This window comes from Ovis aries, chromosome 9 (genome assembly GCF_016772045.2).
Source record: "Ovis aries strain OAR_USU_Benz2616 breed Rambouillet chromosome 9, ARS-UI_Ramb_v3.0, whole genome shotgun sequence".
Taxonomy (NCBI): domain Eukaryota; kingdom Metazoa; phylum Chordata; class Mammalia; order Artiodactyla; family Bovidae; genus Ovis; species Ovis aries.
This window is the reverse complement of record NC_056062.1, coordinates 25,693,120-25,765,208: the sequence shown is the minus strand read 5'-3', so window position 1 is coordinate 25,765,208 and position 72,089 is coordinate 25,693,120. Positions and strand designations below refer to the sequence as shown.

Sequence of the window (72,089 nt, the reverse complement as noted above, 5' to 3'; positions counted from 1 at the left end):
GGGAGGCTTTACAGAGCAAACCAAGGAAGGTTTATAAAGGCAGGAGCGTTTGACCAGAATCGAGAAAGATTCTTAGAATTTCAAAAGTGAAACAAAAAAGGTGTTTTAGCACTCACCATGTGTGAGCAATATTACAATGGATTGTTGACCAAAGGACTGAATTCGGAAAACAGTCCAGGAAATAGCTTGGAAGAGTCAGATTTAGAGAGCCATGAATGGGACAAGGCAGCAATATATAACAGCTACCTACTGCTGCATATAAACCAGCCAAGATGTAGTGCCTTAGAAAAAAAAAAAAAAAAAGAATAACTTTATGGTGGAGAAACCTGGCAAACACTCCTTTAACCAAGTGTCAAGCATAACATCATCAGTGTCGTCAAGTGGATCTCAGGATAAGAACAACCACTTCTGCAGGATTTTAAGAAATCCATAGCCCCAGTTTCAGACAAACCCAAACTGAGACACCGTTTACAAAACTCCCAACTAGTACCCCTCTAAACCTCAAAGTCATGAACACTAGGAAGACTGAAAAACTGTCACAGATTGGAGGCGACTAAGGAAATACATTAACAAAACGAATTTTGGTGTCTTGTTTTGAACCCTAAAATAGAAAAGGGATATTACTGGGAAAACTTGCAAGATCTAAATGATATCAACAGTTCTGTTCGTAGTGATATGTCAATGTTGGTGTCAGTTTTCACAAATGTACCACTATAATATATAAGATGGTAATATTAGGGGAAATTGAAGCTAGGTGACAGGCATATTACCTTTTCAACTCTTTCAAAAATGTGTAATTGTTCCAGAATAAAAAGGCTATTTCAAAAATGGGATGTTTTCACTCATTATCAGAGAAATGCAAATCAAAACCACAATGAGGTACCATTTCTCGCCAGTCAGAATGGCTGCGATCCAAAAGTCTACAAGCAATAAATGCTGGAGAGGGTGTGGAGAAAAGGGAACCCTCTTATACTGTTCGTGGGAATGCAGACTAGTACAGCCACTATAGAGAACAGTGTGGAAATTCCTTAAAACACTGGAAACAGAACTGCCTTATGACCCAGCAATCCCACTGCTGGGCATACACACCGAGGAAACCAGAATTGAAAGAGACACGTGGACCCCAATGTTTATCACAGCACTGTTTATAATAGCCAGGACATGGAAGCAACCTAGATGTCCATCAGCAGATGAATGGATAAGAAAGCTGTGGTACATATACACAATGGAGTATTACTCAGCCATTAAAAAGAATATATTTGAATCAGTTCTAATGAGGTAGATGAAATTGGAGCCTATTATATACAGTGAAGTAAGCCAGAAAGAAAAACACCAATACAGTATACTAATGCATATATATGGAATTTAGAAAGATGGTAACGTTAACCCTATATGCGAGACAGCAAAAGAGACATAGATGTATCGAACAGTCTTTTGGACTCTGTGCGAGAGGGAGAGGGTGGGATGATTTGGGAGAATGGCATTGAAACATGTGTAATATCATATATGAAACAAATTGCCAGTCCAGGTTCGACGCATGATACCGGATGCTTGGGGCTGGTGCACTGGGACGACCCAGAGGGATGGTACGGGGAGTGGGGGGGGTTTCAGGATGGGGAACACGTGTATACCTATGGCGTATTCATGTTGATGTATGGCAAAACCAATACAATATTGTAAAGTAATTAACCTCCAATTAAAATAAATAAATTTATATTAAAAAAGAAAAAAAAATGGGATGTTTTCAAACAACAACCATTCATTCAGTGCACAACTGCATGGGTAGGCAGTGTAGGCTGGGCTCAGCTGAGCGGTTCTTCTCGTATTGGCTGGATTCAGCCATGCATAGAGTCTACTGAAGGTCAGAAGGCAGCTCTGCCTCTAGGGCTTTGCTGGCTTTGGGCAGAGGCATCTTGGTACTGTTCCATCTAATCTCCCATTCTCCAGCACCATAGCCTGAGTTTGTCTTCATGGCATCTTGGCCGGTGTCCAAGATGGAATAAACAGCACTGCACAAAGCTTCCTGAGACCTAGAGTTGAAAGTGGCATGCCATCAACTCCATCTTGTCTTAATGGCTAAAGCAGGTGATAGGGCTAGCCTAGATCCATAGGACAAGAAATGGACATTATCTCTTGATTAGGAGCTGCACCAGCATAGTGCAAACACATTAATTCCTGTCATTTCTACAACCCATCTTGCATGTGGTGTCATTTTATCTCATTCTTCTTGATCCTTAAAGCACTTATGTATGGTCAAGAAAAGTTCAGTGAAACAGTTTCTTGTCATTTGTTTGCAGCCATTGGTAAATAGAGTCTCAGAGTGGGGAGGTCCAGCATTAGCAATTCTCACTAGGACTCCTGGCATAAGCAGAAGAACACAGACATTGCAGACATCAATCTGAATCCCAGCTCTTCCACCTATGACTCTGTCATCTTTGCCAAATTTTACCTCTCTGCAACTCAGGGTCCTCCTTCATAATATGGGGATAAGAGTAACAATGGTAAAGAGTTGTTATAAGGATAAACTTTATATAAGGCAGTGTCTGGCCCTACCTACATTCCTCTTTTCAGCATGGACTTGACTGTAGGTGAGGAAAACATCAGATGCAATTCTCATTGAAGAATTTTCAAGCACAGACACATCACAGCTCTGCCAGAAAGAGCAACTCAGAGCAGCTTCAGGTTCTGCCTGGTCTCTTGAAAAACCAGATCATCCTCTGTAGAGTTTGAATTGAAAAATAGTTAACTAGACACCAGACCTCAGGTTAAGACACCCAGTTGAGAGGTTCTACGATTCTTGCTTTATGGAGAATGAGGAATGCAGAGCTTGTCACATCACTATGAAGTGAGAGAATAAGCCTTAGAACCAGGCTGTTGGACCTCAAGCCCAAGCTGGCAACTCAAGTTATTGTCTCCACCCCTAGCTGTCTGATCCTTCATCATCCAGCCCCCACTTAACTACAGGCTCCGTTCCAAACATAGCAGAGTCCTTGATGGAGACTGGGGTGCCCCACGGACAAACTCTGAGCAGCATTTGGTCACTTCAAGGTTCTACATTAAAAACTCCAAATACTCTTCACTTTCCCCAGTGGAACTATTACCAACATTGTTATTCCAACACTCCTTCCCCCCAAAACAATATTTGTTTAGAAGCAAACATTAGGGAATAAGATAATGAGACTTTGAAATTACCAACATGATTCAACCCCAAAGCTCAAATGGAAGCATTTGCAGCTTCCCATCCACCCCCACTGATGTCAGTGTCTCTCTGTCACCACTGAGGAACAAGGAGAGGTGTAAAGATGCAAATCCCTACACTTGCAGAGCTGAGAAAGGAGCTAGTCCACTGAGTGGCTAGCCCAATGCTTTTATTGCACAGATGCAAAAAAGAAAGCCCAGGGAGACCAAGGGACTTGTCCACAAGGCTAACTGGAAACATGAGGAGTCCAAAGTGTTTCTCTGCCCAGGATTGCCTGTTACAAGGACATTATGAGGCATTAAGACTCAAAGTGTTATTTTGCAAAAGAGAGGCTGGGTTGGCAGATCAAGAGCTTGTGGAGGATTTGGGCAGAGCTGGGAATAAGACTGCTGATGCATTAAATAGATTCATCTGACTCAGTTCAGTTCAATTCAGTTCAGTTCAGTCGCTCAGTCGTGTCCGACTCTTTGCGACCCCATGAATTGCAGCATGCCAGGCCTCCCTGTCTATCACCAACTCCCAGGGTTCACTCAAACTCACATTGAGTTGGTGATGCCATCCAGCCATCTCATCCTCTGTCGTCCCCTTCTCCTCCTGCCCCCAATCCCTCCCAGCATTAGAGTCAACTCTTTTCCAATGAGTCAACACTTTGCATGAGGTGGCCAAAGTACTGGAGTTTCAGCTTTAGCATCATTCTTTCCAAAGAACACCCAGGACTGATCTCTTTTAGAATGGACCAGTTGGATCTCCTTGCAGTCAAAGGGACTCTCAAGAGTCTTCTCCAACACCACAGTTCAAAAGCATCAATTCTTCAGTGCTCAGCTTTCTTCACAGTCCCACTCTCACATCCATTAATGACCACTGGGAAAACCATAGCCTTGACTAGACAGACCTTTGTTGGCAAAATAATATCTCTGCTTTTGAATATGCTATCTAGATTGGTCACAACTTTTCTTCCAAGGAGTAAGCATCTTTAAATTTCATGGCTGCAGTCACCATCTGCAATGATTTTGGAGCCCCCAAATAAAGTCTGACACTGTTTCCACTGTTTCCCCATCTATTTCCCATGAAGTGATGGGACCAGATGCCATGATCTTCATTTTCTGAATGTTGAACTTTAAGCCAACTTTTTCACTCTCCTTTTTCCCTTTCATCAAGAGGCTTTTTAGTTCTTCTTCACTTTCTGCCATAAGGGTGGTGTCACCTGCATATGTAAGGTTATTGATATTTCTCCCGGCAATCTTGATTCCAGAAGACTCTACACATGGATATCACCAGATGGTCAACACCGAAATCAGATTGATTATATTCTTTGCAGCCAAAGATGGAGAAGCTCTATACAGTCAGCAAAAACAAGACTGGAGCTGACTGTGGCTCAGATCATGAACTCCTTATTGCCAAATTCAGATTTAAATTGAAGAAAGTAGGAAAATCCATCCGACCACTCAGGCATGACCTAAATCAAATCCCTTATGATTATACAGTGGAAGTGAAAAATAGATTTAAGGGACAAGATCTGATAGACAGAGTGCCTGATGAACTATGGATGGAGGTTCGTGACATTGTACAGGAGACAGGGATTAAGATCATCCCCATGGAAAAGAATTGCAAAAAGGCAAAATGGCTGTCTGGGGAGGCCCTACAAATAGCTGTGAAAAGAAGAGAAACGAAAAGCCAAGGAGAAAAGGAAAGATATAAGCATTTGAGTGCAGACTTCCAAAGAATAGCAAGGAGAGATAAGAAAGCCTTCCTTAGCAATCAATGCAAAGAAATAGAGGAAAACAACAGAATGGGAAAGACTAGAGATCTCTTCAAGAAAATTAGAGATACCAAGGGAACATTTCATGCAAAGAAGGGCTCGATAAAGGACAGAAATGGTATGGACCTAACAGAAGCAGAAGATATTAAGAGGTGTCAAGAATACACAGAAGAACTGTACGAAAAAGATCTTCAAGACCCAGATAATCACGGTGGTGTGATCACTAATCGAGAGCCAGACATCCTGGAATGTGAAGTCAAGGGGCCTTAGAAAGCATCACTACGAACAAAGCTAGTGGAGGTGATGGAATTCCAGTTGAGCTATTTCAACTCCTAAAACGTGATGCTTTGAAAGTGCTGCGTTCATTATGCCATCAACTTTGGAAAACTCAGCAGTGGCCACAGGACTGGAAAAGGTCAGTTTTCATTCCAATCCCAAAGAAAGGCAATGCCAAAGAATGCTCAAACTACCACACAATTGCACTCATCTCACACGCTAGTAAAGTAATGCTCAAAATTCTCCAAGCCAGGCTTCAGCAATATGTGAACCGTGAACTTCCAGATGTTCAAGCTGGTTTTAGAAAAGGCAGAGGAACCAGAGATCTAATTGCCAACATCTGCTGGATCACGGAAAAAGGGTGAGAGTTCCAGAAAAACATCTATTTCTGCTTTATTGACTATGCCAAAGCCTTTGACTGTGTGGATTACAATAAAGTGTGGAAAATTCTGAAAGAGATGGGAATACCAGACCTACCTGACCTGCCTCTTGAGAAACCTATATGCAGGTCAGGAGGCAACAGTTAGAACTGGACATGGAACGGCAGACTGGTTTCAAATAGGAAAAGGAGTACATCAAGGCTGTATATTGTCATCTGACTCCTGATCCATCAAATAGACAAGACCATGTCTTGTCTTGACTTCGACTTGTAACTTGTCTTTAGGTAAATCAGGACTTCTCTGAAACTTAGTTTTCTCATCTGTGAAACAGGGATAAATATGATCATACCACAGAGCCACTGAAGGAATTAAAATGAAAGAATAGGGACTTCCCTGGTGGTCCAGTGGTTAAATCTACCTGCCACTGCAGGGGACATGGATTTGATCACTGGCCCTAGAAGATTCCTCATGCTGCAGGGCAACTAAACCTGTGTGCAGAAGTACTGAAGTCCTAGAGACCGTGCTTGGCAACAAGAGAAGCCACCACAACGAGAAGCTGGAGCACTGCAACTAGAAAGTAGCTCCGACTTGCACAGCTAGAGAAAGCTCATTCATAGCAGCAAAGACCCAGCACAAGTATAAGTAAATAAATTAAAAAATGGTAATTGTGCTCCCTGATATTTACTCAAAGCAGCTGAAAACATGTGCTCACGAAAACCTGCACACAGATGTTTATAGCAGCTTTGTTCATAATTGTATGAACATGGAAGCAACCAAGATGTCATTATATAGGTGGATGGATAAATAGAGTGTGAAACCTCCAGATAATGGTTATTATTCAGTACTAAAGAGAAATGGGCTAAGAAGCCATGAAAAGATATGGCAGAAACTTAAATGCCTATTACTAAACGGAGGAAACTAACCCGAAAGGGCTACATATTGTAGGGTTCCGATTATGTGACATTCTGGATCAAGCAAAACAATGACGATAGCAAAAATATCAGAGTTGTGGGGTAAGGGGTTGGGAGGGGGAGGATGAATAGATGGAACACAGAGAATTTTTAGAGCTGTGAAAATCTTCTGCATGATACCATAATGATGGATAAATGTCATCACACATCCATCCAAACCATCGAAAGCACAACACCAAGAGTGAGTCCCAAAGTAAAGCACAGACTTGGGGTTTGTATGCACCAGTGTAGATTAATCCTTGGTAGAAATGGGCCATTCTGGGGAGTGTTGTTGATAATGAGGGAGGCCATGCATGAGTGGGGGCAGGGAGTATATGGAAAGCCCATGCATCTTTCTTACAATTAGGCAGTGAGCCTAAAACTGCTCTAAAAACTCTTTTTAATTAAAAATTAATAAAATGAAAGAATGGTGCATTGAGCTCTTGATGCAGAATTTAGCAGGGGACACATGCTACGTGAGTGACAGCTGCTTAGAGGATCATTTTATTTCCAAACCCAAATTTTTACAAAGTATTACTGAGTAATGGAATATGACTCAGTCATAAAAGAATGAATGAATGCCATAAAAAGAATGAAATAATGCCATTTGCAGCAACGTGGATGGACCTGGAGATTATACCAAGTGAAGTAAGCCAAAGACAAATATCATATGATATCGCTTTCATGGGGGAATTAAAAAAAAAAGAGAGAGCACTACAAATAAATTTATATACGAAACAGAAACAGATCCAAAGACATAGAAAACAAACTTATGGTTACCAAAGTGGGGGGTGGAGGATAAATTAGGAGTTGGGAATTAACATATATGTACCATTATATATAAAATAGATAACCAACAAGAACCTACTGTATTGTACAGAGAACCATACTCAATATTTTGCAATTAGGCTACAAGGGGGGGAAAAGCTGAAAAACAATAGATAGATGTAAGTAAAACTGAATCACTTTGCTTTATACTTGAAACTAACACAATACTGCGAACCAATTATACTCCAACAAAAATAAAATTTTAAAATATTATGCCTTATCTGGAGTTTTTAAAAGGTTTTGATGGGCTCCCTGGTCTCCATTCAATTCTTTTCCTCTTTCTTTTTCCACCAAAAGGGTAATTTAAAGTGTCAGTTTCAAGACACTGAACTTTTGTTTGAGCTCTGATGTAATATCCAGATGATTTATTCACAGAAGCTAATCTGCTAACTCAGGCACCTTGTTTTATGGTCCAAACTCTTTCCATCTCATTCAACTCAGCTCTAGCCAGCTCCCCGGAGACAAAGTCTAAACACTGCTTTCTGAGACAGAGATCCTACTTTGATCCTGAGCAGCAGAAAAGCACTAGATCTTGTTTTGTGTTGTCTTGTTTTGTTTTGTTGATCCTAGATGGCCTAAAGGAACACAATTCACAGTCCATGTCAAAAGGCCTTACGTCTGGGTGCATCCTAGTCTGTTTCCAGTGGACCTTGGGTCCCCCTTTCTCCTGATCTCTACACATTAGATAAGTTCTGCAGTCCTATCTCTCAAAAATTCTCACCAGTCAACACATTTCACAGCAAGAGGCTTTGTAGTTAAAACCTTTGACCTCAGAATTTTATCTTATCCCCTTCCTGGGTCATCCAAGACATTTCTACCAATCCCATAGAGTACAGGTGAGGCTAAGCAAATATTTGTTGAAAGAATGACTAAATATTAACAGCTAACATTTATTGAGTATTTATGATGCGCTAGGCAATAGAAGCATATTATATGCATAATCTGATTTATTTCTTCTAAGAATGCTATAAGGTAGGTACTAATACAATCCCCATTTTAAAGACAAGAGGACTGAGGCTCAGAAATTTTTAGTTCAGATTTATAGAGCAGGGACAACAGGATTTGAACCCAGGGGCTTCTTTTCTCTAACCACTCTCTGACCACTTCATGGATTATGACTATGAGAATATACAAGTAAATGGATAATTGATAGGAATGTCCCAATTCTTTCTTCAGACCTTGGCCCTCAAAAGCATATGTGTGGGTCAGTTGATCTTTCCTGATATCCTATTTCAACTGATTTAATTGGTATCTTTCAGGAAGCCAAGGTTGGCTCATCTGTTTTCAATGAAAATTTAGCCATTTTTTTTTAGTCAGGAAATGTACCACAAAAGAATGGATACACATATAGGCATTGCTGAGACCCTTCGCTGTTCACCTGAAACTATTATAGTATTGTTAATTGGCTATAACCCAATACAAAATTAAAAATTCAGAAGAAAAAAATAAATAAGAAATCTACCACAATAGACCACATTTTCCCAGTGACTTATATGATTTTGCTCTCCAATTTTTTTATAATATATATTGTATTTATTTATCTGGCTGCATTGTTGCCCCATGTGGGATCTTCATTGCTGTGTGCAGAGTCTTTAGTTACAGAATGCAAACACTTAGTTGCAGCCTGTGGGATCTAGTTCCCTGACCACGGATGGAACCCAGTCCCCTTGTACAGAGTCTTAGCCACTGGATCCCCAGAGAAGTCTCTTTTGCTCTCCAATTTGAAAGTCTCCATTCTGCCCTCTTCACACTGCCTGAGTCTGAATCCTTGCTTCATTGCTTACTAACTATTCAATCCTAGGCAAATGATTAAACCTCCTCATACTACAGTCACCTCTTCTGCAAGGTGGAAATAAGAGTGATGATATGCATTTGGTGGGGTTGCTGTGAGGTCTAAGTGCTGAGTACATGTCAGTGCTTGGAAGAAAGTCTAAAGATGGAAATCTGCTCTCCACCCTTTCAGCGTATCTCTGGAATTGCATTTATAACCTCATTTGGAGACAAGGGCCAAATATCTCTTTGTGAATGAGGGAGTGGACCAAATGGGCCTCCTGCTTCCTCCTCCCACTCCCCAGCCTAGGTTCCTGCTGAGAAATCACAGAGAAATAAAATATTCCCCATGTGTGCATGCTACGTTGCTTCAGTTGTGTGCAACTCTGCAATTTTATGGACTGTAGCCAACCAGGCTCCTCTGTCCATGGGATTCTCCATGCAACAATACTGGAGTTGGTTGCTGTGTCCTTCTCTAGGGGATCTTCCTAACCCAGGGATCAAACCCACATCTCCTGTCTCCTGCATTGGCAAGTGGGTTCTTTACCACTAGGGCCACCTAGGAAGCCCCCAAATATTCCCCAGGTAAGTCAAACTAAAACAAAATGTTTGAAGACTCTTAACCTCCCAGAGTTCACTAAGGCTTCTTCAGTCACAGCATTTTCCATCTTAAGTCCCATCACACGTGCCTCCAGCAGCTCTGTCACCTGCAATGTGTGGATTCTTTCCTTGCACTGTCCAATGTAGCCATCATTCACAGGGGAGTAGGCCTCTCTATTCTGATAAGGCGTAAAATATGAGCTACAGAGTAACAGTCCAGCCATATGTCCTTCTGCCTTATCTGCAAATCCCCTTATCAGCTGTTTTATTGAGGCTGTTCAGGACACTTGATTCTCCTATCCTCACCAGAAAATGCCCTCATTCAGTCTTTCCTGGGATCCTGCAGGAAATGCACCAATAATGTAATATCTGCTTTTTTTAAATTGGCATATCAATTAAGACATGCTACCATTGTTTGTATAATCATTAGATTTGTCCCCACTGTTAATCAAAGAAATGCAGATCCAGGCAAAGCTTTCCTTAGAATGATATAGCTGTATAGCCAGTGCTGACACTGTTATATATATTGAGGGCAGTATAAATCACTGCAACATCTTCTCCGGGCTAGTACTTTAGCAATAGACATCAAGGGCCTTCAATGCCTCAATAATTTCACTTTAGAGACTCTATGCTAAGGAAATAATCCTAAACATATAAAATAGATCTTTGTGCTCCAAGATGTTCATGTCAGTGTTATTTACTGCAGCAAAAGCAATGGAACCATATAAACACTTTTTTTAAAAAAGGAAATGGTTATATGAGCTATTTTATAATGACCTCATAGAATACTTTGTAGCCATTTAAAATGATACTTTCAATTAAGTTGACAATTTTTGTAATATTAGGTGAAATGGGGGAATAGGCAGAATACAGATCTACACATATTGTTGTTGTTCAGTTGCTCAGTTGTGTCCAGCTCTTTGTGACACCATGGACTGCAGCACACCAAGCTTCCCTGTCCTTCACCATCTCCCAGAGCTTGCTCAAACTTATGTCCATTGAGTCTGTGATGTCATCCAATCATCTCATCCTCTGTCATCCCCTTCTCCTCCTGCCTTCAATCTTTCCCAGTATCAGGGTCTTTTCCAATGAGTCAGTTCTTTGCATCAGGTAGCCAAAGTATAGGAGCTTCAGCTTCATCATCAGTCCTTCCAATGAATATTCAGGATTGATTTCCTTCAGGATGGACTGGTGTGATCTTTTGCTTAAAAGAAAGATGAGAAAATATAAAGACACTAATGAATGAATGCTGTCACAGTAATGGTTCAGAATGCTGTGAGAGTGGATAAGTGTTCAGATTTAGACTGGAGGATCAGGGAAGCCTCTCGGAGTATCTAGAAGTTAGCCAGGGAAAAGGACTACTCAAGGAAGAGGAAACAGCACGTGCAGAGGTTCTGAGTCAGGAAAAACACAACATATGGACGTTTCTGAGGCTCTGGCTACTGGGTGCTAACAATGCATCAAAGTCTTTGTTTTAGATTTGCTTTCCTGTCCAGAACCAGGAGCTAAAATTTCCTTGTAAGTAATAAGGATTAATATCATCTGAAAGTGAAAAATCACTCAATCGTGTCTGACTCTTTGCGACCCTATGGACTGTATAGTCCATGAAATTCTCCAGGCCAAAATACTTGAGTGGGTAGCCTTTCCCTTCTCCAGGGGATCTTCCCAACCCAGGTCTCCCTCATTGCAGGCGGATTCCTTACCAGCTGAGCAATCAGGGAAGCCCATCTGCTGAAAAGACACTGGCAACTCAGTTTGAGCTTGGCATGTCATGGGGAAAGGAGCAGTAACAGCTCTTGTCACCTGCAGTTGTCAGGGGGCTGAGGATTCCTTCACTTAAGCCCTTAAAACAGGCCTGGCAAATGGCCAACAAGCACATGAAAAGATGCTCAATATTACTCGCCATCAGGGAAATGCAAATCAAAAGCACAGTGAGACACCATTCTGCACCAACTAAATGACTATAATAATAAAAAAAAAAAAGACAGATAACAACAAGGGTTGGTGAGAATACGGAGAAATCAGAACCCTCATACACTGCCAGTGGGGGTAGTGGCGGTGGGGTGGGGTGGAGAGGGGAGGCAAGTTTTGTCCTACTCTTTGTGACCTCATGGACTGTAGCCCACCAGGCTCCTCTGTCCATGGGATTTCCCAGGCAAGAATATTGGAGTGGGTTGCCATATCTTGACTCGGGGATTGGACCCTGGTCTCCTGCATTGCAGGCAGATTCTTTACTGACTGAACCATTGCAGCTCAGCACACTGCCAGTAGGAATAAAAAATGGTTCAGCCACTTGGGGAAACAATTTGCAATTTCCTCAAATGGTTAAACATAGAGTTACCATATAACCCAGCATTCCCACCCCCAAGAGAAATGAAAACCTATGTCTACATAAGAATGTGCAGAGGAATGTTCATAGCAACATTATTCACAATAGGAAGAAGTGGACACAACCCAAATGTCCATCAACAACCCAATGGATGAAGAGATAACAGAGATGTGATATATCCATACCATGGAATAGTATTCATTAGTCAAAAGAAATTAATAAATAAATTAATTTAAAAGAAATGTAATATCAATAAATGCCACAACATGAATCTTGAAAACATTATACTAAATGAAAGAGGCTGTCACAGAGGACCACATGTAGTCTGATACAACGAACACAAAATAAACAAACCCACGGAGATAAAAGAGTACTTGATGCTCAAGACTGGAGTGTTGATAGGAAATGGAGAGTAATTGCCAATAGGTACAGGGTCGCTTTTGAGGGTGATAAAAATGTTCTAAAGTTGATTGTGGTGATAGCTGCATAACTCTGAATACAAAAAAAGAACTCTGAACCATGCACTTTTTTTTTTTTTTTTTGGCTGCTATCTCACAGCTTGCAGGATCTTAGTTCCCTGACCAGGGACTGAACCTGCACCGTTGGCAATGAAATCATGGGGCTTTAACCACTCGACCACCAGCAAATTCCTTGAACCATGCACTTTAAGTAGATTAATTGTATGATATGTGATTTTTATCTCAATAAAGTTGTTATAAAAATAGGGTCAGACCAATGGGCACATAGTGTGTGCTTAATGTTGGCTAATATCATCACTATTCAATAAATACCTCTTTTCTCTGGATGAAACTTTTCCTTACAATGGCAACTGTGAATCAACCAGGAAATTTTCTGAATCAGGGTCATAAATTCAAAGGCTTACAAAAACCATGCAGAAGCCAGAAAAAGGTCATAAAGTGAAGGTGCCCAGAGTAAGGGAGTGGTGGAGACTGAGTCCAAATGGAAAGCTGATTGCTTCTCACCTCCATCCACATGGGAATCTAGGCCCAGAATTACCAGAGCTGACTTTTCAAGGGAAGGCAGACTTTCAGATTTTTATGTGAAACCTGCTGGCATGCATACCATGCCAATTATGCGCAACTCTATATGACCCCATGGCCTGTAGCCCACAAGGCTGCTCGGTAGCCCACAAGGCTGCTCTGTCCATGGGATTTCCCAAGCAAGAATTCTGAAGTGGGTTGCCATTTCCTCCTCCAGGAGATCTTCTCCACCCAGGGATCGAGCCCACATCTCCTTTGACTCCTGCATTGGCAGGTGGATTCTTTACCACTGAGCCACCTGGGGAAGCCCAAGTATCAGCACCTACATTAAAATGTTATAAACACTGAGAAGGTCAAAACTTACACTTGAGCCAACATAGCAGCAGGAAAATTTCAGTCTTCAAGTTGCTCTGTTGTCTCCACTCACAGTTCTTTAGTATGATTCCCAAAATTGTCCCCGGTCCACTTCCCTCCTCCTAGACTCTGGTTTATTCCTCACTTCCTCTGCCTAAACCTATCCAGGCTAAAGAGACAGAGAGTGAAGTGAAGTCGCTCAGTCGTGTCCGACTCTTTGCGACCCGTGGACTGTAGCCCACCAAGCTCCTCCGTCTATGGGATTCTCCAGGCAAGAATACTGGAGTGGGTTGCCATTTCCTTCTCCAAAGAGACAGAGAATTCAAACATAAATAGTTTCTAAACATTCTGGTAGATGTCAAAGTTAGAGTACAGTAGCATGGAGAGGGATTGGGGGCACATAGCTTTTGATTCCTAACCCAATTAGAGAATCCTACAATAGAGTTTTTATTCAAAGACCAAATTTAATGTTCAATCCTACATCTCCAGTAGGGCTTTCCTGGTGGCTCAGATGGTAAAGAATCTTCCTGCAATGCAGGGGACCAGGGTTTGATCCCTGGGTCGGGAAGATCCATCCCCTAGAGCAGGAAACCCACTCTGGTATTCTTGCCTGGAGAATCCCACGGACAGACGAGCCTGGTGGGCTACAATCCATGGGACTGCAGAGTCGGACACAACTGAGCCAGTAACACTTGCATCTCCAGTGAAGCCGGTTTTCATTAATTTCCAGCACAATATTCAGATATACTGGCCAGAACTTCAATAAGTTTTTGTTTAGTGTTTAATCCTTTAGAGCATTACAGTTAATTATTTCAGCTTTATGGCACACTGGAGGCAACAAGCATCCAAGCAGGATGCCTTCTGCCTCTCCTCCCACCCAGTCAGGCCAGGGAGGTGTCAATATAATTATTTAAGGAGTTGAAAGGTAGAGGGCAAGGAAGAGGAAGGGAATTGAGCCCGCAATTATGCACTAATGCTTCGACAGAGAAACAGATGGCATTCCTTGCATAAATTATTATTTATCCGTGGAATTCCCCTCTGCCTATTACCAATTCCACCCTTTTAAAAAATTCTTTGTTGGGCCTGTGAAGTCCCCTGGCCAGTGTCCAACGTCAACTCCCTCCCCCACATCCCTCCCGGTAGAGACGCAGCGAGGGTGAGAATTCCAAGATGGCCGCAGGCAGGCAGCAAGAGTTTCCGAGGGCATTGACGTTGAGGTCACAGGGAGGAGTTCACTTTAATTTGTAGGCTGAAGGCAGGGTGCAGTGACTGCCTGGGTGTGCAAGCAGAAAGTGACGAGCATGGTTACCCAGCCTCTGCTTCACCTTCAATAATGAGACTACGTTCCCTGGTGGTCTAGCGGTTACAATTCAGTGATTTCTCTGCTATGACCCAGGTTCAATCCCTGGTCAGGAAAGGGAGATCCCCAAGCCATGCAGCATGGCAATAATAATAATAATAATAAGACCTATTACATATGGACACCCACCAAAATGCCAGCTCAGGCAACATAGCTTGGAAATTACTATGCATGCCCCCATAGAACCCTTGCATCAGCCCCCAAGGCAAGAAAGAGCATTTCATTGTGGAGAAAAAAAAAATGAAGAAACTGGAAGCTGTGAGATAAAGAATTCTGCTAATCCTAATACCAAGATACCTTTTTTTAAAGACTATATAGCTGCATTTTTCTTCTTCCTTTTTTTTTTTTTGTTTTTGGCTTGTACAGAGTTATAAAAATCATTTCTACCTTTTCAACTATATGTTTTTTTAATTCTTATTTTTTTCTGAAGAGAACAGGACTTTTAATCCATGTAATTAAATGCCAAAAAAAAAAAAAAAACAAACAGTTTTTAATTCCAGAATACTAAAATGAAAACAAAACCCTCAAGACAGTAATGATACCCAAAACACCTATGGTTTTTGAAGATAGCTGGTATTCTCAGCTAACCTTCAGGACAACTCTGGGGGGTTAGGCTTGTTACAATTTCCTACAGATGGGGACACTGAGACTCTGTTCATTGAAGTCATTTCTCAAAGCCTCCAAATCCACAGTCAGCGTGATGTTTGAACTCGGACTTACAGGGATTCCCAGGACAGCCACAATCTAGTCTCTCCTATGTATACCACCACCGCCCTCGCTCTCTCACTAACATAGAAATCTACTTCCCAAACACACGTATTAGCTGTCTCCAGACATTTTTCAGAGAGAGAGAACCAAGCCTCTTGGAGGGCAAAGATTGTCCACTGTCTTGACACTCATGCTGTTCTTGCCTCCTTGGCAATTATACAGCAGGATATAATGGGTATATATAAAAGGGTGTACATGTGTAGGGTAGCCATGAGAAGCAAAGTGCTCAATTTGATCCCGCTAGCATTTCACAGAGAAAACTGGCCCTGGCCAGCAGCAGCAGAGACATGGCAAGCACTGGGCATCAGGGCTGACTGAGGCTTGCGGTGGAACAGATGAACCCAAGACTGTGGCATCAAAAGGATTTGGATGCTGAATGCCACTTCTGCCACTCACTGTGTGAGTTTGAACAAGTCCCTCCAAGGCATTAATTTTCCCCATCTGTAAAATGGAATACTAATCTGCACCTCATAGGATTACTGTGGAGACCTAATGAGATAATGCAATGAATTTTTAACATTTTTAATACACAATTAGAAATGCGGATGGTGACTGCAGCCATGAAATTAAAAGACACTTGATCCTTGGAAGGAAAGCTATGGCATACCTAGACAGTGTATTAAAAGGCAGAGACAAACATCTATATAGTCAAATCTATGGTTTTTCCAGTAGTCATGAATGGATTTGAGAGTTGGACCATAAAGAAGGCTGAGTGCCGAAGAACTGATGCTTTCAAATTGTGGTGCTGGAAAGACTCTTCAGAGTCCCTTGGACTGCTAGAAGATAAAACCAGTCAATCCCAAAGGAAATCAACCCTGAATATTCATTAGAAGGACTGATGCTGAAGCTGAAGCTCCAATACTTTGCAACCTGATGTGAAGAGCCAACTCATTAGAAAAGACTCTGATGCTGGGAAAAACTGAAGGCAAAAGGATAAGGGGATGGCAGAAGATGAGATAGCTAGATAGCGTCACCAACTCAATGAACATAAGTCTGAGTAAGCTCCAGGAGATAGTGAGGGACAGGGGAACCTGGCGCACTGGAGTCCATGGGGTCGCAGAGCATCGGACATGTTAGTGACTGAACAACAAAAGAGATGCAGTGCATTTCGTGTCATAACCAAGTTCATACAGAGAGAAGGGGGATTCATAAAACCATGCTTAGTAATATTCTTTGATAGCTTGGATACTTTCTTTGCTAGTCCACTTTTGTGAACTACCACACCTATGGTTTTTGAAGACAGCTGGTATTCTCAGCTAACCTTCAGGACAACACTACCAGCTAAACTGACTTCATATCCAGTAAAGGATCATAACTTTTCCCTGTGAAAAGCCAGGCACAATAAGCTTCTCCCTGCCCAGCTCCAATAACCGTGTTCACACACCTCCTTTCTTCTGCTGGATTCTGGTAAGAATTTCCTCTGGGTTTGATTATAAACTTGTGAGGAAAGGGACCTGCAGGGGTGCTGTTTTAAGTGGTTGTGGATTCTGGTTTCGTTTTTATTTTACCCTCTTTGGTTTTTGGTCGTTGAGTCCAGTTCTGCTTATCTGGATGGCTTCTGTCTTCATCGTCCTCCTCAGCCATCTCCAGGCTTCAACTATCCTCAAGGAATGTGAACAAGACCCACCCATCAGTGGAACTGAAGCAAGGAAGAATTCTCAGATCTCTCTCTTTGGATTAAAACTGGGCTGGGCTACATATGTCTTCCTCTTGGGAGCTTCCTCTGATAGCACTCATTCAATAAGCGTTTACATGACTTCCCTCATGGTCCAGGGGTTAAGAATCCATGCTCCCAAATGCAAGGGGCCCAGGTTCAATTACTGGCTGAGGAACTAGATCCCATATGCTTCACCTAAAACCTGGTTCAGGCAAACAGAAAAATAAAAATAATTAACTTGTACATGAGTGTTCATAACAGCACTATTAGTAACAGCCAAAAAAAAAAAAAATGCAGCAGGCAGTGTGGTAGGCCCTGGAGACCACAGACTCTGCAAGTGGCAATGCAGATGCTTTCTTAGTGGGTGCCAACGTGAATATGACAGTCCCTTCTGACCCCAGAAATTTCTGTGCCTGGAATCACAAAAATCCATAAAAGCAGTAAACTGTTAGATTTCTTATCACAAAAGCATGGACAGTTAAGGCTCTCAAGGGGAACTTCCTTGGTGGCTCAGTGATAAAGAATCTGCCTGCCAATGCAGGAGACATGAGTTTGAACCCTGGTCCGGGAGGATCTCACATGCCAAGGAGCCCACGCACCACAACTAGAGAGTAGCTCCCACTGGATGCAACTAGAGAAAAGCCTGTGCAGCAACGAAGACCCAACATAACCAAAAAAATCAATAAATAAAAAGACTTGCAGTGGAAGGGGAAATACTATCAGAAGAGGAACACTCTTTAGGTGGCTTATTAACATGTAAGAGCAGAGATCTCAGACAGGCAGACTGAGCGCTGAATCTATCCCGCAAGCAGGTTTCGCTTCTATATATAATCTTCCCTGGCAGCTCAGCTGGTAAAGAATCCGCCTGCAAGGCAGGAGACCCCAGTTCGATTCCTGGGTTGGGAGGGTACCCTGGAGAAGGGCATGGCAACTCACTTCAGGATTCTTGCCTGGAGAATCCCCATGGACAGAGGAGCCTGGCGGGCTACAGTCCATGGGGTCGCAAAGAGTCGGATGCGACTGAGCAACTAAGCACAGCACAGCATAATTTTTAAACTGAGTTGCCAGCATTTGATATTCCACCTTCCCTGAAATTCCACCTTCCCTGAAAAATTGGAAGTGTTGGCACCAATGAGCCCGTATTGAAGGACAACAACCCGCAGATGCCGAGCAGCAACTGCCGGCTGCATACAGACGAATGTTCTCCCGTCTGCCGCAGTCCTCACCACTCCCTTCAGGCTTCCTCATCTACATTGCCTGCTGGGCCCCTGGAAGCATTCTAGTTTGCACCCCTTGATCTAAAACATGATGAAGGAAGTGTGGATCCGAAGTTGGGAAGAGCTTTTCAATTAGGGTATCAGTCTATGCTTTAAAGGAATAGTTTTCCCAATGTCCCTGTCAGTTCACCAGGGCAAGAAAACAGATGTAGATTTCAGCAGAAGCTTTGTTCAGCCAGGAATTCACTCTGGGGTTGGCAGGACCACACTGATGGTCAGTTACTAGACAGTATATGAATTCAGTCAAAGGAGGGTAATTCTAACAGAATGCCTGGATTTGTATTAATTAAGAGCAATGCATCATTCGACCTTGCAGGTCTTCCAGAATTTTGCTCTTTCTGGATGAAGGGATCTATGAAACGGCTTAGAGCAGGAAGAGTCACTCAGTCTTACAGCAGATGGAGACAGGCGAGGGGTGGGTTAGGAATTAGTCATCAAACATTATGTAATCTCTCTGGGAGAAGAGACACCCCCTCCAGTTCTCATCTGTCCAATGTCACATGTGTACTCATCCACCGTTTTTCAAGTTTGATGAAGTGATGGAGGCGAGAAATGTCATGGAACTCTCTGGGAAGCACCATGACATACGAATACATTAAACTTAAACTAACTCAATCCATAATTTTCTGCGAAAATTCTAACAATTGCTAGCATTTACTGACCATAGGCCAAGAATTAGTGTGCATGTGTGAGTGGGTTCAATAGAGTCTGACTCTTTGTGACCCCATGGACTATAGCCTGCCAGGCTCCTCTGTCCATAGAAATTCCCAGGAAAAGATATCAGAGTGGGTTGCCATTTCCTACTCCAGTCCAAGTACCAGGTTCTGTATCAAATGCATTATCTCATTTAATCTTTATGATATCCTCAATAAGAAAGACAGAGAAGGCAATGGCACCCCACTCCAGTACTCTTGCCTGGAAAATCCCATGGATGGAGGAGACTGGTGGGCTGCAGTCCATGGGGTCGCGAAGAGTCAGACATGACTGAGTGACTTCCCTTTCACTTTTCACTTTCATGCATTGGAGAAGGAAATGGCAACCCACTCCAGTGTTCTTGCCAGGAGAATCCCAGGGACGGGGGAGCCTGGTGGGCTGCCATCTATGGGGTCACGCAGAGTTGGACACAACTGAAGTGACTTAGCAGCAGCAATAAGAAAGATGCTATCCTATGTACAATAGCCAGGACATGGAAGCAGTCTAGATGTCCATCAACAGATGAATGGATAAAGAAGTTATGCTGCATATATACAATGGAATATTACTTAGCCATTAAAAGGAATGAATGTGAGTCAACTGTAGTAAGGTGGATGAACTGAGAGCTTGTTACAGACTGAAGTAAGTCAGAAAGAGAAAAACAAATACTGTATACTAATGCATATATATGGAATCTAAAAAAAAAAAAACAGCTGATGAACTTATTTACAGAGAAGAAATGGAGACACAGACATAGAGAACTGACTTGTGGACAAAGCGGGGGAAGGAGAGGTGAGGCCAATCGAGAAAGCAGCATTGACATACATACGTTATCATGTGTAACACAGATAACTACTGGGAAGTTGCTGTATGGCACAGGGAGGCCAGCCTGGCCCTCTGTGACATCTAGAAGGGTGGAATGGGGAGCAGGAGGGTGGGAGGGAGTATATATACAATTATGACCAATGTTCATTGATGTACAGCAGAGACCACCACAATATTGCAAAGCAATTATCCTCCAATTAAAGAGAGAGAGAGAGAGAGAGAAAGACACTATGATGACAGCAGTCCCGCTTTACAGATGAGAAAAGTAGTGAGACTTAGAGATGTCATGGGATTTGCCAGATTTAGCAGTGAACGAATCAGTGCACAAGGTTAACTGGAAGGGGACCCTCAGAACCTTTTGGAATCCACTGCAAGCCAAGTCTAGGAGCAACCTGTAGAGGAGAAAGAAGAGTCAACGGTGGAAATGGAAGAAGCAGCTGGATATGTTAATGTCAGAAGGAGTCACACTGGGATTCTCACTCTGATGTATCAGGGCTGACACTGTTCTGTTGGGGGGCTGTCCTGGGCACTGTTGGACATTTAGCAGCATTCCTGACCTCTACCCAGTGTATGCTAGTAGGAACACTCCTTGGTAACAACCCCTGAACGTCTCTAAGCATATTCAAATATCCCCTGAGGGCAAAATCACCTTCAGTCAAAGACCACTGATCTACCAAAGAAGAAATCATCCTCGAAATCCATCAGTTTCCCTGGCAGCAGCAAAGTTAAGAAAATGGAAAAGGGCCAAGGTGATCCAAGGGCACTAGGTACTTTCAAGAAATTCCCTTCTGTCACAAAATCCATTTAAAGGTAGTCACAGAAGGAACAGAATTTAAAACTACGAGCAACCAAGGGTGAGCTATTTGCACAAAGTCCAAAAGCCTTGGTTTGGGATCTCCACAAGCCTGTCCAAAGAATAGTCTCCCATCCCCCTGGCTTCCAAAGGAAGGTCAAAGATTGAAACGTAGAAGTTTCTACCCAGTGAGTCTCCATTTCAGTCATCTCCTCACCTCCAACCCAGCTAGGGTCCATCCTGGCGACAGATGTTGCCCAAAAGGACCATGGCAAAGACAGGCCAAGTGAGCGAAAGTGTGGAAACTTCTGAGATTGGCTTGGGTTTGGCACTTACGGAACAATAAACCAAGCCTTTGAAGAGGCTAAACAAAGGAACCATTTGTCTATTCTAGCAGCTACAAAGCGAGACAAGATTACAGCAAAGGACTAAGGAGCGAAAGAAGAATGCCAAGCTGGAGAGGAGACCAGGGTTTACCAAGTCCAACTCGGACCCTCTGCCAGCATCTAAGGTCCGTGGGTAAGACAGGCAACTGAACGTACTCAACGCGACAGAGGAAATGCAGGCTTTAGAGCTTTATGTTAAAAACACTTGCTGATTTTTTTTTCTTTCTCAGCTTCTTTAATGTATGCAGTATGCTAGAAGCAAGAGTGGGGGGAGAGAAACAACATTCAAAAACATGCATTTTTAAAAAGGCACAAAGCTTTTCTTCACTGCTTTTTTTTATATCATTCCTATGAATTAATGATGCTGGATTTCATTTGCTTGTCTGTTGGAGAGCTTTCCTATACTTCTCTCATTGGGAACAAGGTTGGCATTAAAATGCTCGTCAGACTTTCCCTTCTTTTAACATTCCCTGGCTAGCTTGGTTTTAATCTAACAGTCCTTTCCAAATGATCTTTCTGCTGGAGCTATGTATGTATTTATCATTCTCCCCCGACCCTTTCCTTGACAGTCTTCAATGACTTGAAGTGTTTTTGTTTCTTTTTCTTTCTTTTTTAAAGTCAGTTACTTATTGATTTTGGCCACACAGCATGTGGGATCTTAGTTTCCCAAACCAGGGATTGAACCCAGGCCCCCTGCATTGGACACACAGAGTCCTAACCACTGGACTGCCAGGGAAGTCCCTAAAAGGGTTTTGAAATAGCATTCCAATCACCTTTGAGGGGCTTTCTGTCTCATCTCCAGGTTGCAGCTAGCTTTTTGATCACCCATGTCCATTTTCTTTCCACTGCTCTTGTCTAAGGAAGATCCATAGGAAAGTTTCTCAGGGTGGGCTGGAGGGGGAGAGATAGAAGGGGAGGAAACTGGTGTTACGTTATACAAGTCACGCATTCTGATCTCACCATCCTGTGCCTGCAAAGAAAGGAGAAAGTGTGGTCAAATTGCTCATTCTTTCTGTACTTCATTTTTCCTAAGTATAAAACTGACACATGACTGTCATTGTAAGAATATGCAGAGATTGAATGACTTCCAGTTATACCATCCTGAAGGAAAAAATATAAATGTTTCCTGCAGTGACACAATGTTCTCTTCCGTGAGGCAATCATACTGGACCTGGAGTCCCAACCCTGTGGGTGAAAACAGAGCTGCCGTTTGGGCGACCTGTCTCTTCTTAGAAATCCAGCAGTACCCCAGAAAGGAAGGAGACACAGCTTGGGAGCGTCCTTAGACCAGCAAACCAGAAATGTTCATTTAATAGACACCTTGCACTGACTTCCCAAAGGAAGTAGAAAGACTGAGGCTGTCCCTTAAAAACTTTTCTTAAAAGACAAACTTCATCAGCTATCTCCAGGTGATCAGGGTCACAAACTCTTTCGTCTCATTCTAAGTTCTGTTATTTTTCTATTTATAACTTTTATTTTACAGTAACGTGCATCTCTTTGGTCATCTTGAATGATATTATTAGTTTTAAATTCCCTTGCCATTTCTCAACCCAGCAAATGTCCCTTCTAGGTCAAATGGCTCTTTAAAATTACTAAAAGAAAGATAGAGAAGTCCCTTAAGACAAGCCTTGCTGAGACATGGCCTTCCATTTCCTCAGCTGTGAAATGGGATGGCCCCTACCTTATTTGGAAGCACGAAACTCCAGGTTGCTACTTGAAAATAACACCACAGTTGATACTACTAGCCTGGGAGAGAAGGTTGAGTCCTGAACCCACCAACAGCATCTCTCCTTGGGGTTCACATTGCCTACACATGGCTGGCATGGTTTGGTAGTCAGACCTTAAGACAGGTATAACAGTAATCTTTAGCAGCTTTCAGAAACTACCATCTGAGATCAAACTAGACCTACTTTTATTGTTGTTGCTTGATTTACTGGTTTTGAGTTTGTGTGTGTATGTGTGTGTGTTTTCTTGCCACAGTAGAGAGCAGTCACTCAGCCTCCACAGAGTAATGCCAAAGTACAAGATTCCTAGGAAAACAGCTCAAGAGACCTTTTCCAGGAAGGAGTTCCTGCTGTCACGTTTCCTGAGGATCTATCTCGGTGATCAGACACTGTCAAGCATCCTTCTGGTCACAGAGACCTATCTGAAATATTCACACTCATTAAGCATGCTATGTAAATTTCCTGCACATTTACCTCCACCTTTATCGCTCAGTTGTTTTGATATGAAAGCTTTTTATTAAAATGATCCTTTACACTTTTTTCCCAGTGGAATCCCAAATGCCCCGCCCCTTCATCGTGATGAAAACATCTGGCTCTTCACCAATTTTTTATTTATTTAAATAAAACAGTAAGCAAAATTAGCTCCTCACCTTTCCCCTTGCCTTCACTTCCCCAATAAATCTAACGTCTTTCTCTAAAACTTGGTGGCTAGAAGAGGATTGGTTTCGATGGTGTGTGGTCTAAAGCGTGTTTTGCTGCTTTAGAATTTTGCTGGAATTGTTTTCATGTGCATACTTGTTAATTATTTCACTGTTTCCCATAAATGGAATCAGCTCTCTATAGGGTGATGTTCGTTGTCTGTAAGTGCCTGCGTGCTCAGTTGCTCAGTCATGTCCGACTCTGCGACCCCATGGATGATAACCTGCCAGGCTCCTCTGTCCATGGGATTTCTTCAGGCAAGAATACTGGAATGGGTTGCCATTGCAACCTTCAGGGGGTCTTCGCGACTCAAGGATCGAACCTCGGTCTCCTGCGTCTCCCGCATTGGCAGGCAGATTCTCCACCACTTAGCCACCTAGGAAGCCAGCCCGGAGGTAGCTATGGGTTCATTTTCACCACCTCTTATGCAGTTGGACAGCCTCCTCTGAACCACTTTTCTCTCCGGTGATTCCTCTTCTTTCCACCTCTCTGCAGTTGGCCTGAAGGAATCATAAAACGGCGGCTGGAAACTCATTTTAAGGAACCGCCCCTTCCTCAGCCGGGTGCTCCCGGACGCCCCTGCCCCCACCCGACCAGCCCGCCCTCAGCTGGCATCCAGACGCAGCGACCTAGGCTGCCAGTAGAGGGCACACTTACTTTAACTTTCGAAACCTGGGGCGCGGGTGCAGCTCTGGGAGGGGGCAGGGAAAGACGCTTTGCGGCAAAACTCTGGCTAGGGATTGGTCACTTGCGTTTGCGGCAAAGACCTGGAGGCTGGAGCAATTTGCAGTCATTAAAACCGACTTGTGCCTTGTGCCTGATTTGGAGGAAGTTACTACTCTTTTAACAATCGAATGCCGAGCAGCAAACTCAACGGGTAATAATTTATCTCAAACACAGGCATGACATAGGCGAGCCCTCCCCGTTCCAAATTTTTTTCACTTTTGGAAGGAGGGGGAAGGGGCGTGGAAAAGTTATAACGCCCTTGGATGAGGGACTGGGGCTGGGATAGATCGCCTCTGTATAATGCAAACTAGTAAATCCCGAGGGGATATGCATTATATATTAAATATAGATTCATTGAGGGAGTGAACAAATCATGTGTCGTGTTGGGCAAAATTCTAGGCTGACGTGAACATGAAAAGTATACAGATGTACGTGGATTCTACTATACATACACACTTCACTATGGTATTCAGAAAAAATTTAAGAGTCAGTGAACTAGGAAATCAATGCCTGAAATTCGGCCAATTTTTAATTGGCTCAAGACACTGCCAGCACACATCCCCCCCCCCCCCCAAGAAACGGAAGTAATACTTGGCTCCTCTCCTTAGATGAGAATCGATGCATTGTGTGTGTGTGTGTGTGTGTGTGTGTGTGTGTGTGTGTGTGTGTGTGATTTCGAGCCCAATGATAAAGAGAAAAGCAGACCCAGAAAGGAAGTCAACGTTCGGTTTGTCCTAGCAGGAAAGAGTTAACGGTTTTCCTCACCGGGGACTCTGCAGACTCCCCAGGCAGGATCCTCCGGCTCGCCCCCTTCCCTCTTCTGGGGAGTCTGGTCCTGAGGCTCGCGCCCCCCTCCCCCGGGCTGTATCCTCCCGTCTAGCGCCTTCTATTTTTCCCCAAACCTGGGAGCCCCAGAGTGGTGCAAACCGGCGCCACGGGGCGCAAAGAGGATTCGTCTCTCTTCTGAAACCTGGCTGCGGAATTGGGAACTCCGAGAGAGAGGCGCGGGGGTGGGATGGGGGTTTAGAGGGACGGGGGTGGTCCCCCGCGGCGCGCACCCGCAGGCGCGCTCCTCCCTTATTCCAGCTCTGGAACCCGCAGAAAGATCTCAGGGATTAGCGCGTACTGGGTGGGGGGAGGGGCAGGAGGAACGCTGGCCCCCACGGAGATCCGTGTAGGTCTGCGCGGGCAGAGCCAGGAGTGGGGGTCCTCTGCGACTTTGGCAGCAATCGGGGGATTCATTGTGGGTGGAAGGTGCGCAGTCGAGAAAGCTGCGCACACCCAGAATGCATAACACCCCCAACAAATGCAATGGGTGTTTATTCATACCGCGCTCTCCAAGTATACGTGGCAGCGCGTTGCTGAATTATTTTAGTAATTCCAGGCACCATTTTTCTTCCCCATACCTTTGATCATGTATCCCATCGACACTTAACCCCCCAGCACACACACACTCAGAGCGCACGCCCATCAATACCCCTTCTTTCCTCCTCTCTTCGTAGGAGTTATTTTCCAAAGGCTGCCCCTTCCCGGCCTGTCCACCCGGGACGTGCATGGCGCAGCCGTGGGTACACGGTGTATTCTCAGCATCTAGGGATGAGCGGTTCTGCCCCCAGATGATTTAAGAACACAGGACAAGTATGCGGTTTGTCCAACACAGCGCTGCTCCACAGGAACCAAGCAGCAGAGAGACGGTTTGAGCGGGAGCAAAAGAAAATGGTAGGCGCGCGCAGTTAATTCATGCGGCGCTCTGACCGTGTTTACATCCGAGAGCTCGGCGCACTGGAGTGCCAGGCTCAAAGAGCTGAATCTCCTCCCCTCCCGCCCTCCCTCCCCACCAGCGCCCCTCCCGGGTTCCCAAAGCAGAGGGCGGGGGAGACAAAGATCCTCTCTGGTGAGTCCCCGCCCACCAGCCCTTTATAGGCGAGGGTCTCCGCTGCGGAGGACCCCCGGGCTGCGCATCTCGCGGCTACCGCTGCGGCTGGCTCGCCGCGGCCGCCGCCTGGCTCCACCACTGCCTGGAAGGGCAGGGCTACTCTGAGGCTTGGCGGGAAAAAGAACAGAGGAGGGGCCTTACCTTCTCGTATAAAAGCCAGTTTTTTCTGGGCTTTATCTGACTCGCTGTAGTAATTCCAGCGAGAGGCAGAGGGAGCGAGCGGGCGGGCCCTCCAGGGTGGAAGAGCCGAGCCAGCCTAGCGAGCGGAGTCGCGCTCCGGGCGCCCGGGGAAGGGAGATCCGGAGTCAAAGGGGGGCTTCTGCGCCTCCAGCCAGGCCGGCCCCCACCCCACCCTCCCCGCGGACCCCTGCTAGCGGTCCGCCACCCGCGCCGCATCCGCGAAACTTTGCCCACTGGAACTTACAACACCCGAGCGACACCAAGACTCCCCGGACGCAGAGAAGCTCTTCTGCCTTTTTGGGGAGACACTTTCCCTCGCCGCAGCCCACGACCCGCGCCTCTGAAAGGCGCTCCTCGCCGCTTTTTGGACGCTAGATTTCCTTCGGATAGTGGAAATACGGGTGAGCACCCGGACCTATTGGCCTTTTTCATTTATTTTTGCTACCGCCTTAACGCCGCGATGAGCAGAACGCCCGAATCGAGTGTCTTTTCTCCCATTCCTGCGCTATTGACACTTTTCTCAGAGTAGTTGTGGCTGGTCGGGGTGGGGTGGAGAGGAACCAGAACTGGGTCGGGGTACAGTGACTTGTCAAGATGGGAAGAGAGAGGAAGGCAGAGGGAAACCGGGGGTGCGTTTTCTGAAAGTAGCCTTTAGAGGTTTTTGCTCGCCTTAGATGGACGCTGACCCCGGCCGGGTGGACATTCATGCTTTATTGCATTAATTGCTTTTTTGCCTTTTGTCGGGGAGAAGAAGGGTATGCTTCGCGGTTGACAGAAAACCCTTTACATCCTGAACTCCTTGGAGTAAGAATTACACATTGCATGTTTGAGCGAAGAGAGCTCCGCAGCCGCTGACTTTTTCCTGTCTGGAAAAGGGCATTTAAATTTCGGCTTACTGCATTTCTGACAGCCAGAGACAGACACTGCGGCGCGTCCCGCCCGCCGACCCCCTCGGCGTCTCCAACGCTCCCGGCTCCTTTTAGAAGTTGGCCTTTGACTTTTTTTTTAAAGGATAGTAAAATTAAAGATTTTGGTCTACAGAGAGGTTAGGATTCGGTGTTGGGAAGGCGCGGGGACGGGGAAAAGGAAGCTGGGGCAAAGATGTGTCCGAGTCTCCTGGAATTATTGACTCGGCGGTGGGGGGGGATGAGGGCAAAATCTCTGCACCTAGCCTTGGCTCCCCGGCCGCCTCCGGGGTCCCCGCGCGGGTGTCCCTACGCCCCCTGAGATGCGGAGGACGGCCAGGAGCGAGGCACCGGGCTTTTCGAGAACAGCTGCTACCCTCGGCTGGTGAGGGAGAAGACGCCCGGCTACGGGCGCGGAATCGTAGCAGGGTCTCTGGCGCAGTTACGTCGCCGTATTGAGTGTTGAAGGGAGACGTCTCTGTTATTATTTAACACTCTCCTTTTATTTATGAGGGTCGGGGGTGGGGGGGGGGGGGGTGGAGAAGGGCTAAAGGCTCGAAGCTGAGCTCGCCACCCCAGCCGGAGAGAGAAGGAAAGCCCGCAAAGGAAAGAAGGGGGTTGCGCTGGGGGTAGGGATGCGGGAGGCGGAGAAGGGAGGCTGGGAGGGGCGGCGGCGCCGGCAGGGGAAACAGCGAGACGAGGGCGCGCGAGTGGGAACGGGCGCGGCGCTAGGGGCCCGGGAGCGGGAGGGGGCCGAGCGCAACCGCTCCAGCCGCGGCGTCTCTCGCCGCCTCCTTCAGGTGGCGCAAAACTTTGCGCCCCGGCGTTTGGCAGATCCTATTCCCCACCGCCGCCGCCGCCTACCCGGGCCTGTGACGGAGGCCAAAGCTGATTTCGATTGCTGGGCGGTCGCGGGGCAGACTCCCGGGCTTCGCGCTCCAGGCTCCCCGGAGGAGAGCCGAAAAGCCCCGCGGCGCTGCGGAGCTGGTTCGCCAAGTGTGTGTCTGAGATAGTAGAGGGTCACTCAGAGCGGGCTAAAAGGGTGCCTTTTTTGTCCGTTCCCCACCTCCCATCAGCCTCATTTGGGGATCGCGCTGGAAGGGGAGTGGTTCTGGATTGTGGCGCGCAGTGCGCGCTGCGTGGGGGTTTCGGCACCATCCAAGACCCCTTTAACTCAAGACTTGCCCCGTCTTTGTGTGCCCCCTCCGGCAGGCTACCGCGATGCCCCTCAACGTCAGCTTCGCCAACAGAAACTATGACCTCGACTACGATTCGGTGCAGCCTTATTTCTACTGCGACGAGGAGGAGAACTTCTACCACCAGCAGCAGCAGAGCGAACTGCAGCCGCCGGCGCCCAGCGAGGACATCTGGAAGAAATTCGAGCTGCTGCCCACCCCGCCCCTGTCCCCTAGCCGCCGCTCCGGGCTCTGCTCGCCGTCGTACGTCGCGGTCGCCTCCTTCTCGCCCAGGGGAGACGACGACGGCGGCGGCGGCAGCTTTTCCTCCGCGGACCGGTTGGAGATGGTGACCGAGCTGCTGGGAGGCGACATGGTGAACCAGAGCTTCATCTGCGACCCCGACGATGAGACCCTCATCAAAAACATCATCATCCAGGACTGTATGTGGAGCGGCTTCTCGGCCGCCGCCAAGCTCGTCTCGGAGAAGCTGGCCTCTTACCAGGCTGCGCGCAAAGACGGCGGCAGCCCGAGCCCCGCCCGCGGGCACGGCGGCTGCTCCACCTCCAGCTTGTACCTGCAGGACCTGAGCGCCGCCGCCTCTGAATGCATCGACCCCTCGGTGGTCTTCCCCTACCCGCTCAACGACAGCAGCTCGCCCAAGCCCTGCGCCTCCCCGGACTCCACCGCCTTCTCCCCCTCCTCTGACTCTCTGCTCTCCTCTGCTGAGTCCTCCCCGCGGGCCAGTCCCGAGCCCCTGGCTCTCCACGAGGAGACCCCACCCACGACCAGCAGCGACTCTGGTAAGCTGGGACCCTCCAGGCGCGTCAGAGGGGTCGGCTGGCTCTTTCCTATTCTCATTGGCTGCCAACTCAAGGGGCCATACTTCAGTTGCCCCCCCCCCCCACTGCCCCCCACTGCCTTTTTCTCCTTATATTTGAAAAAGAAATGTCAGGTCTGGAAGAGTTTGGGAGCTCACCATCCCTGAAACACTGAGCTTTAGTGTTCTTCCCACTCCTTCCCCTAAGATCGCCCTAGTGGCCAGTCCTCTCCTTTCCCTTCCCTCCCCTTAGGAATTTCTTTTGGGTTTTTAAATCTTCTAGCTTATCTAGCAACTCAATCCGCTCCCTCTTACCCCTCTTAAGCATTTTAATTGCCCTGGAAGGGGGCGGGGCGAGTCGTCGTTGTGGAGTTAAGAGAGGATTGATCTCCGAGAGTGAATGAATTACCTCCCTCCTCCCTTCTGAGTTGTTGGGATTTAGTGGACTACAGATCAACAGAAATGAAGAGGGGCAGTGTACAGAGACCGGGCAGCCTCCCCCTGAGCGCCGGGAGCTAGTGAAAGTGCCTTAAAAGTGTATGGACTGAGTTGGGATCTTTGCACCTCTTTTGAACACTAAAAGCCAATCCTTTACAAAATTGGACTTCGGTTTTTCCTTCCCCCACCTTCTAGGACTTTTGACAAAGCTGCAAGACTTGTTTTTTTGTTTTTTTTTTTTTTTCTTTTTGCACTTCCAGTAAGATAGGGAGTTGCTAAAGTTATACCAAAGATTTGCAGCTATCATTTGCAACACCTGAAGGCTTCTTGGTAAAGTCCCTTGCAAATAGGAGGTGCTTGGGAATGTGCTTTGTCTGGGTGTGTCCAGGGCCTCATTAAGTCTTAGGTAAGAATTGGCATCAATGCTGTATCCTGGTAAATTGTAATTTTCTTGTCTGTGCCATAAACCCAGCTGTCATTTTCCTGCCTGAGACTCTCCCTTCTTGAGAAGAAAAGCAGAGATCATTGGCTACCTGTCTGGGAATAACTTTGTGCCAGGGTCCTTTTTTTTTTTTTTTTTTAGCCTCACCCAATGGCATGTGGGATTCTTAGTTCCCCAACTAGGGATCAAAACTTGCCCCCTGTGTTGGAAGCATGGAGTCTTAACCACTGGACTGGCAGGGAAGTCCTCTGGGTCCTCTCTTACCTAATAATCCCTTGTATTGGCATAGTATTAATTTCATCTAGTCATTGATTGCTTTAAGGAAACCGTTGTTAACTGGGTGATTTTTTTCCTTTCTTTCTTAAAGAGGAAGAACAAGAGGATGAGGAAGAAATTGATGTTGTCTCTGTGGAAAAGAGGCAACCCCCTGCCAAAAGGTCAGAATCGGGGTCACCCTCTGCCGGCAGCCACAGCAAACCTCCTCACAGCCCGTTGGTCCTAAAGAGATGCCACGTGTCTACGCATCAGCACAATTACGCAGCGCCCCCCTCCACTAGGAAGGACTATCCCGCCGCCAAGAGGGCTAAGTTGGACAGTGGCAGGGTCCTGAAACAGATCAGCAACAACCGCAAATGTGCCAGCCCGAGGTCTTCGGACACGGAGGAGAATGACAAGAGGCGGACACACAACGTTTTGGAGCGCCAGAGGAGAAACGAGCTGAAACGCAGCTTTTTTGCTCTTCGTGACCAGATCCCAGAGTTGGAGAACAATGAAAAAGCCCCCAAAGTAGTTATCCTTAAAAAAGCCACAGCATACATCCTGTCGGTCCAAGCAGAGGAGCAAAAGCTCATTTCAGAAAAAGACGTGTTGCGGAAGAGGCGAGAACAGTTGAAACTCAAACTTGAACAGATACGGAACTCTTGCGCCTAAATTGACCTATTGGAGGGAGGAACTGAACTCCCTCAGGAAATTCTCATTTGTTACTAAGGGAAAGTGAGGAAAAAGGTTCCTCTGTCAACTCCTTACATAGGAACGTCTTTCATATGCATGAACAACCTCACAACCTTGGCTGGATCTTTAAGACTGAAAGATTTAGCCATACTATAAACTGCCTCAAATGGAACTTTGGGCATAAAAGAACTTTTTTTTTATGCTTACCATTTTTTTTTTTCCTTTAACAGATTTGTATTTAAGAATTGTTTTTAAAAACTCCTGAATTTCACCCAATTTTCCTTTGTAAATATAGCCATTAAATGTAAATAACTTTAATAAAATTTATAGTAGGTATACCTACTATATAGTATAATTTTTTTATTTAAGTACATTTTCCTTTTTAAAGTTGATTTTTTTTCTATTGTTTTTAGAAAAAATAAAATACCTTCAAATATATAATTGAGCCAAATCTTAAGTTGTGTTTTGTTTCTTTCTCTTTTTCCCCCCTCATTCCCTTTTCATTGATTGCAAATTAACAGTATTTGGCCCTTAAGGGAATGAGCTTACAAGGATGGGAAAAGAAGTCATTTAAGAAAGGGTAAGGGCTTTTCTTTGTTCTGATGGGTCTGGGGACTTAAGGTCTTTAAGTTCTCAGGGCTATAAGATGCTTCCTGGAGATCTGTGATAAGGGCCAGAGATGATACTTCAAAGAATGAAAGGGCAATAGACTAGTGAGAGGGTTAGAGGTAGGCAAAAGGGATGCTAGAAGTTAAAGATAACAGTTATGAATACAAAAGAAGGTGAGGACTAGGGATTTGGAAGAAGATGAAGGAAAAACTCAGTTTGGAGGTTCCATGCCATTCACAGTCAATGGCAAAAGAGTAGAAACTGACTTTTGCTGCTAATCTGCAGTAGCAGGCACTCTGGGAGACAAGTTATTAACCCTACTTTACCAAAAAAAAAAAAAAAAAAAAAAAGGGGGGGAATATAGAAGCTCAGAGTGGTTACGGAACTTCTCCACAGCTACACGGTAAAAGGCTGAATCCAAGTCCCGTGCTTGTTGAAAAGCACTCAACACTTGGCTATCATGCTTGAGTTCTTTCTGTATTGGCAATACTGAGATCAAGGATGCTTTGGGGTTGGGGCCTGATGGGCTGACACAAGAAATAATCATAATTATGTTTCAGGCATTTTTCTAAACATTTTCCTTCTAGTAACTCCCCCCAGCAGCCGTATGAAGAAGGTACTGTTGATTTCTCCATGATAAGGAAACTCATCCACGTGCATAAGGTGCACTGATAATGAAGAACAGAACCAGGATTCCAGTGTGGGCTTAACCTGTGCTAGACCACCACCTCTCAAACAAGCCAGTAGCATTAAACTGGCCGGTCTCAAGGACCTGAGGTTTCAGCACTTAGGCCTGATGGAACCTCAGTTCTTCTTTTATTTTGTATTTGTTTGTATTTTGTTGTTCCTTGCTTAGTTTTTCCCTTCCCAAAGAGAAACTCACGGCTCATTCACGCCTGTTGCTCTTCAGTCACTAAGTCCTGTTTGACTCTGTAACCGTATAAACTGCAGCAGGCCAGGCTTCCCTGTCCTTCACCATCTCCTGGAGTTTGCTCAAACTCATATTCATTGAGCCAGTGATGCCATCCATTCACTCCTACCTTAGTCATTTGTTAAATGAAACTTACCAGTTGCTCCTGCAAAGCAGCCAGTATGGAAATGCTACCGTCCAGATCATAAAACACACTTGGTCTTCATCGTGTGAGTCATTATTATTTTGGAAATGACAAACTTGCAACCCTTCCTTTCAACCCCTTTCACACAGGGACATGCATAATACATGCTCATCACTAGAACATGAAAGGCATTTTTGAAGGTAGATTTTGGGCTTCCCTGGTGTCTCAGAATGGTAGGGGTAAAGAATCTGCAGTGAGAGAGACCTAAGTTTGATCCCTGTGTTGGGAAGATCCCCTGGAGGAGGGAATGGCAACCCACTCCAATATTCTTGCCTGGAGAATTCCACGGACAGAGGAGCCTGGCAAGCCCCAATTAGTGACTAACATATATACACACATATTATTAATTATGAACCTTTGAAAACCCCACAGTCCAAACCAGAAACTAGAACTTTGACAACATAGGTAAATGGAAGTTATTGTCACTATTATAATTATCTCATTGTCTCAGCCTCAGAGTAGATCTTTAGATCCCTGTACTTCCTTGGGAATTTAAATCTATCGTGACCCATAAATCGATAAATAATTACTGTCTTTGGCTTTGGCCTCTAAAATAATTTGTCCAGGTCCTTAATGTCTTTTTTCTTGAGGCTTTATTCTGGATCCTAAATCCTACCCTAATAGCTTCAAGCTGTCACACCCTATATCCTAAATTCAAAGGAAGATACTATCCACAGAGGTGGAGTAGTTCAAAGTGTTAGAGAAGCAGAGGCAAACTTACAGGATTCACTCTCTGCCCCTTTGTGGCTGGAGTACAGCCCTGGAGTGAGTCACTGGGGAACACGGAAGGTGTTAGTTTGAATCACTAAGTCTGGACAAGCCTGTGGAATAGGAGAGAGTGTTTCTCACTAGAAAAACAACTCCCCGTTCCAAATGATCAGGAAACAACTTTCGGGAAGCAAATCTTGGCTGTGAAGAAAGGGAACCATTCCAAATACATATCAGGCTCCCCCCACCTCCTGAGGCTTGTGAAGCTAGGGAACATTCTGAAAACAGAATAGATGCCAACTTCTTTCCAGAAAATCAGGCTGACCCTGACCCTCAATAGATTGGTCCTCCTAGCCAATCCAGAGCATCCCCAGGGTTTATGCTGTTGTGTAATCTTATTTTGTAGGTAACAATGATCAAGAACCGGAGAAGGAGGGATGGAGCTTATGATTCGGTCAGGATTATACAAGAAGGAATAAGTTAATATTAATATACCTTTAACCCAGGATGCTGTCCAGGAATTAATGCCTTCCCCAGGGATTCCTGGAGTGGTTTTGCTTAGGGATGGAATGTATAAAGAGGAAGAAAGTGTTATTTTATGCTGCCATTTGGATAGAGATCCACATTATAAAAACAATCAATCAAATTTTTAAATGCACAGTTTTCACAATCTCAGCCTCAGAACTGGGTACTTACAGCCAGGATGTGCAAATAGAGTTCTCTGCTGGTCTTTAAGACAAAGTTTGGGAAAGAGAACAAAATAATCATGTTAGGGTTTTGTTTTGCTTTGTTTTGTTTGGTGTGGCTTGGTTGCAATAGCCCATGAGAATTTACTTGTTAGTGTACACGCTGAGGGCCTCTGAAACATTTCTTCCCAACAATGATGCATAAACTTTAGGTTAGAAGAGGCTGAAAGGTGTCCCCTGACACTATAAATGCATTTTTAGCTTTACAAAAGGATCCCCTTTTAAGATTATAAACCTTTTGTTGTTGTCCTTCAGTTGCTCAGTCTTGTCCAACTCTTTGTGACCCCACAGACTGCAGCACACCAGGCTCCCCTGTCCTTTACTATCTCCTGGAGCTTGCTCCAACTTACGTCCACTGAGTCGGTGATGCCATCCCACCATCTCATTCTGTTGCCCCCTTCTCCTTCTCCTCCTGCCTTCAATCTTTTCCAGCATCAGGGTCTTTTTCAATGAATCGTCTCTTCACATCAAGTGGCCAAAGTATTGGAGCTTCAGATTCAGCATCAGTTCTTTCAGTGAATATATATTACATGCCGGTTTCAAAGAAGGAGGTAGACACAGCTAACAGAATGAGAACAGGTACCTGTTTGGGAAAAAAAAAAAAAAAAAAAACTACAAAGATTCTACCACCCAGCACAAAAGCTGTAGCAATAATGTTTCTCTAGTCTAGATCCTTCCAGGGTGAAACTAGACTAATTCTATTTATTTATTTTTATTTTCATCACTCTAGAGATTAATTCCAAATGTAAAAGAAATACCTAAGAATGCTCATTTTGCCAAACTGGTTTGAAGTGACTCAAAATGACTCTGAGTTGATTTTTGTTTTAAATCTTATTTCTTTCAATATTAGTCTACAGTAAATTCTTTAGGAAGACACAGTGGAGGGGATGTTAATGGTGTGTAGACCATCTGAGGCTACAAGAATGTGCTTTGTTTTTACACAATGCCTGGGAGCAGCTCAATCGCAATCCCCAACACTTTCTTCCTTTGTCACCCCATCAGCCCATAGAGGGATAAAACAAGCCAGTGCAGTCAGGGGTGTCTCCGGACTAGGGAACGGGAGAATTTAGGGAGAGAGGATTAACCTTCTTTACACACCTCCTGCCTCCTTCCATCTCTTGGGCCTCTCCCAGCAGCCCACCTAGAGAGTAATTTTTTAATGCAATGACACTGAAGTTTAGACAAGTTCTCCCAAAGTTACATAAGCAGCCAACAACAAAAAGGAAACGACAACAGTAGTCAGTCTACACTGTGAATTTTATATACAATTTTCTTAGTTCACCACCCCCAAGCAATGTGTAGAAGATAAATTCAATTGCTAATCCCTAATTTACATATAAAGAGATTGAAAACTTCTAGAGATTAAGTAATTTGCCTGCATTCACAGAGCTGGCAAAATGGTGAGAGCAAGATGAATTGTTGTTTGTCCATAAATATTTACTGAGCACCTACTAGGTGCCCGCAGTGTGCTGGGGGTGTGAAGAGATGCTGAGATAAATGAGACAGATAAGGTCCTAGCCCTGAGTCACCTATGGACCGCTGGAGAACAAAGGAACCGAAGACAATTAGACTCTTAAGTTATTTCACAAACACTTTCAAAGTGTGTTATGTGGCAGGAAGGGGTTCAAGCTCTGGGAGCTGCTGAAGACCACCCCCAGCCTCCCAGGGTAAATGGAATCTGGGAAAGAACCCAGGAAATGCTGGAAGGGAAACAAAGGAGAAAACACTATTATTACTTAGGAGGGAGAAGGCTCTAGGTGGAGGCCCTTTTATCAGAAGTGTCAGAGACAGCAAGAGGGGGAGCAGAATGTGCAGAGAATGGTTCCATGGGATTTAGCAACATGGAGGCATCTTCTTAACCACACCTCCTCCCCAGTGGGACAGTAGCCTCATCCACCCAAGATCCTTTCTCTTCTTCATTCCTTTCATTCAATCCATCACTTAAAACAGCAGCCTAATCATTCTTCCAGCATCCTCAGTTCAGTTTGGTTCACTCAGTTGAGTCCGAATCTTTGCGACCCCAGCACACCAGGCTTCCCTGTCCATCACCAACTTCCAGAGCTTGCTCAAACTCATGTCCATCGAGTCGGTGATGCCCACCCAACCATCTCATCCTCTGTTGTCCCCTTCTCCTGCCTTCCAATCTTTCCAGCATCCTGGCCTCCCACAATACCTTCTCCAAGAGTTCTCAAAGTGTGACTCCTGGACCATCAATACTAACACAGCCTGTGAATTTGTGACAAATTCAAACACATTGTCCCCTGAATTGGAATTTCAGGAAATGGCTCCCAAGCTTGGGTTTTAATAAGCTGCTGCAGGGCTTGAAAAAGCTGAGAACCACTCACTGTTCTCTCCATCGCTGCCACTCCCAGGATCTCTCTAAATCACAAGTGTAATTATGCCCTTCCCTTGCCTTCCACATATGAACTCCAAGGTCCTCCACATGCTGGCTTCCACTGACTCAAAAATCTCATCACTCTGGTTTTCCAATATCCTATGAGCTTTTTCAGATATTTTGTCCCCTCTGCTTAAAAACTTTTGACCCACATTCCATCTGTCCATCAACACAACACCCACAAGCCCGGCATACTCTTATTCATCTTTCATGGCTCACCTCCTAAAGCTCTAAGGCCATGAGACAAGGTTCCCTAGGAGACCAGGATTGTCTGCCCAAACACTCTCCACTCTTCATAAAATCTCTTGTCTTGCCTTGAGGAATGGAATCACATCAGTCCTGTTCAGCAGTGAATCTTCATCAGCAACAACATAAATGCCTGACACTGAACCATGACTCAACAGTTCCTTGGTGAATGGCTGAACAATGACTCAACAGTTCCTTGGTGAATGGGTGAATGCGGCACCATTTTCCTGGTGGTGTGGGCTTTGACAGTGAGTAGAAAGCAAAGCACAAAGTACAAAATACCACAACTTTTTCAAGAAGCTAGATATGAAGATAAGGAAAGAGATGGATTTATCAAAAGAAGACCAAGATTTGCATTTGGTTGATTTTTCATCCTAAAGGAGATCTGTCCTGGGTGTTCACTGGAAGGACTGATGTTGAAGCTGAAACTCCAATACTTTGGCCACCTCATGTAAAGAGCTGACTCGTTTGAAAAGCCCCTGATGCTGGAAAAGATTGACGGCAGGAGGAGAAGGGGACGACAGAGGATGAGATGGTTGGATGGTATCACCACCTCAATGGACATGGATTTGGGTAGACTCTGGGAGTTGGTGATGGACAGGGAGGACTGGAGTGCTGCGGTTCATGGGGTCACAAAGAGTCAGACACGACTGAGCGACTGAACTGAACTGATTTGCTTGATTGGATCTCAATTTTATCTTATTAAAGATAAATGAAGTTGCTCAGTCATGTCCGACTTTTGCGACCCCATGGACTGTAGCCTATCAGGCTCCTCCATCTATGGGATTTTCCAGGCAAGGGTACTGGAGTGGGTTGCCATTTCCTTCTCCAGAGGATCTTCCCAAGTCAGGGATCGAACCTGGGTCTCCTACATTGTAGGCAGATGCTTTACTGTCTGAGCCACCAAACTTCCTTATTAAAGGTAAAGAGATTATTAGTTTGTAGGCTGATGGGATGAAGTTGAGAAGGGGAGAAGTAAAGATACAGAAAAACAGGGGTAATGTATCTAAATATAAGTATCTCAAGGGCAGCTTCCATCTTTGTCTGCCTGGTGCCAAGTGTGCTGCCCGGAACTCTAAAGGGGAAGATAAGGATTAGGTGGACTAGGTTGAGAGGGGCATGCCTTCTTGAACATAGTCACCCCTTCAGAGTGACTCTTCCCAGTTATGACGTCAAAGACCAGGCCAAGTCTCTTCTAGGCTCATAGGACATGTTCATCCATATAGAAATAACCTGTTTAATTCTCTTTTTCCCTTGCTAGACTCTAAACTCCTTGTGGACACATGCTATGACTTTTTCCATCACTGTACCCCATAGGGCAGACATAGTATCTAGCATATAAGATTGTGCTGATGGAATGAATGAGTGTATCGCCGAATGAATGAATGAATGAACCTATTTGCCATATACTTTCAGTTTCTACACCCTGGAGTTGCCCATCTTTTTTACCCTGTTCAATCCAATGCTCTGTGCTCAGTTCATGCCAAACCTATTCCCCTCTGTAATGTCTACCTAATTCATTCCAAAGAACAGAAGCCTCAGCAAAAGCTTCTCTGAGTCTCAGTCAGAATCTATAGGTTGCAAGCAACAGAAACTGAACTTTAGCTGGTAGACATGGACAGTGGGGGAATGTATATAGTTAGGTTTTGTAACTGAAAAAGGCCAAGGCTGACTGAATCTAGGGGCTCGAACAGACAGTGGCCTCAGGATTCTTTCCATACTTCCATCCCAGTCAGGATCTGCCCTCCTGGAGCAAATGGGGTGCCAGCAACTAAAAGCTAACATAGGCTCGTCAAAGAAAGCACGTCCCTCTTTCCCTGATTGTTCTTCTGGGGTCACTTGCCCATGCTGAGGTTTGGCTCCCAACCCTCCTCCTTGGGTACAGTTGGGGCCCTGAGTGTGACTGACAACCTCCCATCCAGCAAGGGAAATACAATTAATTCCTGAAATACAAAGATGGACGCACACAAAGAAGAGCCATTCCCAAGACTGGCTCACTGGGTAACAGTGATGCTAAGCCCCTCGGAATTGCTTGGAAGAGGCCAGATGTTTTAGAAGCCTGATTCAGTCTCAAAGTCACCTGAGGATCTTTTTATAAAATGTCCACCTCAGAGCTACTAAACCAATGTCCAGAGGGTGGAGACAGGAATCCCATTTTTCCTTTTTTTTAAGGTTCCACAAGTGATGGGGATGAAGACATGAGTTTGAGAACTAGCAGTCATCATCAACAAAGGCATCCAGCGGCAGGAGTCCCACAGACTTCAGTTTCAGTCCGGTTGAGTCACCAGCTGGCCATGTGATCCTGGGCAGAGGACGTCACTACTCTGAGTCTGACTTTCCCAATTTGAAGGGAGAAGAAAGTAAAGGGGAGGCTGGGGGTACGTGGGAACCATTCCTCTCTGCCAGGACAGTTGAGAGAATTAAATGGGATTGTATACGGGAAACGGCCCAGCAGGGCTCAGTAAATGAGCATTCCCTCTCCCTCTTTGCCCTCTCTCCCCCTCCATTTCTAACGTATCAGCAAGTCCTTCAGATGCTCCCTCCTTACCTCCGCTTGGCTCTGACCCCACGTCTCACTGATGACAGCCGCCCCATCTCTCTCCCCACCACCACCTTGTGCCTAAGTCTCCACAGCAGCGTCTTCCTGACTCTAACATGGTCTCCTCAAAGCAACAGCAGTGGTCTTCTTCAAAAACTGACTGATCTGGGACTTCCCTGGCCGCCAGGGGTTAAAGAATTCGTCTTGCAATGCAAGGGAAGTGGGTTCCCTCCCTGGTCAGGGAGCTAAGATTCCACTTGCCACAGAGCAACCAAGCCAACGTGCTGCAGCTGTTGAGCTGGAGCGTCACAACTAGAGAGCCCGTGCGCCATAAGGAAAGACCCCGAAGCGAAGACCCAACACAGCCAAATTATTAATTTAAAAAAGGCGACTGGTCAGGTCCCTCCCTGACAGACGAGAATTTAGGAATCCTCCTTACTCTGGCTATAAAAATATAAATATCTTTGTACTTCTTCCTAACCTGCCCCAGCTTACCTGTCCAGCCTGCTGCCGTATCACCCCTTGCAACTTTATTGAGGCAATTTACATTTTTCTTTTTCTGAACTGCCAGGCATATTCCCTCCTCTGGATCTCAGTTCCTCGACCTGCCTGGTATTTCTCACACACTTTCGTGTCTCATTTTGAATGTCACCTCTTCAGGGAAGCCCCTCAGATTGCTGCTCCCTCAGTTCTCTTTTCTACACCTTTGCAACTAATAAGAGCTAAGCACCATGACACCCTTCTCATTCAGCAGGTCGTTTGCCTGTCTTATGTCTCAACATCCTCGTGAGATGAAAACCCTTACTTTCTCATCACACACTTCAGGGTCCTGAGTTTCCAAGTCATTGGGTGACTTTCTCAGGGTCATAGAGCTAGGCAGTGTCAAAGGAGCTGTTCAGCCTAGGTCCCCTGACCCCACATCACTAGGCTTCTCCACTTCCTGCTATTTCCCACGTAAGAGATTCCCCTCAAACCGCCTGTGTGCTCCTCTGGCCTCCTCAGTGGAGTTGGAGCTGCTTGCTGATGTGTCTTGATATCGCCACTGCTAAGCACTGACTGGGCACATAGAAGGTACTCAGCTAATGTCGAAAAACAAATGCAACTGATAAGCTTCAAGGCCAGAAAAAGGCAACAGGTTAATGCTTAAAGGAATTTGTTCTTGCCGTGCTCCTTGAGGGACACATGACACAGAGCTGGAGGTAATGCAATCTTAACCTCGGCTTTCTAGAAGAACCCACCAGAGAAGACATAATCTTCCCAAAAGCCTTCTACTCATTTTTGGCTGACTTGGTTCAAGTCTTTCAAAATAAAGGCTTTGTTTCCCAGCCTTATCTGAATCCAGGATAATCTTCTAAACTAGGGACATCCGGAGAAGGCAGCGGCAGCCCACTCCAGCCTGGAAAATCCCATGGGCAGAGGAGCCTGATGGGCTGCAGTCCATGGGGATGTGAAGAGTCAGACATGACTGAGTGACTTCACTTTCACTTTTCACTTTCATGCATTGGAGAAGGAAATGGCAACCCACTTCAGTGTTCTTGCCTGGAGAATCCCAGGGACGGGGGAGCCTGGTGGGCTGCCATCTATGGGGTCGCACAGAGTCGGACACGACTGAAGCGACTTAGCAGCAGCAGGGACATCTTACCACTGGGATGGATCTTCCAAACTGGCTCAGTGCCAAGGCCATGCCAGGTCTGATCCCCACCCCTAGACCGCCCTCATCAACAAATATTTATTGTATTACCACTACATACAAAGTAGGCACCAGTGTGGAAGAAATAGCTTAAACAATCTAGTGAAGACACATGATATTAAATAAATATTTACACAAGTAATTAAATAAATTCAAGGACCCAATGTAGTAGGCTGAGGAAGAACAGTGTTATGGGGGTGCCTGAGAGCCTAGAGGTCCAGGGAAGGTATTCAGCTAAAACATGGAAGATGGGTATGAGTTAGTCAAGTCAAATATTTCCAAGACTCTGCTATGGAAGAAGGGAAGAACCTAGAGGAACCACGAAATTGGAAGGAACCGACAGCACAAGAAAAAAAACATCCCTGGCTCAGGCTTAAGGTGTGGGCTCCAAGCCGGATCACCCAGGGGCCACGTGAAGGGGTTTGAACTTTGTCTAAGGACAGACTCTGCAGTGGGGGAGGTCACATCATTCCCACTACATTTCTCTGAATCCTTTGGTCATGCTGGCACCATCCCTGGGGACTTGGGTTATGGTCAAGTTGAAAGTCATGATGCTGAGTATTGGGACATGAGATTTTCCAAATGGCTGCTGTCCAGACAAGTTGTATTCTGTATCTTTGTCTGTAATAAGAATCAGTAAGCCGGATCAGGTAATCATAAATATGATATTCTTTCCAACTGGAACATAGCAATAAAAATCCTAATAATAATAGCAACATTAACATATATCAAGTGTTTTCTAAGGGGCTAGTACTGTGCAAAGCGCTTCACATGCATTTTCTCCATGAATCTTCACAACAAGCACACAAATAAAGGACTGTGATTATGTCCATTTTACAGATGAGAAGAAAGATGCAAGGAAAACTTAAGAGAATGGCACAAAATCCTTTAATGAAATAGAAGAGACAGGATTCGGGCCCAGGCCTGCTCCATTTCCCTGTCTGACTTTCTTACCAGCCACATCATACAGCTGTCATCCTTTAGAAAGGCTTGCAGCCTCAAGCACCCAGATGATTTGTGCCAGTCTAACCACAAGGGCTTCCCAGGTGGCACAGTGGTAAAGAACCCGCCTGCCAGTGCAGGAGCTGCAGGAGATTGGGCTCGATCCCTGGGTCAGGAAGATCCCCTGGAGTAGGCATCCCACTCCAGTATTCTTGCCTGGAGAATCCCATGGACAGAGGAGCCTGGTGGGCTATAGCCTGTGGGGTCGCAAAGAGTCGGACGCGACTGAGCAAGCGCACAACCACGTTTAAGATCATTTCAGGTTCTTTGAAGTTTTGACAAAGTACCCCGTGTGACGCTGGAAGATCCTAGATGGAACACTACAGAAGCATTCCGTGAGGCCTGGGAGCCAAGGCAGGCAGCCCCACAGCGTGAAGAATCTGGAGTCCCAACCACCACCAGATGAATCCAGGCCAGACACGCATCCCGGGGCCATTATTTCCAGGAGGCTGGCATGCCCCTCTCCTCTTCTTAACAAACTAAGCTGTCATTTCCCTCACCTCACAAATCTCCCTCGCAGGCGCTGAGACTGCTGCCTTTTCCACAATAAATTTGGAAACTTATCATGGAATGCTTCCCAGGCTGGCCTGGGGGATTTCGCCAGCAGGGCACTCACTGTTCATGGGCTCATCAGAAAGGAAGTCAGTACTGTGAGCTGGGAGTGGACCAATTAGTCATAATGAAATAGGAAATCAGAGCAGCAGAAGCGGCCAGGGAGTATAGAAACATTCTGCATGGTAAGCCCCTAATATCTGGTGAACCGACCATTTTTTGCAGATGAAAAAGTTGCAGTGAGGCAGGGGAAGGGCTGTGTCTAGAGTATTCAGACTTCTGGGGGCACCCTGGGAGAGTAACTCTCGAGTTTCCTATGCCCACTTTCTGGAGTCCTCGGGGTGCTGGGGCTGCAGGCATCCTCTGTCTTCTTCAGGTAAAGTACCCCCGTCCCCTTTTGGAATGTCCTTTTACCCAGTGTAGGTGGTCTGGGCAGGTTCAAGGGAGTGCCCTGGCCTCTTCCAGCCATGTAGATGCCCAGGGGAGAATAGGCAATTTTTTTTTTTTCTGTCAGTACTTTGAGTCTTGACTGGAGTGAACCAAGAACAGGAGAGAGAGGTCTGAGTGCGTTCTTTCTGGTCACTCACTATCCCCAGGGAGACCAAGTTTTCTGGCTCTGTAGGTGCTTGGAGTTGTTTCCCAGGTCGCCATCAGTCCTGGGATTGCCCCAACATCCTTCTAGAAAATTATATTTAGGACTCAATGACTCAGTAGGAATTTCTATTTCTTATAGCTAACAAGCCCAGTATGACATGAAGCTTGCTTCAAGTTTGCCCCCACAATAGGATACTACCTTGTTCTGGGGACAAGGCAATAGTAATGTTCATGAAAGAAAAAAAAAGGCAAAGAGTGACAGAGGACGGAAAGCCATAAGGTGTAAGTACAATCGAATCCTGAGCCCTGATATCCTTGAGTCGCATCTCATTGGCTGCATGTTTTGTTCTCTGGTTATCTACAATTAGGGATAGTTTGCACTGCCGTCCAGGCCGACATATACAAATGACAGGAGGCCGTCTGGATGCTGTAGTGTCTTCACTCCGACTGTCCAGGAGTTCTTCCTTCATGCAAACCCAAATAAGCTCTGCATAACTTACACGCAATCCTTTTTCTCATGTCCCATGTAAGAAATAATTGTTTTGTGACAGGTATTGCACTAAGGATTTTACACACATCATTTAATCATCTCAACAAATTACGCACTGTGATTAGCTCCACTGCATGAAAGAAAAAACTCCAAGATTGAGGAGAGGGATAATAAACGAATTGCCAGGGTCACAAAGTGAATAGGTGGTAGACCTCAGATGTCAACTCAGTTTAGTCCAATTCTGGAGGCTTTGCTCTGAAGCCCTAAAGCTGAATTGTCTGGGAATGGACCAGAGAGAGTTCATTCAAGTGGTTCTCAGTCTGGAAACGCCCTTGAGGTAGGAAACCTGAATACCAGAACTTCCTCTGAAATCGTTGTTTGAAAAGCATATGATATTATAATTTCACATTTGAAAAGTAGAAAATCAAAGCAATCCTATAGTTTTGCTTGTGTTTATTTTACTTAATTATTTATCTGGCTGATCCACATGGTAAATAGGATCTTAGTTCCCAGACCAGGGGTTGAGCCCATGTTCCATGCAGTGGCGTCTTAAACCACTAGACTGCCAAGGAAGTCCTAGATATTTATTTATTTTGTTTTATTTATTTGGCTGCTCCAGGTCTCAGCTGCAACATTCTGGAACTTCACTTGAGGCATGCAAACTCTCAGTTGCAGCATGAGGGATCAAACCTGGGCCCCTCGCATTGGGAACACAGAGTTTCAACCACTGGACTACCAGAGAAGTCCCCTCCCCTACTTTTTCTCTGGCTTGACTAATTTTTAATACAAACCAGGGCACCACTGAGAGTGAAAGGGGCTTCTGTGAACGATCAGGTCTGGATTTCCCCAGGAATACCTCGATTTGTGATCACCATTTCACAGGTGAGGAAACTGAGCCTCAGGTAGAGAAGGCTCTCACAGCAAAGAAGTGACAGGGTCAGAGCTGAACCCTGAAAGAAGTAAAGGAGGCCCCCTACATTCCCCTAGATGACTTTTCTGAGAGCCTCTGCTGATCTTTTAAAACTCGCTTATAGCAGAAAGGGGCTTCCCTGATAGCGCAGTTGGTAAAGAATCCCTCTGCAATGCAGGAGATCCCAGTTCGATTCCTGGGTCAGGAAGATCCCCTGGAGAAGGGAATGGCTACCCACCTCAGTATTCTGGCCTGGAGAATTCCATGGACTGTATAGTCTATCGGGTCACAAAGAGTCGAACACGGCTGAGCAACTTTCACACACACACTTTCACTATAGCAGAAAGCCCTTCCTGATTCAACATAGTTGATTTTTTAAAATAACTTACCTTGTCCTGCTCTTCATTACTTCTCTCTTGATTATGAGCTGTCTGTGCTTTCCCCGGGGGTGCTGGGAGGGGGTGTGTACAGGCGCGCTTGGTATGATTCCATGGTAACTGAGACTGGGGCTCAGCTACCACGGGGCCGGCAAGGTGTGGACGCAGTTCTGATTTGCTCGTGTTTCGGTTAATACAGTACCTTGCAAAGTGAGGGGTGTCAGCGTTCTGTTTTTCTCTTACAGTAGTAAATCATCAGATTTTGGGGGCTACCATAGCAAATCATCCCAAACTGGGTGGCTGACAGAACAGAAAGGTACTCTCACAGGTGTCAGCGAGGCAGTGCTCCCTCTGAAGGCTCTCGTTGTTTAGCGGCTCAGCCGTGTCCGACTCTTTGCGACCCTGTGGACTGTAGCCTGCCAGGTTCCTCTGTCCATGGGATTCTCCAGACCAGAATGTTGGAGTGGGTCACCATTTCCTTCTCCAGGGGGTCTTCCCAACCCAGGGATGGAACTTCAGTCTTCTGCATTGCGGGTGGGTTCTTCACTGCTGAGCACCAGGGAGGCCTCTGCAGGGTCTAGGGGAGAACGTTTTTCTACCTCTTCCCAGCTTCTGGTGGATTCCGGCGATCCTCGCCATGCCTGGCTCCCAGCTGCATCACTCCAGTCTCTGCCTCTGTCATCACGGCCTCTCCCCCATACTTGTGCTTATCTCTCCATCTCCCCTCTCCTTATTCTAAGGACATCAGTCATTAGATGGGGGCCCACTCTAGTCCAGTATGAGCTCATCTTAGCTAATTGCATCTGCAGAGATGCTATTTTCTAAACATTCCAAGATTCCTGGTAGATATGAACTCTGGGACAGGGGGAGAGGACAGACACAGTTTAGCCCAGTGCAGGTGGGTCAGCCCCTCCAGGGCTGGATTTGTGGCATCGATGAACTCCAGTCTCAGTGCCCAAACTGGGGAGCACATCACAGGCCCTCTGGGAGCCTGGTGGGGCCCACTGATGAAGGCAGAACTGGGGGAGAGCAGCCAGGAACTCAGTTCACTGGAGGCCAGCTTTCTCTCCACGCCAACGCTCTGCACAGCAAGCCCCCTCCAAGTCCCCTTCCTTCCTTTTTCGATGTGGTTTTCTCTTTCTGCCTCCTACCCTGCCTTGCTTCCTTCCTCCTCATGACTCCCCATGAGTGGCTGAACCCACAACGGGATGTATGTGTGTGTGTGCTGGCGAGAGGAGAACTCCCTCTGTTTGGTACCTCTGTCCTCGGCACTTCGTGTTCCCTCACCCACCCAAGCATTTCCTTACTCTGCGCTCTGACGGGATAAGGCCGTTCCTGTCCCTGCAGAAAGTCCAGCTGAATTCTCAGCCCTTGGTCAGACTGCCTCTCTCAGCCACATACCCTTTTGAAATTTTTTTTGTCTAAAAGTCTCAAATGAAAAGTTCCCTCATGGGGAGCGCTGCCTGTGTCTTCCTCTTTCTCTGGTTTCTGGACACCAGTTCACTTTTTCTGATAAAAAAATAAATAACATAACAACAAAAAATGAATAACATGTTGTCACTCAATGAACTTTTACCTTGTGCCAAACTGTGCCGCACATATCACACTAATTAGGTCACATACTCTGTTGTTTTGCTTTTGTTTTCCTATGTTGATTTCTTTCTTTATTATTTTTTTGTGGAGATACAGTTGACGTACAGTTGCTTTTTATTTTTTTGTCCACACCTTGTGGTTTGCAGGATCTTAGTTCCCCAATCAGAGGCTGAACCTGGGACCTTAGCAATGAAAGTGAAGAGTCCTGATCTCTGGACCACCAGAGAATTCCCTGATATATTAATACAATATTATATGCTTCAGATGTATAATACAGCATAGTGAGTCACAATTTTTAAAGGTGATAATCCACTTGTAGTTTTTATAAATTATTGGCTACAGTCTCTGTATCATACAATATATCCTTGAAGCTTATTTATTTTATTAAAGTATAGTTAATGTTTAATGTTACATTATATAAGTTTCAGGTGAACAATATAGTGATTCACAATTTTTAAAGGTTATGCTTCATTCATAGTCGTTATAAAATATTTGTTGTATTCCTCGAGTCATACAGGAAGTCTTTGTAGCTGATTTTATACATAAGAGCACGTACTTCTTCTTCTCCCACCCCAAGCCTCTTTTATTCTTGACATGATTGTCATCAGACAGATGAGATGAGGTCTTAAGCAACTGTATAGTTCACCCCGGGTCAGGCAGCCAGCTCAAGGTAGAGTCAGAATTTGAACCCACATCCATCAGATTCCCCAGCACTTTCTCTTCCCCACCCTGGGGTTATGAAAGGAATTCTTGGAAATTGTCTTCCATCACATTGCTTGCCAGTAAAGCTTCTGGAAAACATATGAGACTGTTGCTTTCTTTAAAGGGTTGGACAGATTCTTTCCATTTGCCATCTCCTCTGTAATCATTGTGGGGAGTTGCTATAAAATGCTATTAAAAGGGAACCCTGCAGACAAATTGACAGCCTGCAGATCTTTATCAAAGGTTCTCTTAGAATCCATTTTTCTTAGAGCAGCTACTTTGGGCTTCTGGCTGCAATAACTTAAGCCCTAAAATGCAAACTTCTCACACTTTCAAAAAGCTTGTTGTCAGGTTTCCACCGAACTTGATTCAGCATGTTCTGCATGCTGGGGACAACCAGCCAGTGTCTCCTCAAATCAGAGTCAACTCAGCTTCACATACCCAACACCTCAACCCTGGCAAATTTCTTGCAGTTTCACAAGCAAATCAGTTTACTCCTGTTTGTTTGTACCTGTTGGTCCCTCTGCTCAATGCCCCCCACAAATACAACTTGCTGGGGAGTTTGCCCTTCAAGGCACCAGAGCACCAAGGAAGGCATTTCCCCACCATACTGCAACTTAACCCTGGAATAGGAAATGGCAACACTCCAGTATCCTTGCCTGGAAAACCCCATGGACAGAGGAGCCTGGTGGGTTATAGTGGATTATAGTCCAGGAGGTCGCAAAAAGTCGGGCACGAACGAGCATGAGTCAGACACACACCCAGTGCGCCTTAAGGAATTCTCATCTGAACCCTAACACAGCCCGCTGGTGGGTCAGTCTCAGGGTAGTAGTGGGGAGGAGATTTCAGACTCTAAGATAAAGTCTGGGAAGCATGCATCTTAACTAGTTCTCCAGGCTCTTGGGAAAATGTCCTAGGCTGAGCCTCCAGCTTCCCATAGTTGTTCAAAATTTTTGTCCTTATTAAAAAAAAAAAAAATTAATAGACACTCACACTGGGCTCTCTGTGTTCCAGGTACTGTGTGCATTTCACACGATCCATTCTCACAAAAGCCAGAGTAACCCAGTGAGGAACACATCCTATCAGCCCTATTTTTCAGATGAGGAATGATGGTGTGTGTGTGCTCAGTCGTGTCCAACTCCTTATGACCCCATGGACTGTAGCCCACCAGGCTCCTCTGTCCGTGAGATTTCCCAGGCCAGAATATTGGTGGAAACTGAGGCATGAAAAGATGAGAAACTCGTTTGACTTTACCTGAGGAGTAAGTGGCAGAACTGGCTTATCTGTGGATTTCTTTCTTTAAGTCATTTCATGTTTTGAAGTTAAGTAAGTTATTTGAATTTGATGTGAAATCCATGAAGGCCAAGATTTTCAGCAGTTTGTTTACTTCTGGACCCTCAGTAGCTAGAATAGTGACCAGGTACAGAGTAACCAACACTGTGTATTTGTTCAATGAATGAGTACATTCATAAAAACAAAAACATTCAGCATGAGATTGAGGTGTTGGATATATATTTTTTCTCATTCATACTTGAGGTACATTGATATATACAATTATTGCTATTTAAACAGTGTGTACCATCTAAAGTGAAAGTTAAAGTGAAGTTACTCAGTCATGTCCGACTCTTCATGACCCCATGGACTGTAGCCCACCAGGCTCCTCCCTCCATGGGATTCTCCAAGCAAGAGTACTGGAGTGGGTTGCCATTTCCTTCTCCATCTAAAATTATGTTGTGTTTCTATACTGTAGCTTTATCCCAGCTTGGGAAGCCCTGGGCTATAGCTTTCCCCTCCTGTCATTATAATGACTCCTTAGAAAAAGAAAGTAGAAAAGTGAAGTCGCTCACTCGTGACCGATTCTTTGTGACCCCATGGACTGTAGCCTACCAGGCTTCTCTGTGTGTGGGATTTTCCAGGCAAGAATACTGGAGTGGGTTGCCATTTCCTTCTCCAGGAGATCTTCCTAACCCAGGGACTGAACCCGGGTCTCTCGCATTGTAGGTAGACGCTTTACCGTCTGAGCCACCAGGGAAGTCCGATAATGACTCCTTGCATGCATGCTAAGTCACTTCAGTCAGGTCTGACTCTTCGATTATAGCCTGCCAAGCTCCTCTGTCCATGAGATTCTCCAGGCAAGAATACTGGAGTGGGTAGTCATTCACTTCTCCAGGGGATCTTCCTAATCAAGGAAGATCTTCCTAATCAAACCCAAGTCTCCTACATTGCAGGCAGGTTCTTTCCTACTGAGCCAAAGGGGAAGCCACAACTGATTCCAATTTTCTCTTCTATGCTGTGAGCTCCTGGAAATGGGGACTGGATTTGTTCATCTTTGCATCCCTGTGCCTGGGGTAAAAGTCAACTACTGCATTCTTCATTCTTACCAGAAGGAACTGATTTAGATTTGAAAGCTAAATCTTTTCCAATCCTTTAAGATCAAAAAAGAGGTAACAGGATTACGTGTGTGTGCATGCTCAGTAAAGTCCAACTCTTTACAACCCCATGGACTGTAGCCTGCCAGGGATTTTCCTTGCAAGAATACTGGGGTGGGTGGCTATTTCCTACTTCAGAATAGGATTGACTGGATGGCAAAGAATGTGTTGTTGTTCAGTCACTAAGTCATGTTTGACTCTTTGTAACCCCATGGTCTGCAGCACACCAGACTCCTCTGTCCTCCACTGTCTCCTGGAGTTTGCTCCAATTCATGTCCATTGAGTTAATGATGCTATCTAACCATCTCACCTTCTGGAGGAAGAAATGGTAACCCATTCCAATATCCTTGCTAGAGAATCCCATGAACAGCAGGAAAAAGAAAAAAATAACTAGAAGGTTAAGGAAGCCTGAGACATTGCCCCAAAAGAAAAAGTGAAAGTCGCTCAGTCGTGTCCGACTATTTGCGACCCCATGGACTGTATAGTCCATGGAATTCTCTAGGCCAGAATACTGGAGTCGGTAGCCTTTCCCTTCTACAGGGGATCTTCCCAATCCAGGGATCGAACCCAGGTCTCCCGCATTGCAGGCGGATTCAATAAAGAGAGGAACCCCTCATTTCATCTGTTGCAATAAGGAGGTATGAACTCTGCCCTGGCTGACCCTTGGTGCCCCAGAGCCTGTCTTCTTTGAGCTTGTGGCCTTTCTCAGTCTGTAGAGTCCTTGTAGATAAAGACTGTCCTTCTTGTTGCTCCCCATTGTATCTTCAGAACCTGCTGAATGCCTGGTAGATAGAAGACAATAAAAACTGTACGGACTGCCCTGGTTGTCCAGTGGATAAGACTCCATGCCCCCAATCCAGATGGTCCAGGGTTCGATTCCTAATCAGAGAACTAGAACCGCATGCACACTGTAACCAAGAGTCAGGTGCCATAAGTAAGAGGCCTGCATGCCACAGTAAAGATCCTGAGAGCTGCAACGAAGACCCCGCACAGCTTAAATAAATGACTTTTTCAATAAATAAATAAATCTAAAAACTGTGGGTTGAGTGAATCAATAAAGGGGAAATTGTTAAATATGTTCTCACGAGAAAAGCGTAACATATCTTCCCACTTACTTCCCTATTTTCACAGTCTCCCGTGGCTCTAATAATTCCATGTAAAATACTTTTGTGGGAGGCAGTTGGGTTGGAAAGGATGACCTGAAGTTGTCTGAGAAGAACATTTTACAGAAGCTGGAAGAATAATAGTATAAAACTGGGGGATACTGGAGATTGTCAAGGAGAAGATTCTGTGTCCAGCTGCATCCGAAGCCCCACGAGGTACCTAAACTCCATTTCCCTGACTGTCAGATTCTGGGGTTGGTGCAGTGACCTCACCAGACCTCATGTGCTTCAGCTCATTACTCAGAATATTGGTTCTGCTTGGGACAAGATGCCAACGAGAGTATCATAAGCTAACAACAGGGAGGCAGGCAGGCAGGAAGTCAATGGTAATTAAACTTTCCTTGGAACACGGCAGCCAAGGCCAGAGCACACAAGAGAGATAAAGGCAGAAGCTGCCAGGAGTTGAGTAGCGCGGAGGGCATGAAGACACAGGACTTAAGCAAGCATTAGGGACTTCCACGGTGGTCCAGTGGTTAAGACTCTGCGTTTCCAATGCAGGGCTCACAGGTTCGATCCCTGTTCCAGGGACTATGATCCCACATGCTGTGTGGTGCAGCCAAAAAACAAGGATTAAAAAATAAAATAATCTTTAAAAAAAAAGAAAAGAAAGCATTAAGAGTCCCATTTTGTAGGGAATACCCAATTGTAAAGAATATCCTGATTGGATGGAGCAAAAACCAGGCCAATGGGATAAAAGAAAAAGAAGGCTGATGGACACACATCAGATCAGTAGAAAGATTAGATGATGTGTTAAATTCTTCCCAACCCTGAGATTCTTGATAGAAAGATAAGCACGTCCAATAGCATGTACCCAATAGCTTGCCAATTCCTTTGCATCAACAAAGAGAGGCGTCATCTTCTAATATATCAAAGAGCCTACACAGTGTCAAAGGAAGGGAAAAGAAGAGAGAGAGCAAGCAAACTTAGAAACTGTTTACAGTCACCAGGCCAGATGTGTTCATGTGTGGTGTTGTTTAGTTGCTAAGTCATGTCCAACTCTCTTGCCACTCCATGGACTGTAGCCTGCCAGACTCCTCTGTCCGTGGGATTTTTCAGGTAAGAAAACTGGAGTGGGTTGCCATTTCCTCCTCCAGGGGATCTTCCTGACCTGGGATCAAACCCTTGTCTCCTGTATCTCCTGCACTGGCAGGTGGATTCTTTACCATTGAGCCACCAGGGAAGCATTCATATGTATAAAAGAATATTACACTATATCCCCCAGGGAGGTACATCCTATTACAAGTGCCTTCTTGTACATGAGAAAGCTTAGGTGGGTTGAATTGTCTGCACAAGGTCACCGAGTCAGTGGATGGTAGAACTGGGATTTGCCAGCAATCCCATGGTGGAAAGCAGCCTCTAAATGGCCCCCGGTTCCTCACCTCCTGGTATTCTCATCCTTGCCTAGTTCCTCTCCCTAGGTGTGGGCTGAACCTAGTGATTCACCTATAACAGACGTACTATGGTAGAGGTGATGAGATGTCCCTTCTGAGGTTAGGTCATAAGTGACTGTGGCCCCATCTTATGTTATTTGTTGTTCTTCCTCAGATGACTCACTCTGGGGAGAGCCAGCTGCCATACTGTGAGCCTGCATGATGGAGGGGCTTACTTGGTAAGGAGCTAATATCTCCAGCCACCAAGAAAGACCTAAAGTCTTTTGAAAGCCACAGGAGCGACCATGGAAGGGAATTCATTCCTGGTCCAGCCTTGAAGTGACTGCAACTCTGACTAGTCCCTTGAGAGCAGCCTCAAGAGAAACCTTGAACAAAAATCACCAACTAACTGAGCCTAGATTCCTGCCCCCGTGAAACTGTGAGATAGTAAACATCTGTTGTTTTCATTCATTGATTTTGGGGGTCATCTGTTACACAGCAGTAGATGACTAATACACCTAATAAAAAAAAATCACTCCATAGGAATAGTCATTGATTCTGTCCAGCAAATAGTTCACCAGTTCTTCCTCCTTCTGGGAAGATTATGGATTTACTTTTCCTATCCTTTGAGTTCGGTGTGGCCAAATGATCTGCATTGAGCAACAAATTGTGAGTGGAAGTGACACGCCATCTCTGGACAAACTTTTTATAAAACAATATATGCAAGTCACTACCTTGCTTTTTTCCTGTGTGGCAGTACTAGAAATACGGTGATAGGACCTCCCCATCTGGTCTCCTGGCTGAGGATGACAGAGCAGAGCCACCCAGTACCCCAGGAGTAAGGCCTGAGAGTAAGAGAAAGCCCTTGTTGTGGCAGACCTCTAAGATTTTGGAGTTACATGTCACCGTGGCATTACCTAGCCTACTTTGGCCACTTTATCACCTTGAGAATTATAACTTAACTCAACCTTCAGTTCATCAACAAATCGTATTGTTGGTCTGCTTACCTGAATTGTTAACAATATTTTCATCTAAATCAAAATTTACCTGTGGTCACATGCTATCACAAAGTAGGTACGTCAGTAATGATTGATACAGTCACTATAGTCACCTTTATCTGAATCCATATGAAAAAGCTCTTGTCTATCTCAGGGCCAAGATAGCTCTTCTTTTAGGAGACAGTGATTACAATGAATTTTTCATGTGTTTACTTTATTTTAAACTCTGGGGGCATTAGAAAAAATGATGGATGCTATTTCCTGCTTCGCCTTGGTTGCTGGGAAGCTCAGAGTCAAATCAGTGTCCATCTGTAGCAAGCATACGATACTTTAAGGCATTTATTTTCAGTATTAACCTTGTTCTTGGCTTTATTTTTCTTATTGTTGTTTTCCTTATGCTAATTTCTCTACTTAGTCTTTCCCTTGGTATAATATATATCCATAAGGTATATTATATCCATTCTGAAATGAAGGAAAAAGTAAAAATAGAAAGAGCCTCATTTGGGAACATCAGTGACAGAACAAGCTTATACATTGACGTTAGGAAAAAAAACAGTTTCCATCTCAGTCTGACCATGTTAGTAGCTGTATGGACTTATAAGAATTATTGTGCCTGAGTTTCTTCTTTTTCAGAAAAGCCTGGGGTAGAGGAAATGCTGATAATATCTCCCTTGAAACTTTGTGTTGAGGATTATGTTGGGGAAAGTGCCTGGCCCTTAATAAGTGCTCTCACCAAATTTTAGTTCCTTCCTCCCTCGACTCAAAACCCCTTGAACAGCTATTTGCTCATGAACTTGCTCAATCATGTTCCTGGGTGACCTGATGAGCTCGGAAATATCCGTTGCTGAAGAAATGGATTTTAGCTGCGTCAGGAGAACCTTAGGTCAGAAGGAAGTGGGGAGAAAGGGCTGGATTAAGAAGAAATCACGGCTGCACAGTGCTTGCTAAGGAATTTAACATATACGAGCTCACAGGATCACAGTGGGAAAGAGAGAGCAGAAATTCACAGCTGGGAAACACTGCAGTGTGTCCTAAGAAGAGCTAAGGGCTGCCTCTAAGGGGCTTCCTCTTTGGGGTGGCCCTGCTGGAGAGCAGGGGATGGTTATACCAGTGAATATTTTAAAAATATTTCCTGCTCCTAATCTCCCAGTTCGTCCCCCCCACCCCTTCCCCCTACCGCACCATCCTACTGGACCCGCAAGTCCTTTCTCTACATCTGGGTCTCATTCCTGGTCTGGAAATAGGTTCATCTATAACCTTTCTCCTGATTCCACATATATGCATTAATATATAATATTTGTTTAATAGAAACTAGCATGATATTGTAAAGCAATTATGCCCCAATAAAAAGATAAAAAATATTCTCTATAGGTGCAATTTCGGAGAAGGCAATGGCAACCCACTCCAGTACTCTTGCCTGGAAAATCCCACGGATGGAGGAACCTGGTAGGCTGCAGTCCATGGGGTCATGAAGAGTCGGACACGACTGAGCGACTTCACTTTCACTTTTCACTTTCATGCACTGGAGAAGGAAATGGCAACCCACTCCAGTGTTCTTGCCTGGAGAATCCCAGGATGGGGGAGCCTGGTGGGCTGCCATCTATGGGGTCGCAGAGTCGGACACGACTGAAGCGACTTAGCAGCAGCAGCAGATGTGCAATTGTGTACGATAGAGTATACAGCCCTATGGACACTTTGGGTTTGGATGATTCTCTGTTCCAGGGGCGGGGGGCTGTCCTGTGCATTGTAGAGTGCTTACAGGATCTCTGGCTTCTGCCCACTAGAGGCCAGGATCCTCCCTGACACCAGGTCATGGCAATTAAAAATGCCCCTAGAGATGACCAAACAGCCCTTGGTTGGATGGGGGTGGGGGAAGACAAAATTGCTCCCTTGCCTCCTTTGAGAGCCACTCATGTCAAGCAACAAAGTATTTAACATCGTTCAGCGTCTCCTACGTGAAGCATCCGGGGAGACAAGAATGCTTACAATGTGGTCTCAGTCCTCAGGCAACTTGGAACTCACGCTCCAGTTGGGGAGATGGACAAGCAGACATATAATCGCCATTAAGTCCGGCCAGCACATCAGCAGAGCAATAAACTGGGAATGCAGTACACACTAGGCTCCAAGTGACAGCGGCCAGCTCTTTGGCAGGTGGAGAGTAAGCATTTCTGAGAATGGAGTCTTGCCCTGCGACCACTGACCCCCTTCGCCAAACTGGCCTCCTCCCACCTGTGCGATACTTTCTTTCAGTACTCCCTATGTTTCCTTCATAGCAATGACTATAATTTGTAACTGACATTGTTTTGTTTCTTTGTGATTTCGTTCGTTTACCTCCTTCCCCAGACTATAAACTCCATGAAAATAAGGATCTTCCATCTTGACTACTCTAGATATCCTGGCCCCTGGCACAAGGTAGAGCCCAAAACAGGGGCTCAGCAACTATTTACAGAGGAAGAACAGTAGAAAGGAAGGAAAAGAAGGAGGAAGGAAGGGAAGAAAAAAAAAAAGGAGAGAAAAACTTGGAATTCCTTGGGGCACAGGAGGTGGGAAAAGCATTCGAGGCCAGGAACAGTGTATGCAAAGGCATGGAGAAATCAACAAACTGGGCTGCATTATTTGTGGGGTTAAGGTTAGGGTTAGAGTTAGCACAAAATAAAAGTGCAGGACCCCCTTTTCAAATGTTATTAGGACTTTCACAGCAATAGTAACAGAGCCTCAGAACAAATGTGGGCCCCTAGGCGTGCAGGGCCCCATGTGACTGCCCAGCCCATCTGTCCACGGAGGTGCATATCCTGGGTCACCATTGTCTGCGAGGTTTGTCTCTCAGTCCACACACTGGTCCCACGGGGTTGTCAACATGACCTCCAGCCACCGCACCACACATGTTTGGCCAGTCCCTTTCCCAGAAGAGAACAGAGCCAGGCTGAGTGTGTCCTTCCAAACTCGATGTTGATATTGAGCAACACTGCAGGACAGGGGTAGCTAGACACAGGTTCTACAAAGTGCTGCTTGGCGGAGAAACCCTCAGCAAGAACCAAACAAAGCTGCAGTGTGTGAGCTCTGGATCCGAGCCTGGGAGCTGCAGGAGGAAAGTGGACTGAGTTCCTGCTTAACCAGGCTCACTCCAAGTCTAGTCAAGTCTTCCTGGACTCTGAGCCTGGAGAACATGACAACTGGTTATCAGCCCCCAGTGCAAGGTGTGGATAAACACCCTCTGATCTGGTCTTTGGTAAAACTAAAATTTGCAGGCTATCCAAAGGGATAACTTTAATTAGGATGTACATGTTGTGTTTTCCTTCCAGTTGTGGTTACCTAAGTCGTTTGCTCAAATCCGTCTAAATTTAGGGCTGAGTGGTAATGGGGCCGGTGACTACTTTGTCTGTGGTGTGAGTGGGTGTTCATGAACACACACGTGCCCTCTCTCAAGATTTGCACATACAGGAATATGAAAAGGAACAATGACTATACTTACCTTTTCTCTTGTAAGCCTGGAAAAAGTTGGTAATCCAGGAACTGTTAGAAATGAGCTTTTCTCGGGTCATATAAATTATAACCTGAATATTAACATCTCCTTCTGGAATGCAGGCTTCCCTGGTAAAGAATCCGTCTGCAATGCAGGAGACTCTGGTTCAGTTACTGCTTCAGGAAGATCCCCTGGGGAAGGGATAGGCTACCCTCTCCCGTATTCTTGGGCTTCCCTGGTGGCTCAGCTGGTAAATAATCCACCTGCAAAGTGGGAGACCTGGGTTTGATCCCTGGGTTGGGAAGATCCCCTAGAGAAGGGAACGGCTACTCACTCCAGTATTCTGGCCCGGAGAATTCCATGGACTATACAGTCTATGGGATTGCAAAGAGTCGGACACAACTGAGCGACTTTCACTTTTACTTTTTGGAATGGAAAGGAGAAGGAGAGAAAATCTCCTTTCCTGAGCATTTACCTGCCATGTGTCAGGCTCTTTCATGAACATAATTTTAGGAACTTTTACAAGAACCCATTTTACAGATGAGAAAACAAAAACTCAGGATTTTGGTGATACTCCCAGCTCCAGCACCACACTAGGATTATCACCCAGGACTTTAAAACTCATATTCTTGTCATGAAGCCACATTGTCTCTTAAAGAGGGTGAAAAAGTGATAGAAGAGAAGAGGAGAGGTCATTTCTTTTTCTTGAGGATTAAAAAAAAGCATACAACACAGTCCCATGACTTCAGCGTTATTAGTTCAGACCCAATGCCCTACCTCCCTGGTATTGAATGTCCTCTCTTGCTCTACTTGTTCAGGTCCAGAGAGGCAGTGGGCAATCAGTTAGGCTGCTTATAATCCATGGTCATGGAGAAATCCAAAAGAATAGTAATCTGGAGAGTGTATGATTTCAGAAGACATTTTTTCACTGCTCTTCAGTGTTGGAATTCTGGTCATTCCCCATATTTTCAGCAATCCATTGATTCCACACTGTCCTCTCATTCTTGAGACTGATAGCTCTGTCTACTCCTACTCTTTGACTTTCAAGTGACAAGAGAAAATGCGAGGGTCCTCCCTGCCTACTCTCAGAGGAGGGAGCAAGGACACAAGGGTCTGGCTTGAGGAAGGGGAGATCATTTGCTCTTCTTGTGGGTAACCTGAATCCTGCCCAGACTTCTGCTAGAACAGAGGGAGCAATGAGACCCCAAGTCCTAAATGTGGGTTGGAGGACCAGCTCTACCCTGTACCAACAGTGTGATCTAGGGGAAATCACTTACCTTCTCCAGTTCTCAATTTTCTGGTCCTTGAAATAAAGATATTAATATATAAGATCCACATATTGTGGTGGTGGTGGTGGTTTAGTTGCTAAGTTGTGTCCAACTCCTTTTTTTAAAATATAAATTTATTTATTTTAATTGGAGGCTAATTACTTTACAATATTGTATTGGTTTTACCATACATTGACATGAATCCACCACGGGTGTACATGTGTTCCCCATCCTGAACCCCTCCCCACCTCCCCTGTGTCGGACTCTTGCGACCCCGTGGACTATAGTCTGCCAGTCACCTCTGTCCATGGGATTCCCCAGGCAAGAATACTGGAGTGGGTGGCTGTTTCCTTCTCCAACATATTGTGGATGAAGGAATTTTAAATTGTATATATTTTGGCCCAACAATTCCACTTATAGAGATGTATACAAAGGAAATATTCTGGCAACTACACAAAATGATACATGTACAGAGATGTTTCTGGGACACACTTTACAGTATTGAAAGATTTTAAGCGATCTGATGCCTGTCCATATGGAATGTGTTAAGTAGTTATAATACATCCATGTGTTGCAATACATGTGGGCATTTAAAATGATGTGGTAGTTCTCTATTGGCTGAATTAAGAATTTATAGGTGATACTATTATATGTGCAAAGAATGCTTCTGGGGTTATTTGGTTGGGAGAGTGAGAAGTACAAACTAGTGGATATAAGATAGGCTATAAAGATTTATTGTACAACATGGGGAAGAGAGTCAGTATTTTGTAATAAGTGTAAATGGTGTATAATCTTTAAAAACTGTATAAAAAATAGTGAAAAAAATACCCCTGGTAGACTATTCAAAAGCCTGAATATATTGGTTGATTCAAAGAGTAGAACTTGGGATTTTTAAGAGAACATTCTTTCACTGGCTATCTTTTGATATTTTTTGAGGTTTATACCTTGTGCGTGATCTGCCTGATAACTGCTTAATTAAGTAAAGTATTTAAGAATTTTAATGTCATTTGACTGTATATGAAAACTCATAGGGACACGTGTATTACCAGTAGTTGTCTTTCATTGTAGATCACATGGAATATTTTCCCCTTAATTATGCTTTTCTGGATTTTCCAAATTGTTTGCAATAAGCAGTCATAATCTATAATAATGAAAAAAAAAACAATGAAATACTTTCTGTTTTAGAGAAGCAAAAGCCACCTACTAGCTCTAAACCCTTTTACTTATGGAAAGCTTAAAGTAATTATATTATTATATTAGTTATATTGCTGTATAACAGATTACCCACAAACTTAGCAACTTAAAGCAATAATAAACACTCATGATCTACAAAAGTGTTTGTGGGACAAATTTTAGGGACAGCATAGCTGAGCGTTTTGGGCTCAGGATATTTCTTTTAAAAAGAGAGAGCTCCTCCAGGAGCTCAGAGTTGTATTAATATTACTCTGTACACCAAGGGGTTGGCGCATCACTTGTCTCAGCAGCTGCTAAATAGTTGCTTGCAGATTTAAAGGAACATAAGAAATCCACAATCTGAAAGGCATAATCTAAATGCAACCAATGGCAAAATGATCGTCCGACCTCACCAAATCTCATCTCTGATGTGCTGCCTGCTCTCATGTTCTCTGATCTTCCTTCCATCTCGCCTCCGTCTATTGCTCATCTGCCCTTAATTCTCCATCTTCATCTCCGTGGTCTGATCCCTGGCCCAGTTACCCATTAGCTATTTGATTTTGTGCAAGTTTCTTAATGTCTCTGAGTCTCAATTCCCTGATCTGTAGAACACGGACAATACTTCCAGAAAGAGTAATTTTTAAGCTGGAATTGAAGAAAAGTGCATAGAGTTCCAGGAACTTAGGGAAAGTTAAAGAAATATGATTTCCCTCCCGCTTTTTATGTTGTCATGCACTATGCGCACATCTCGTTTTGTGGTTGACTTGTGTCACTTAATATGACTTTGCAATCATTTTTATAAGTTGTCACCTGATGTTCACAGTTATATTTTTTACTGTGTAAGGTTTTATCAATCATTTCCAGTTATGAGACATTTAAAGTCTTTCAAAATTTTTGTTGTTACCCATGACACGTCCTCTTGGAATCTTTTTTTTCCCCATAGGATAACTTCCCAGCTTTGATATTTTATGTCTATAAGGCAAGCTGAGTTTGAACTTATTAATATATAAAGTTTAAGTGTCATTTCCCCAAGTGGGATTTATGCCCCTTGATAGCAGGGGTTATATCTCATTTTCTTTAGTATTATTGTTCTCCAGTTTGTGGGTCACCCACCCAGCAAGTATGAAATTTGGTTTTATCATGATTGTAACCCTCTTACCATCTTGCTGCAGCTTCTTCTTTGTCTTTGGACATAGAGTGTCTTTATTTGGTGGGTCCCAGTGTCTTCCAATTGATGGTTGTTCAACAGCTAGTTGCGATTTCGGTGCTCTTAGAGGAGATGAGCACGTATCCTTCTGCTCTGGAAGCAGCCCCCATTCCGCCTTTTTTTTTTTTTTTTCTGGTCCTAATACACATATTGAGGAGGTCATGGCAACCCACTCCATTATTCTTGCCTGGAGAATCCCATGGACAGAGGAGCCTGGCGGGCTATAGCTCATAGGGTCGCAAAGAGTTGGACACTACTGAAGCGACTTTGCACACGCGCAGTATATAGATTATATTGAAATACAGATGACTTACAATGTTTCAGGCACACAGCAAGATGAGTCAGTTATACGAATACACATATATTATATTTGAGATTATTTTCCATTATAGGTTATTACAAGGTATTGACTATTGTTCCCTGTGTTATACAGTAAATCTTTGTTGCTTGTTTCTTATCTATCTTTAAGTAGAAATCTAGCATTCCATTCATATGAAATCAAACAAGTAGCGTGAAAATGCCATAAACTTTTGAGCTGGGCAAAAATTAAGAGGTTTTCTAAGATATATATTATACGTACTATATATATATATGAAAGCTTTTATACTATGCTTGATAAGGGCTTGAGAAAGAATACCTATATCTCATTTCCAAAGGGCAGTAATGTGTGTTGTTGTGTAGGGCCACAAGATTCAGAATCAGACAGAATCTGGAATCTGGCTTTGCCACTCACGAAAACTCAGCATTCCCCATTGTAAAATAAAGATAGGAGCCTGGGAGGCTGCAGTCCATGGGGTCATGAAGAGTCAGACATGACTGAGCAACATCACTTTCACTTTTCACTTTCATGCTTTGGAGAAGGAAATGGCAACCCACTCCAGCGTTCTTGCCTGGAGAATCCCAGGGACGGGGGAGCCTGGTGGGCTGCCGTCTCTGGGTTGCACAGAGTGGGACACAACTGAAGCGACTTAGCAGCAGCAGCAGACACTGATATTAGTACCCATTATGTATTGCTGCATTACAAAACACCCAAAAGTCAAATGCCTTAAAGCAGCCTCATTTACTTGGTTCCCGTATCTGCAACTGGGAAGCACCCAGCAGGGACATCTCATCTGTCCCCCATGCACTGTGAGTTGAGGCAGCTTAAGGGATCCCCTTTCAAGATGGCCCATGACTGCCAAGGAGATTGGTGCCAGTCTCTTAGCTGAGAACTCAATGAAGGCTGTGATCTGGGGTTCTTGGTTCTCCTCCATAGGGATTCTATCACAGACCTCTTGTATTTTCTCTCAATATAGTGGCTCATTTCCAAGAGTGAGTCTTCCAGGAGCTCACGTCATAAAAAGTCTGGCCTTTTTATGACTATACTCCAGAAGTCATACCATGTCACTTCCATTATAATCACAAGCCCATCTAGATTCAAACAGAGAGAATGCTGACCACACCTCCTGATGGAAGGGAAGCCAAATTGTACTGTAAGAAGAGAGCTGATGGGATGGGATAGTTGGCTGAGGTTATTTTTGGAAAGTAAGTTCAGGGATTTGAAAATTATATGAGGGCTTTCCGGTGGGCCAGTGACCTCACACTCCTAATGCCAGGGGTCCAGGCTGGATCCCTGGATCTAGACCTATGCCCAAGGAACTAGATCCTCCATGCTGCAGCTAAGGCCTGGTGCAGCCAAATACATAATTTTTTAAATTAAATGAATAACATATGTTTAAATGCCTAGAAGAGTACCTGGTTCATAGCAGGCCCTCAATTCATGGTGGATAGTCGACTTGTGAACAGGGAACCAAGGGTCGCAGGGTAGGGAGCAGGGTAGAGCTCCAACAGGCCTTCAGGGTTGAGTGATTTGTAGCTTATCTATGTTGCTGTTATAAGGATCACCTTTCTTCACTTCAGAAGAAGAATGAAGAGTTTGTCTGTCCTGATGTTTTGCTTACTCAAATGTTTTTCTCATTTACAAGTTCATAACTAGCTTCATTGGTTAGTCGTGAAAATCACTAGAAACAGGCAACACTGTGTGGCATGGTTTAGCTGCAGCCCATTTGTGTCGTGGTTGGGTCTTTTCAAGCTGTCCTGTATGGCTTGGCCTTAAAATAGTTTATCTACAATGTGTGAAAGAGGATGTCAGTGATAACGCAGGATGTGGACCTGACCTGCTGTCAGTCAGACAGGAGGTTTTGGCTTGGACTCTTCCTGAGTCACTTGGTCTTAGCAACAGAGATGCCAGTTGTCAAGAACAACTTTCTTTTGTCCAGTTGGGTTGAGGAGGCTGGAAAGAACCATTGAAAGGGGCCTGGAGACAAGATGACATTTGCCCAAAGTTGTAGAGCAAGTTGATGTCAGAGTCATTGATGAGAGCAGGGTTTCTCAGGCTCAGCACTATTGATATTTCAAACTAGATGATTCTTTGTTATGAGGGGTCATTCTGTGATTTGTAGGAAGTTTAGAAGCATCCTTGGCTTCCACCTCTCAGATGCATTCCTCCTCCCTCATTTGCAACAATGAGAAATGCCTCTACACTTTACTGAATGTCTCCTGGGGACACTACTGTCCCCAGTAATGAACTACTGGACTAGAATGCAGGTCTTCTGGTTACCTGTAAACCTAGCCAACCAAAATACCATTTCCATAGATGCCAAGTGGACTTACAAAGACTAAATTCAGGGCGTTTGAACAAATCTTTGTGAACTAGGAAAACTTGCTGGGGAAAGAAGTTTCCCCTCCCTCCCCAAAAGGCAATATAGGACATTCTATGAAATAATTGCCCTGATTGCTTCAAAATGTCAAGGTCACGAAAGAAATGAGGTGAAGATGACTATTAAAGATATAAAAAGACTCATTACCTTGTCCTTGATTAGATCTGGTTAAAGACACACACAGTGCTATGAAAGATATTTGAGGAAAAATAGGGGAAGTTTGAATACTCAATTATTGTCTGATTTTTAGTTGGATGTGGTATTGTGATTAAGAGAATGTCCTTGTTTGGGAGAGGTGTTTGCTGAAATATTTAGGAGTGAAAGAAGTTACATCTGTAATACTGTGAAATGGATCAGCCATTAAAAATAGGGAAATATGTCAAAATGTTAATCACTGATGAATCAACATGATAGAGCTATACTACTCTTTTTTATTTTTCTGCATATTAGAAGCTTTTTCTAACTTATAGTATTGGGAAAATAAGTGTATACAAAGGTAAAAGGAAATGTAAAAAATTGAAGTTTATGGAAAAAACCCTCACCTATATACACAAACATATTCACTGCAGCATTACGCATAATAGGAAAAAATCAGAAGCAACCTCTCTAAGCAATAGATAAATTGTGACATTCTACGTGATGTAGAATACCATGCAACAGTTACCAAGAGCAAGACACAAACCTGAATCTGCTCACAGAAGTGAAAATATTCTGACCTTGTAACAACTGACAGGGGTTCCCCTCCTCCTGGGACACCAGTTCTCGTGACTCACTGACTCTCATTCTCAAGCTGGTCATCAGCACCAAAGCGCAGCCAACACAATGATGCTGAGCACTGCAGATGAGACCCTGCATATTGGAAATGCAGGTCTCGGTCCAATAACAACCCACCAGGCAAGAAAAGAAAATTTTACTTTTCTAAAATATGCTTTGCACTTTAAGCTTGCATTCCACTGAGACGGTAAGCATTCCACTTTGAGCCATTTAGCATTCTCATTTTCTCTGGAAGAGGTTTGGAGCTGATCCGTCTGAAGTGGCTAGTATTTTTACTATTAAGAATGTCAGTTTTGTGCAGTACAACAGAAAGCACAGACCACCTTTATTTGATTGGAATTGGGGAAGGGACTGGGGAGAGGGAAGAATGAGGTTCATCTACTAATAGATGCCTACTACGGATGGCTTTTCAAGATATATTGCTGAGTGTTATGAATATGTGTATATTTAGTGCAAATAGGTTGCAGATCAGAGAGTAAAATAAGGGCAGAAATTTTCCCGAGTGTTTGTGTGTATTTGTTTCTCTCCTTAATCTACTACTTCTTAACGTCTCCCCTGCATCCTCCCTGGTCCAGGCTAGGATGTTTGTGTTCCACCTTCCACCTTGACTTCAGACAGCCATTCATGTAGCAGGCAGAGCTATCCGTTTAAAAGCTAAGGCATAGTCACTCCTCATAACAATGAGATATCGGCTCACACCAATCAACATGGTCATCGTGGGGAAAAAAAAACAAACCTCACAAACAACAAATGCTGGAGAGGATGTGGAGAGAACCATCCCTACTGTTGGTGGGAATGTAAATTGGTATAGACACTATGGAGAACAGGATGGTGGTTCCTTAAAAATTAAAAATAGAGCTACTGTATGAGGCTGCAATCCCATTTCTGAGCATATATACAGAAGAAAAACATGGTCCGAAAGGATACATGCACCCCAATGTTCATTGCAGCACTGTTTACACTAGCCAAGACATGGAAACAAACTAAATGTCCATCAACAGATGAATGGCTAAAAAGATGTGAGACATATATATATATATATATATATATATATATATATATATATACACACACACACACACACAATGGAATATTACTTAGCCATTGAAAATTATAAAATAAGGCCATTTGCAGCAACGTGGCTGGACCTAGAGATTGTCATACTGAGTGAAATGTCAAAGAAAGAGAAGTATTGTATGATATGGCTTGTATACAGAACTTAAACTGAAATTATACAAATGAACTTATTTACAAAAAAGAAACAGACTCACAGACTTAGAGAATGAATCTATGGTTACCAGGGATGGGGGGTGAGGAGGAGAAGGGATAGTTAAAGAGTATGGGATTGACATGTACACACTGCTATATTTCAAATGGATAACCAACAAGGACATAATGTATAACACAGAGAATGACACTTATTATTATGTAACAACCTAAAAAAAGAATTTGAAAAATGCTACATGTATATGTATAACTGAATTACTTTGCTGTACACCTGAAACTATCGAAACATTGTTAATCAACTATACTTCATCATTATAAAATAAAAAGTTAAAAAAATATGTATCTGCTGAATGAATACAAAGAAAGAAAGAAGAGTCAATTTCTCATCTCTCTCTTTACAGTCTTTGACACATTGCTGAGGCTCAATGCTAAATAAATCCAAATGTTCACAGGCTATTAAAGCTTTAAAGATCCCTAGTGATCATCCTGTATAGTTCTTCCATTTTACTGATGAGAATCTGAGACCCAGAGGTAGCAAGTGTCTAATCCAATAACATTAATAGGAGCAGAATGTTCTCTTTCCTGGCCTTTAAACCACAACCACTGTCTTTATTATATGTAATTTTCCCAGTAGCCAGGAAATTCCATGATGACAATTTAAAAGCAATCAGCTTCTTTGTGTTTGACCAATGACAGATGGGCACATGGTTCTGTTTGCCCTAGATAAACTGAGATGATCAAAACATCAAAGACAGCACACCTGATGGGCCAGTCCAACCAGCCTACGATACTTGGGGATGATGTCAATTCATTACAAGCGGTGATAAGCTAACCCCATTAATCTTGGCCATTTATAAGGAAATGCTTCTGTTTAAGAGAACCTGTGCTTCTGGTTCTGGACCAAGAATTGCTCAATCAGGACCTCACAGTAGGACAAAAACTCACAAGATCTTCTACCTGGCTTGTATTACCTGGGATGGTGGAGGGAAGGAAACATCAGCTTCAGAGGTGAAACACCTGGCATAATGCCTGGCACTAAGTAGGCCCTCCAAAGATATTAGCTGAATCTAAGTTAAAAAAAAAAAAGGCAAGCTAAAATCTAAAATGTTTTTGCCTCTTTCTTCAAAATCTAGTGATTATAATTATGGCCCCTAGATGCAGCTGAATAATCTTGAACAAACCCACTGAAGCTTTGGTTACCTTGGTTTCCTCTTCTATAAAATGGGAATAATAATGTTAATAGTTTTGACCTCATAGGTTGTTGGGGCTTCCCTGGTAGCTCAGTTGGTAAAGAATCCACCTGCAATGCGGGAGACCCTGGTTCGACCCCTGGGTTAAGAAGATCCCTGGAGAAGGGATAGGCTACTCGTTCCAGTATTCATGGGCTTCCCTGGTGGCCCAGCTGGTAAAGAATCTGTCTGCAGTGTGGGAGACCTGGGTATGATCCCTGGGTTGGGAAGATCCCCTGGATGAGGGTATGGCAACCCATTCCAATATTCTTGCCTAGAGAACCCCCATGAACAGAGGAGCCTGGAAGACGGCCCTGGGGTCACAAAGTGTTGGACGGGACCAAGCGACTAAGCACAGAACAACACAGCATAGGTTGTTGTAAGACTTCAGTGTGATATACCCACAAAAATTACTGAGGATAGCGTCTGGCACCTAGTAAGCTCTACATAATTTTGCTATAGTTTGTCCCTTGGCTCACCCATACAGTTATTCAACCGTGTATTAACATACATGAAGGGCCTGTTTTGGGTTCTAATCTCTATCCTGGGCACTGAGGAAACAAAAGTGCAAAAACATGATCCCTACGCCTCTGCAGCCTGCAGCCCATGGCAGATATTATTCACTGAGAATCCACAGACCCGTGAAACTGGGGGCACAGGTATAAGACTCCAAGGTTGAGGACTCCTGTCTTCATTATTGCTCAAAGGGATGCATGACAACCTTCAAAATAGAATTTTAAAAACTGGTTAAGAATCTTCATTGTTTGTAAAAGAAAACAGAAAAACTTAATGCACAATCCTAATGCAATGTGGGAACTGCTATCCACATGACACAGAAAGGAACCCAGAGGACCAAAGCCTCCCTTCAGGTGCCTGGTCTGGCTTCATGTAGGAGGCCATCATCTTAAGCATATCATGGCATCTTGGTGCCTTTTCTGAGGAATGAAGAACCCGAGACACACATGGGAAGGTAGGAGAAATGAGAGAGAGAATGTAATAATGCTCAAACATATGCTTGCTCTGGTTTCTGGAAAAAGAAGCAAACTCACAACACAGTGAATAGGTCTTTTCGCAATTTGACTTTGTTAAGAGAGGGGCAAGTTGGAAAGGGCTTTCCTGGTGGCTCAGATGGTAAAGAATCTACCTGCAATGCAGGAGACCCGGGTTCAATCCCCTAGAGAAGCGAATGGCTATCCACTCCAGTACACTTGCCTGGAGAATTCCAGGGACAGAGGAGCCTAGCAGGCTAAGTCCATGGGGTCGCAAAGTCAGACATGACTGAGCAACTCTTTTGATTCGCTTTCACCCTGCTTTTACACTCTGCTGTGAGAATATAATTTGTCCCATATATGAGCTCAGATCCAGGATCAAGTAGGCAACACTGAGCCAAGTTGAACACAGAACTGCACATCAACAAGAAAGTGAACTGTCAGCCACTGAAACTTGGGGTATATTTGTTGCTAAGCAAAAGCTGACTAGTATACTGACTCATAATTCCTGCTCAATAACTAGTCTCTCCCCCTTTTTGCTTACCAAAAACAGAACAGAGAACGTGCGGTGAACTGCATAAGGATACTGAGGCTCTAACACGTGAGCTGTTTGAAGACACGGGGGTTCACTGGAATTGATTGGAGTGTGTTCCAGAGACTACCAGTTGTACAACAAGTCCATCTCCTCTTTTGGGGGGGCACACAGTATGTCACTGAGTTCTGGTAAAAGGAATGTGGATGATGTGATGGGAACCACTTGCCATCTGGCCCAGGCTCGCTCCTGCCTCAGGAAAACCAGAATGGCGACCGCCAGGACAACTTGGAAGTTGCACATTAAAGATGCAGTTATTATCAGCCCGGAGCCCCAGTGGCTGCCTGGCAACGGGGCCTCTCCACCTGGCCGTCTGTCGCGGACTATTACTGTCAAGGGCTTCCATAGTGGCTCAGTGGTAAGGAACCTGCCTGCCAATGCAGGAGATGCAGGTTTGATCCCTGGGTCTGGAAGATCCCCTGGAGAAGAGGATGGCAATCCACTACAGTATTCTTGCCTGGGAAACCCCATGGACAGAGGAGCCTGGCAGGGAAAAGTCCATGCAGTCACAGAAGGGCTGGACACAACTTCGTGACTAAACATCAATTGCTGTCAAAGACACACACAGGCAGACGTTAGTTAAAGCAGTGAAAACAGGTATTACTCAGTAACTGCTGACAGGAGGGGGAGAACTGAGCCCCATTCTGACTTGTACGCAGGTGACTGAGTATTTTAGAGGGAGAAGGAGGTAATAGAGAAGTGAATGGGGGCTCAGTAGAACCAGGAAAATGAAAAATTACAAAAATCAAGAAGTGGAAGGGGTGGTGGTCCATGTGAAACCCATCTGGGTGTGCTAACTGGCACTTATTGAAATTGGGGTCCTGCTCTCCCAGCAGAGGCTGGGAAACAGGGATGTATCTTCACGTATTGTCTGAAACAAGCAGTCCGTTCCTTGGCAGCCTTGAATTTTCTCAGACTAATATTTTTGCAGGGTTAGGGTCTTTCTAGGAGTGCCATGTTGAGCTTGTAGAAACTATGCTCGTGTTTCTTTAAGCCGTTACAGTCCAAGCTTAAGGTGTAGTAGAGAAGAAAGCTCAATTCAGCTTAGCTAGAGTTTAGTCAAGGACAAAATCTTTGCTATTTTCTCTGCTGAGTTTGTTCCATTCATTTAAAGTGAAACCTAAGCGATACTGACGCAAATAGGTACAGGTCAAGGGTTTAAGTACTGATAATTCTTAACAATGTTTATTAAGAGTTTACTATGTGCCAAATTCTGTACCACCACCTACTCCCACAAAGTCTCTTTTAGCCCCATTGTGTGAGTCTGTGAAATACATGTTATTTTTCAATATATAGATATAAACACACATAATATACATACAGGTTGAATATCTGTGTGGTCAATGACATTTTTTATCATGTGTCTGGAGACTGGCAGAAACAGATTGGAATCAGGTCATTTTGGCTCCAAATTCAGTATCATGACCACACACAGCATTGATTTCTTGTGTTCTACAGGTTTGGAAAGACATGTAGATGTCAGGTAACCCATTCTGACCTGAGACCCAAGTACAAAGACCTAGGGTGTTGAAAGGAAAAGATTCTGCTTCTTCAGGGACCCTTGAACCTGAAAGACCACTGAGACTGGACATTGGATGTAAGTGTAGAGAAGCTAAGAATGACAGAAAGATAGTGACTGAAGAATCAGGACTGAACCAGTATCCACAGAAACATGGGGGGAAGGGACAGCACTTGCCCACAACAGACGGGCTAAATGGAGGGCAGGAGGAGAAGGGGTTTAGCAGAGGATAAGATGCTTGGATGGTGCCATTGACCCCGTGGACGTGAGTCTGAGCAAGCTCCAGGAGAGAGTGAAGGACAAGGAAGCCTGGCGTGCTGCAGTCCATGGAGTGGCAAAGAGTCAAATACAACTGAGTGACTGAATAACAACAAAATGGTTAATTATGAACCAAGCCATAAGTGTCACATGAGAATATTCATCTAACTTCCTTTAACTATGTACATCGGAGTATCCCTAATTTCTTCCCAAACAGAAATGGTATCTACACATTCAAAAGGTTTGGAGACTGTTCATTCATCTGACTTCCCTTGTGTGGATTAGAGTGGCCCTAATTCCTCCCAAAACAGAGAAATGATACTTATGCATTCAAATGGGTTAAAACCCAGGGGATGGATAAAAGGCAGAGGTGCCATCCAGTGAAACAGTACCCCAGGGACATATACACAGCAGAGGAGAAGAATGTCGAGAGAAACTGAGGTATAACCCTATTTTGGCCTGTAACATGCTCTTTGACTGTGGGCAGGTCAGTTTCAGTTCTCAGAGCTCAAGCACACACAGGAGATTGGGTTGGGAATTTTCCAAGGTCTCTTGAAGGCATGCCAGTCTGGTCATTGGCAGCTGTTCATCTAGGCCAGGTTCCATGGGAGCATAGATCTATGTTAGGTGTTCTCTCTCCTCTGGCAGAACAAGTAAGATAAAATGTGTGGTCTTTCTTTTATTTATTTATTTATGTTGGCTGCACAACGTGGCCTAAGGGAACTTAGTTCCCCGACCAGGGGTTGAACCCATGTACCCTGCAATGAGAACATGGAGTTTTAACCACTGGAGCACCAGGAAGATCCCTCCTTGTGTGTGCTCTTATATATAGAGGCTGCAACTCATTCAGAATCACAAAATTGTACCCTGCAGAAGAGCTAGAATTGATCGTCTTCTTGGGCCCTTTCACTATACAGATAAAGGAATAGAACAAAAGCACAGAGAAGGAAACTCATTTATTTAAGTCATGCAGGTCTTACACTAGCAAGCTTGTAAGTTGGACCCTGCTTTTTGATGCTGAGCATGCCATTTATTTCAAAACAGCCTATTGCATTGATATTGGAGGAAGAACAGAAGGGAACGACCATTTGCTAAGCACTTGTGAGACTCCATCCTAGGGTCTGAACACAGTCTACAAATACTGAGCTAGTTTTATTGAGTACTTGTTATGCATTAAGCCCTGGGGACACAGAGATGAACAGAGAGATGAGACAAAGTCTCTCCTTGAAGCTCACATTCCTGTGATGGGGGGATGGAGAATACCAAGAAACCATAAATAAGAAAATATCAAATAGTGCTAGCAAAAGTATACGCAGATGTGCTATCTAGTAAATAAAAGTGCTGTATACAGGCTAGGAAGCTATATTATACGAGGGAACAGACCCCACTTCCCAGAGTTTATCTTATCTCCACAAACATGCTGAAGAGTAGGTATTACTATTTTCATTGTTCTGATAAGGAACTGAGATGCACACTTGCTCCAAGTTAGGTAGACAGTTGGTCAAAATTCACAGCAGATCCCATTGCAAATCCTCTCTGGTCCAAAAACCATGCCTTGAGAGTTCCCTGGTGGTCCAGTGGCTAGGACCCCACTCTCCCAAGGCAGGGGATCTGGGGTTTAATCCCTGATCAGGGAACTAGATCCCACATGTATCAAGCAAGAGTTCACATGCTGATCCCACATGCTACAATGAAGACTGAAGATCCCTAGTGCTGCAACTAAGACCTGATGCAGTCAAATAAATAAAAATAAATAAACGTCATGCCTTGCTTCACTGTACCTGTATTGAGTTTTTTTTTAATGAAAAGATGTACGCCAATATGCACATATTGGTACATATCATAGCTGCTTGAGACTAGATGTTTGGTAAATGGTAGCTGATTTTTTTCCCTTGCAGTTCTTGTCTACTGGAATCATTTTCAATGTCTCAAACCCAGTGTCTCTTTTAAAGACCTCACTCAATATGGAAGGCTCCTGACACTCTCTGTGGGTAGAGGCTACCCCCCAAAAAAGAAAAAAAGAAATAAAATTTCTCTGTGCTTGGAATTAACTAACTTGGAAGTTAGGGAATGGACCCTACAACTTAAGTAAGACTCAGAAGCATTGACTGTAACCTAGGTAACCCAATCCAGGATGAAATTCAAAAACAGATCTCCCCGTTGTCCTGACCTTGCAGGTAAGATGGAAGACATGGCTTTTCCACAGACCTCTGAACTTCAGCATTCAGACTGTTTTGAAGGATTCTCTGTGACAATGTGCAA

At 44.5% G+C, this 72,089-nt stretch overlaps 1 protein-coding gene and 1 long non-coding RNA gene across 3 annotated transcripts; one reads left to right on the top strand and one right to left on the bottom strand.

The window, feature by feature from the left end:
- Positions 1 to 23,523: 23,523 nt before the first annotated feature.
- LOC132657163 (uncharacterized) lies at positions 23,524 to 26,358 on the bottom strand. Its single transcript, XR_009594937.1, has 2 exons — positions 24,286 to 26,358; positions 23,524 to 24,128 (listed from the first exon to the last, which is right to left on the bottom strand). It is a non-coding gene; the product is annotated as an uncharacterized LOC132657163 (long non-coding RNA).
- A 314-nt stretch (positions 26,359 to 26,672) lies between these two features.
- MYC (MYC proto-oncogene, bHLH transcription factor) lies at positions 26,673 to 31,656 on the top strand. 2 transcript variants are annotated; one of them, NM_001009426.1, is given in 3 exon segments: positions 26,673 to 26,871; positions 28,588 to 29,353; positions 30,618 to 31,656. In NM_001009426.1, coding segments are annotated over 2 exon segments (1,320 nt in total). In that variant the 5' UTR covers positions 26,673 to 26,871; positions 28,588 to 28,596; the 3' UTR covers positions 31,181 to 31,656.
- Positions 31,657 to 72,089: the final 40,433 nt, after the last annotated feature.

Excerpts from the sequence above, each read along its gene's own strand:
- MYC (XM_042253806.2), top strand. The coding sequence starts at position 28,597 with ATGCCCCTCAACGTCAGCTTCGCCAACAGAAACTATGACCTCGACTAC. Across the intron at positions 29,354-30,617 it reads CACGACCAGCAGCGACTCTG|AGGAAGAACAAGAGGATGAG; the intron begins GTAAGCTGGGAC and ends TCTTTCTTAAAG.